General features: G+C 34.0%; 1 protein-coding gene across 1 annotated transcript; it reads right to left on the reverse strand.

The window, feature by feature from the left end:
• Positions 1 to 15,340: 15,340 nt before the first annotated feature.
• On the reverse strand, positions 15,341 to 54,447 carry Tmprss11a (transmembrane serine protease 11A). The gene is made up of 8 exons (XM_071614791.1): positions 54,369 to 54,447; positions 52,322 to 52,440; positions 39,246 to 39,313; positions 36,183 to 36,343; positions 30,149 to 30,320; positions 25,858 to 26,117; positions 22,252 to 22,394; positions 15,341 to 15,502 (listed from the first exon to the last, which is right to left on the reverse strand). The coding sequence occupies exons 1-8, from the start codon at positions 54,445 to 54,447 to the stop codon at positions 15,341 to 15,343; spliced, it is 1,164 nt and encodes a 387-aa protein (XP_071470892.1).
• Between the last annotated feature and the right edge of the window lie 17,642 nt (positions 54,448 to 72,089).

Here is a 72,089-nt window from a genome sequence, read left to right on the forward strand (position 1 = left end):
AACACACACTGAGCCCGGATCGGCTGAATACAAGCTCCCGTTCACCTGCGTCTCGCAGACAAACCACTGTGACTCAGCACTAAACGATCCCGCTCTAACAACTGGTCGGCCCTTCTGAACCTGCGGAGGTTAATACCAACCGAGCCTTCATAGGCAGTGGCCACAGGATTGAGACGGGGCTTGGGAGAGCCAGTCAGGACCCACCTGTTGCATTGGGGACGAACTGTTGCCATTTGCATGGGATACCACCATGGCAGAGAACTGACGTCACCAGAATGCAGCAGAGGAGATAACTTCATTGAAACCAGCGGTGACAGGTGTGTAACCCCCTAGCCCTCCCTCTCCACACAGCGGGGAAACCTTAAGGGACCCTCCCAGCTCTCCCGTGAGCGCGATAGTCAGACCGAGGGAATCAGGAGTGGCGCGGGACCCGCGGTGTGGAACCCCCGGCTACCGCTCCCAGCAGTGCTGACAACTGAGGTCTCTTGCACCAGCTACCGAGGGTGTGGTTACTGGAGGGCAAGCAAAATTCGCTGAGGGTTCTCAGCCCCAAGCTCCACAAACTTAGGGTATGAGGGAATGGCAAACAGAGAGAGTGTGCCCAATTGTTCAAGAAATAAGGGCTCCCGGGAGCAGCAGACCTGGCGTGTAGCCAGTATAGTGGTGAGCATCACCGGTGAGTGGGACCTGGCTTGAGGAAAAGTGGGGAAGTGACTAGACACAAGAGAAGGCCCTAGGCACTCAGGATTGGAGACCTGCCCAGTCTGGGAGGAGGAGCTGCTGCACAGTGATTGGTTCCCGCGTATTGAGAGGAGAAGCTTGGCCCGGTGGGCACAGCTCCACCTACTGGAAGAGAAGTTAATCAAACTCTAAGACTGCATTTATTAATTTTTTTTTATTATTATTTGGGGATTTTTTTCATTTTCATTTTTTTATTTAAAAAAATTTTTTTTAAATATTTTTTTATTATTTTTTTAATTTTAATTTTTATTTTTTGATTATTTTAAATTTTTTTCTTTTTTTATTTTCTATTTTTTTCTTTTGTCTTTTCAATTTTCTTATTCCCCCTTCCTTGAATTCTACCTGCTTACTCTCATTCTCTTTAGTGACTTCTTCCCTTCCCTTCTAATACCTTTCCTCCCAAGCATCAAATAAATTTATAGGAGTAAACAGTAACTCAGCAGTCAAACAGAACAAGAAGTAACATGAGCACCATGAAAAAACAAGAAAGAAAAGGAGTACAAGCAATGCAGGAGGGCCTAAATATTGAGGATGACCTAGAGGCATCAGAAAAATGGTCAAATAAAGACTCAAGAAATACCTTAGACAGATGGAATGGAATCTTAAAGAGGATATGAGACAGCAAATTCAAACAGTGAAAGAACACATTGAAAATGAATTACATAAACAGATAAAATAAGCAAATAAGCATCTTTATCAGGAGATAGAATTAATTCTAGAAATGAAGGAAACTATAAACCAAATTAAAAACTCAAATAAGAGTATCACTAACAGAGTGGAGCAAGTAGAAGCCAGAATGTCAGATAATGAAGACAAAATATATCATCTTGAAAAGAGTCTAGCCAACTCAGAAAGGCTGGTAAAAAATCACGAGAAAAACATCCAAGAGATATGGGATAACATAAAAAAACCAAACTTAAGAGTCATCGGGATAGAGGAAGGTATAGAGGTTCAAACCAAGGGAATGAGCAACCTGCTGAATGAAATAATTATAGAAAACTTTCCAGAAATAAAAAAGGAAATGGATATACAAATTGTAGATGCATACAGGACACCGAGCATACAAAATCACAGTAGACCAACGCCAAGACACATTGTTATGAAGATATCCAATATACAGAACAAAGAGAAAATATTAAAAGCTATAAGAGAAAGAAGGCAGATTACATTCAGGGGTAAACCAATAAGGTTAACAATGGATTTTTCATCACATATGCTGAAAGCGAGAAGATCCTGGAACAATATATTTCAAACACTGAAAGACAATGGATGCCAACCAAGAATTTTGTATCCAGAAAAATTAAGCTTCAGGTACAACAATGAAATAAAAATCTTTCATGATAAACAAAAGTTAAAAGAATTTGCAGCCAGAAAACCAGCATTGCAAAGCATCTTGAGCAAAACACTACACGAGGAAGAAATGAAAAACAATAACCAAAACCAACAGTGGGAAGTACCTCAGTAAAGACAGAGGGCGGTGGGAAAGCTAATCATGGAGAAACAAACTAAATTAAAAAAAAAAAGATAAATAATCAAACATGGCTGGAAGTACAAACCATATATCAATAGTAACTCTAAACGTTAATGGCTTAAACTCTCCAATAAAGCGACATAGGCTGGTAACATGGATTAAAAAAACAAATCCAACAATATGCTGCCTCCAGGAGACACATCTGATTGGAAAAGACATACACAGGCTGAAGGTGAAAGGTTGGGAAAAAATATACCATGCACACGGTCCTCGTAAGCAAGCAGGGGTGGCCATCCTCATATCAAATAAAATTGACTTAAAGACTAAGTTAATCAAAAAGGATAAGGAAGGCATTATATACTGTTTAAAGGAACCATTCACCAACAAGACATAACAATTATCAATATTTATGCACCAAATAAGGGTGCTGCGACGTTCATAAAACAAACTCTCCTAAAGTTCAAGAATCAAATAGACCACAACACAATAATTATGGGTGACTTCAACACTCCTCTCTCACCATTGGACAGATCCTCCAAACAAAAGTTGAATAAAGAAACTATAGAACTCAATATCACAATCAATAACCTAGACTTAACTGACATATATAGAATATATCAACCATCATCAAGTGGATATACTTTTTTCTCAGTAGCACATGGATCCTTCTCAAAAATAGACCATATATTATGCCATAGGGCAACCCTCAGTAAATATAAAGGGGTGGAGATAATACCATGCATTTTATCTGATCATAATGGAATGAAACTGGAAATCAATGATAAAAGAAGGAAGGAAAAATCCTACATCACATGGAAAATGAACAACATGTTAACTGAATGATCAATGGGTTACAGAAGACATAAAGGAGGAAATCAAAAAATTCTTAGAGATAAATGAAAATACAGACACAACATATCAGAATCTATGGGACACAATGAAAGCAGTTTTAAGAGGGAAATTCATCGCCTGGGAGTCATTCCTCAAAAAAAGAAAAAACCAACAAATAAATGAGCTCACACTTCATCTCAAAGCCCTAGAAAAGGAAGAGCAAAACAACAGCAAATGTAGCAGAAGACAAGAAATAATTAAAATCAGAGCGGAAATCAATAAAATTGAAACAAAAGAAACTATTGAAAAAATTGACAAAACTAAAAGTTGGTTCTTCGAAAAAATAAATAAGATCGACAGACCCTTAGCCATGCTAACGAAGAGAAGAAGAGAGAGAACTCAAATTACTAACATACGAGATGAAAAAGGAAATATCATAACAGATGCTACAGAAATACAGAAGACAATTAGAAATTATTTTGGAAACCTATATACCAATAAAATAGAAGATAGTGAAGACATCGATAAATTTCTTAAGTCATATGATTTGCCCAGACTGAGTCAGGAGGATACACACAATTTGAACACACCAATATCAATGGATGAAATAGAAGAAGCAATCAAAAGACTACCAACCAAGAAAAGCCCAGGACTGGATGGGTATACAGCAGAGTTTTACAAAACCTTTAAAGAAGAATTAATACCAATACTTTTCAAGTTATTTCAGGAAATAGAAAAAGAGGGAGCTCTTCCAAATTCATTCTATGAGGCCAACATCACCCTGATTCCGAAACCAGACAAAGACACCTCAAAGAAAGGAAACTACAGACCAATATCTATAATGAACCTAGATGCAAAAATCCTCAATAAAATTCTGGCGAATCGGATACAAAGGCACATCAAAAAAATTGTGCACCATGATCAAGTAGGATTCATCCCTGGGATGCAAGGCTGGTTCAATATACGGAAATCAATAAATGTTATTCACCACATCAATAGACTTAAAGATAAGAACCATATGATCATCTTGATAGACGCAGAAAAAACATTCGACAAAGTACAGCATCCTTTATGTTCAAAACATTAGAAAAACTAGGGATAACAGGAACTTACCTCAACATTGTAAAAGCTATCTATGCTAAGCCTCAGGCTAGCATCATTCTGAATGGAGAAAAATTGAAGGCATTCCCTCTAAAATCTGGAACAAGACAGGGATGCCCTCTCTCACCACTTCTACTCAATATAGTTCTCGAAACACTGGCCAGAGCAATTAGACAGACAAAAGAAATTAAAGGCATAAAAATAGGAAAAGAAGAACTTAAATTATCACTATTTTCAGACGACATGATTCTATACCTAGAAGACCCAAAAGGGTCTACAAAGAAACTACTAGAACTAATAAATGAATTCAGCAAAGAGGCAGGATATAAAATCAACACGCATAAATCAAAGGCATTTCTGATTATCAGCTTCGGAAACGGAAATGAGGAAAAACACCCCATTCACAATATCCTCAAAAAAAATAAAATACTTGGGAATCAACCTAACAAAAGAGGTGAAAGATTTATACAATGAAAACTACAGAACCCTAAAGAGAGAAATAGAAGAAGATCTTAGAAGATGGAAAAATATACCCTGTTCATGGATAGGCAGAACTATCATCATCAAAATGGCGATATTACCAAAAGTTCTCTGTAGGTTTAATGCAAAACCAATCAAAATCCCAACAGCATTTCTTGTAGAAATAGATAAAGCAATCATGAAATTCATATGGAAAAATAAAAGACCCAGAATAGCAAAAGCAACTCTAAGCAGGAAGTGTGAATCAGGCGGCATAGCAATACCAGATTTCAAACTATACTACTGAGCAATAGTAACAAAAACAGCATGGTACTGGTACCAAAACAGGCAGGTGGACCAATGGTACAGAATAGAGGACACAGAGACTAATCCACAAAGTTACAACTATCTTATATTTGATAAAGGGGCTAAAAGCATGCAATGGAGGAAGGATAACATCTTCAACAAATGGTGCTGAGAAAACTGGAAATCCATATGCAACAAAATGAAACTGAATCCCCTTCTCTCGCCATGCACAAAAGTTAACTGAAAATGGATCAAGGAGCTTGATATCAAATCAGAGACTCTGCGTCTGATAGAAGAAAAAGTTGGCTCCGATCTACATATTGTGGGGTCGGGCTCCAAATTCCTTAATAGGACACCCATAGCACAAGAGTTAATAACAAGAATCAACAAATGGGACTTACTTAAACTAAAAAGTTTTTTTCTCAGCAAGAGAAACAATAAGAGAGGTAAATAGGGAGCCTACATCCTGGGAACAAATTTTTACTCCTCACACTTCAGATAGAGCCCTAATATCCAGAGTATACAAAGAACTCAAAAAATTAAACAATAAGATAACAAATAACCCAATCAACAAATGGGCCAAGGACCTGAACAGACACTTCTCAGAGGAGGACATACAATCAATCAACAAGTACATGAAAAAATGCTCACCATCTCTAGCAGTCAGAGAAATGCAAATCAAAACCACCCTAAGATACCATCTCACTCCAGTAAGATTGGCAGCCATTATGAAGTCAAACAACAAGTGCTGGCGAGGATGTGGGGAAAAGGGTACTGTTCTACATTGCTGGTGGGACTGCGAATTGGTGCGGCCAATTTGGAAAGCAGTATGGAGATTCCTGGGAAAGCTGGGAATGGAACCACCCTTCTCGGACTATTCCCTGAAGACCTTAAAAGAGTGTACTACAGGGATACTGCCACATCGATGTTCATAGCAGCACAATTCACAATAGCTAGACTGTGGAACCAACCCAATTGCCCTTCTATAGATGAATGGATAAAAAAAATGTGGCATTTATACACAATGGAGTATCACGCAGCAGTAAAAAATGACAAAATCATGTAATTTGCAGGGAAATGGATGGCATTATAGCAGATTTTGCTAAGTGAAGCTAGCCAATCCCTAAAAAACAAATGCCAAATGTCTTCTTTGATATAATGAGAGCAACTAAGAACAGAGCAGGGAGGAAGAGCAGGAGGAAAAGATTAACATTAAACAGAGACATGAGGTGGGAGGGAAAGGGAGAGAAAAAGGAAATTGCATGGAAATGGAAGGAGACCCTCATTGTTAAACAAAATTACATATAAGAGGTTGTGAGGGGAATGGGAAAAAAAACAAGGAGATAAATGAATTACAGTAGATGGGATAGAGAGAGAAGATGGGAGGGGAGGGGAGGGGGGATAGTGGGGGATAGGAAAGTTAGCAGAATACAACAGTTACTAATATGGCATTATGTAAAAATGTAGATGTGTAACCGATGTGATTCTGCAAACCGTATTTGGGGTAAAAATGGGAGTTCATAACCCACTTGAATCTAATGTATGAAATATGATATGTCAAGAGCTTTGTAATGTTTTGAACAAGCAATAAAAAAAATAAAAAATTAAAAAAAAATTCCCCCACATACATGATTATACGGAATTCTTAATGCTTTGGTCTAGCTGAAGGCACACAATCCTGGTCCAATTGGCCATGTGTGTTCCTGGAGATGGGTAGGGGTGGGAATAGAGAAGGGGATAGAATCTCCTGAATCAAAACATGGTTACCACACATAAAGTGCTTAATTGTAGAGTCCTGTCAATTCCCCTCTACAGGCACTATGAGCTAGCAATGCATATTTATTAATCTTATATTTCTCCCATTTAGTTCAGATGGCAATGTTTCCATGAAGTTCCCTCTTACTACTACATGTAGCAGTCATGGATGACTGGCTTCTATTACTAATAAATCATGATTTCACAATTTAGTCACAAGATTACATCTTGAAATATTTGTACAGATTCTAGTTTGTGTCTGTTGTCATAATCCTTCTGCCTGGAGAATTTCCCCTAACATTACTTATATGGTAGATCTGCTGGCAACTAATTTTTTCTGCTTTTGTTTTTGTGAATACACACACACACACACACACACACACATGCCTCTGTCTCCATCTCTCATCACCTTCTCTTCTGTGTATCTTCTCTCCTTTTCTTTTCTAAGGATTCTTTTAAGTGCATTTAGAGACCCCATCTAATCCACATTAATGTCATCTTCAGCCCCATAACTCAATTATATCTCCAAAGACCATGTTTTCAAATAACATCACCTTCACAGGTTCTGAGTGAACATATCTATTTTTGCGGGGAGTGGCATCATTTGATCTACTTCATTAAGCATTCCAACACCTAGTAGAAATCAGAAATTTGGGATTATAGTCCCTGTCCACAATTTCCTTACTATGTGTGACTTTTGGCAAGTTGGTTAACGTCTTGTAGGTTTAATTCACTTATCTGAAAATGGAAATGATAATATTTGCCCTGCCTGCTTCTGTATGAATAGTCTGTACATAGTGTACTTTAAATAAATGCAAATGAATAAAAAAGAATTATGTATTATTATATCCTTGAAACTAATTCTCTAGTGTTAATAATTGTTTTTTCTCCTGGACCTACAGTCATACCTAATTCTCTAGGAGATGGTTTCCACAAAGGTAAAATACCATGCTTACACAATATCAAGCACATTTAAGATTTATTAGAAATATTCCTTTGAGAGGGACCCATATCATGCAATCAAGGTCTAACTACCATGGCCTATATTACCATAATTACTATTATTGTTTTTGTTTGTTTGCTTTTTGCTTTCTGCTTTCACTGGGAGCAGATGGCCAAAACTTCTAGAGAACTCCTCCAATCCTGGAAGCCAGGTTATTAATGATTCATTAGACAAACTTTTCCTTAGAATATCTAACCACCTTGAAAATGTTAAAGTTATCTATCCCCCAGGCTCTAACTAAAACAAATGATGCCTCAAGGAGAGCTGAAGAATTCCTATAGGTACTAGTGACTAATTGAATACCAAAACTTCTTGGGATTGCCCTGGAAGTCACATAATTCAGAGATCATCTAATTTATGAAGACAGTTGGCCACAAAACTGAGTCAGAGAGATGCTTAACCTAGTACTTTTTCTGCATCATAATGTTGCTCTTGTCAATCACCATAACCCATGAGAAATATTCAACAGACCACAGAGAAATTTTTGGTGACCTCCCATATTATACAGTACCATCTAATGGGGCCAAATTTTTAACACCTATTTCAAAGTTTAAGGTAGATTAGGGTAATATGGGGAATTGTTCCTTTTAGATTTTTTTCTCCTTTTTCTAACTCTCAAAGCCTAATTTTATCTCTGATTTCCCCCCATTATCATTGATGTAACACTAGTCTGGAGGTCTCCGCAACCTTCATGTACAGAACCAGTCTGTGTACTGGTTTGCTGTCCATACCATTATCATCAATTTACAGTGAAGTTTAAACTATATGATATTTGGCTATTAAATTATTTTAAAAATACATCTGATGTCTGTTTCCTGCCTATATCTATTGATAAAAAAGAATTTTATCTTGATAATTATAAAAATTCCTGATTTTATATTTTATACCTACACTATAATTCAACAAATGAATAATTAATTTTCTTATATAGCTTCCCGCACAACTTTCTCTAGAACTATTCTATATCTATAGGCCTCTATATTCTATCACATATCCAAGGACTTCTGAGGCTCTGATACCTTATTTTTAATAATAGACATTCATTTTTTTGAGAAATTTTAGGTTCACAGAAAAATTGAGTGGAAAGTTCATAGAGTTCACATATACGCCTTTGTCCTCACCCATGCACAGCCTCCTCCAAATCAATATCTCAAATCAAAGTGGTACAATTGGAACAATCAGTCTACATTGACCCATCATTATTACTCAAAGTCCATAATTTAATTTATATTAGTGTTCACTCTTTACATCGTTGTCGTGCATTTGTTTTGACACATGTACAATGACACACATTCACCAGTATTACTAGCATACAGAATAGTTTCACTTCAGTAAAAATTCTGTTCTTTACCTATTCATCCATTTCCTTATATGCCTTTTCCCTCCAACCTCTGGCATTCACTGGTTCTTTTACTGTCTCCATCATTTGTCTTTTCCAGAATTCATGCAGTTGGAATCATAAAATACATAACCTTTTGAGACAAGTTTCTTTCCATAATGATATGCATTTAGAGTTCCTCTGTCTTTTCATTGTCTGATAGCTCATTTCTTTTGAGTGCTAAGTAATATTCCTTTGTTTGTATTGCCAAATTCATTGATCCATTAACCTACTGAGGACATCTCAGTTGCTACTAAGTTTTGGCGATTATATTTGCTATCAGTAGGTGTGTGCAGATTTTTATGTGGACATAAAATTTCAGTTCATTTGATGAATGCTAAGGAGAGTGATTGCTGAATCCTATGAAAAGAGATGATTTTGTTTTGTATAAAGCTGACAAACTTTCTTCCAAAGTGACTGTACCATTTTGCTTTCTCCTGGTAGCTTTTTAGCACTTGGGAAATCTACAGGCCTTTCATGTATACCAAGATCAGGTGCAAATGGTATTTCAGTAGCACATAATCTTAGGTAAGACCATTGTGTAGAATATACCATCAGACTGTCTTTGGTCAGTGCCAGGGTCTAGAGCTCTTATAGATAGGTCCCTTTGAGGTGTTCATATTTCTGTTCTAATTTGCTCCTTTAATTTTCCCCTCCATCAACATCAGTCCTTTCTTCCACAGCTCTCACCTAAGCATAGTTCAGAAAGACTCTACTCTTTCTTAAATCTGCATATCCCAACAATGTTAACCAGACATAGAAAACACACGTATGAAGTTCTCAGATCACAACTATTTTTATCTAGTTAGAAGTATATAGGTTGGAGGGGAGATGTTATTTTAGTAACTTACCTCCCACCATAGGAATGTAGCAGACACATTTTGTTTTTTAATGAATAAACTGGTGATATTACCTTCAACTTGTTTGTCCTTATTTTTACCAATGATATAGTTATCTACTAAACTCTGCCTGATTTAACATTCTTTGGTCTGGATTTCCATAATTTCATTTGAAACTGTTCTCTTCCAGATTTTTCTTATTTCTAAGTATATTTGTGTCTAGATTCTCCTTTTCACCAGTTAAAATCTTCAGATTAAACATCTAGAAGATGGCTTTGATTTGGCTTCTTTCCAAAACGTGACTTCAGAAATTCTAACTTTGGCTCAATTACTATGGTTCATGTATAAGTGAATTTTTAATTACTGTGTCTAAAATGTAAGATAAAGGCTCTGGGCAATCTACTTACTTGGAGAATGTTAACACTGTCACTCAGTTTGTCAGTCCTTTATTAGCCCATGAGCCCCAGAAGATTTCCATTACTATATTTGTGGATTACAGAATAACATTTAAAATTTGACGCTTTATTTAATGTAGTGACTTCTTCTGTGGGAGGATCCTCCAGAGCTTAAGAAAAAAGGTTTAAAAAAGTTAAATTACCAATTAAATCTTGTTTATTAATAGAAATAAAAGGACAGTCTTATATGGATATCTAAATTCTAAGAACCAAATGCCATCTATTATAAAACAGTTTTCCTTATTTCTGTGAGTTTTCAAAAAGGAGATTTTTTTTACATTGAATTAGCTATTTTTTATTTGTTACAATATATTCATATGGGCATACAATAAAACAGTATAATTTGATCAGTTCATTCCCTAGTACCTTCCCTTTCCCTGCCATTCCTCCCCCAGTTCTCCTTCTTCTATTCTACTGATCTCCCTTCTATTTTTTTAATTTGTTCTAATTAGTTAAACATAGCGGTGGAATGCATTTTGGCAGATTGTACACTAATGGAGCACAACTTCTCATTCCTCTGGCTGAACATGGTATAGAGTCACACCAGTAGTGTAATCATATATGTATATAAGGTTATAATGTCTGTTTCATTCTACTGTCCTTCCCATCCCCACAGCTCACCTCTCCTCTCACTCCCCTCTACAGTATTCGAAGTTCCTTCATCCTCTCCTAACTGCCCCACTACCCCACTATGGATTAGCATCTGCTTACCAGAGAAAATGCTTGACCTTTTTTTTCTTGGGATTGGCTTATTTCACTTTACCGTGAGATTCTCTACGGCTTATTTCACTTACAATGGTTTTCTCTATTTCATCCATTTACCTGCAAATACCATAATTTCATTCTTCTGTAAGGCTCAGTAGTATTCCACTGTGTGTATGTATCACATTTTCTTTATCCATTCATCTATTGAAGCGCATCTAGGTAGTCTCCATAGTTTAGCTATTGTGAATTGAGCTGTTATAAACATTGATGTGGCTGTGTAACTGTAGTACGCTGATTTTAAGTCCTATGGTTATCAACTGAGGAGTGGGATAGCTGGCTCAAATGGTGTTCCAAGTTTTCTGAGGTATTTCCATACTGCTTTCTATTGTGGTCGCACCAAATTGCAGTGCCACCAGCAATGTATGAGTGTACCTACCTCAAAAAGGAGATATTAAGTATGATTCCTAATTTTGTCTTTAATATCTTCCATTAGGCAAATTCAGTAAGGAATGGCCTCCATAAGGGGACTATAATCATGGACATCTAGTATGGCCATTGAAAGTGCCAAGATTTGTGAGGTCCTTAGGTGAAGAAAGAACAAAGGACCACACTGATAGATCAAATAAAAGTGAAAAAAAGGAATGGGACTTGCTTTTTAGCCAAGGTTTACTTTTTGGCTTTATTTCCAAATATACCTATGGGTTTGAGATGTGATCATTTAAAGATATATGGTGAGAGATTTTGACTTAGAAAGGTTCCTGGGAAGGGATTGTCATGCATTAGAGCCTGCCTGTATTTTGGATACTTCTGGTGTAGGCAAAGAGCAGATGGTCTTTAGGATTGTTGAAGAAAATATAAATAGGACTAAATAGGTTGAGAGCCCAGTACAATGATGAGGTGCGAGGTCTTAACAACTGAGAACAGGTTTCTCAATTTCATAGACATAATTCTGTGTTAATTTATTCTTTCACTAAACATTAACCTAAAATATATACTGATTTTTGCTTTAAATACTGTAGGGAATACAAAAATAAAATAGTCTTAAATCTTATGGAACTTAAAAATATTTTAAGAGATAATACATGTATGTAAAAACTATGCTACAGTGTAGAGTATTAGAAATGCTTTCAAGGAGAAACAAAAATGTTCAAAGAAGTTTGAATGAAGAGTAATTTTGCCTGGGATTATAAGAAAAGCATTCCTGACAAAGATGATACTTGAGCTTGATTTTGTAGATGAAGAGAACATATGATCAAAGAGAAGGGTGTGTTTAGAAAATGAAATGTAACAGGCATGTTATCAAGCAGTATACAAACATAAGAAAAAATGCTGTTGGTTACTGGCAGATTTTAAAGGACCTTAAATACTATGGGGGCAGGGATTTAGGTTCTATTTTTCAAACAATGGGGAAAATGGAGATTATGGGAATAAAATTATTGAATAGCATTATAACCTGGTAGCAATTTGCCAAGTGAATACATTGAGAGGTTTGAGGTAGGAATGATGGTGTGGTGAGATAATAACAATTGAATGTTAATAATGGTTAATGATTATAACACAATGTCTTTAGGCATTTCAGATAATGATGCAATAGCTTGTAAACTCAATTTAGTTGGTGGTGTATTTTTTATCCATTCTGCTTGAACCACCATGATTGCAGTTCCCATCTTCCCTTCACCTGGGATGGTGGTGTGCTGTATTTTTTAAAATGTGTAATAGAATACAATACAAATGTTAGATTTAATTGCATCTAGTAAGGGTAATTAATGTTTTATGAACCTTCTTTCACAGTTTCTATAATATGTGTATGGAACTATGATGAAAAAATATGCAGTATTTCTTACTATGAATTATTCTTTATAAAACTCCATCTTCATGGTAATTTTTAATAGTGCTCTGTGGGTACAAGTGCATGGAGTACTGCATATGTGGCCTATGTTAAGGGTGCCTGAGTGGCAAACCACTCCCCTCTCTCTAGGCGCATCAGCAGCAAACTGCTTATCCCATAGGCACAGCTCTAGGTGTGAGGTCACACTTACTCCATGGTCCATGCCTCAATTGGTTGCTGCAAGGAAAGTTGGCAGAAATTCTATTGGTGGCTGCCTATAATCTGTTTAGCTACTGCCCGTATATATACATGGTAATTACGCAATAAAATCAGACCTATAAAATCTCTGGAGGTCTTGATTTGTGACTCCGCAGCCACACTCTCCTCCACCCTGTTCCGTGGACCTCCTTGCTGAATGAGAGATAGCCCACACAGTGCTTTATAACTGTAGTTTAGGCATGAGAGAAGTTTTTGTTTTCTGGTTTTTTTTTTTTTTTTTAATAATGCTTGGGATCAAACCCAGGTCCTTGTTCATGGTAGGCAGAGGGAAATTCTCTGAGCACATTGTGTATCCTGGGAGATCAGTTTGTATTTGAAGTAGATAATGACTAAAGTACTAGTCATTTATTCTTCTATTTCTTTTAGGAACACTATAGTGAATGTTTAGCTTGATTGGTATATTATAGTTTTTGAATAATCAGTCTCATCACTTTGAGTTGTCTCTTACAATTCTATAAAAATCAACTGTCTTTAAAACAGCAGTTCTCAAGAGAGCATAATTTTATCCCATTTTTGCCAACATCTAGAGTTATTTTTGGTTATTATAATTTATTGTAAGTGATATGCTACAGGCATCCGGTAGAATGCTACTAAATAGTCTACAATAAACAGGGAAGCCCCATAAAACAAAGAATTTTCCAGGCCCAAATTTCAGCAGCACCAAGGTTAGGAAACCTTGCTTCAGAGAGACCCAAACTAGTTATTCAAAATAAATGATTCTTAAAAATAGTTGAAAGATTCATGCTTCTCGTTTAACACAGACCTAGTAAAACTGTTTGTAGGATGCTCTGATCATCAGCTTTATTAGATTTAAAATGATATATCAATATTTGCTTATATGTGACCTCAAATGAAATGTTACACAACAGTTCAGAAATAAGATCATTTTCTGAATCTTAACATTAAAATTCATATTACCACCATAATACAGAATAATTTATACTTGGACTATATGAGTAAATAAATGTCTCCCAAGCCTGCAAACCCTGATAATTCGTGGGTACTGCCAAGCTTAGTAATATTTCCATAAAATCTTTGACTAATTCTGTTATGAAATATGGAAGGCTAACTTTCTTATTCAATTCATGAGACACTTTAATTAGGGAGCGTATTTTCTTTTTCAGAAAACTTTGTGAATTGTATTGGTATGTTCTCAAAATCTTTTTTTTTTTTAACTTGTTTTAAATACTAGAATTCCAAATGGCAATACTCAGGTCAAGAGCTTTAGAAACTCATTGGTTGTAGAAATACAAGGGAACAAATTTTTCTTTCTATGGAGAAAGACAATTTTCTTTGATTCTTTTAGGTATTAGTATTCTCAATTACTTTCAGGCCTTTTACCTTACAATAATAAAGGACAAAATCTCCCCCTGGTGATCAAAACATGTAAGTGTATCTTTAAAATGTCATTTTAAAATGGTCTGGGACTGCTCATAAAGCTACTATCACCCTCCACCGAATTTTCAAAACAAAATACATTTTTGATTAGATAACTACTATATATATCAAACATTAATTGGATTTTTTTAGAATATCTGTAGTATGAGAATATGTGTGTGTATGAGTATGAATGTGCGTATTAAAAATTACAAAAAAGTTTTCACAACTATGAGTTAGAAGATTATTGCCTTAATTTGCCACCAGACTTTGTGAAATATAATTTCCTTTAGGAAAGTCCCCTAAATGCATTTAGAATAGCAAATTTATTTCTCATGGCAGAAAACCTGGGAGAACATGGCAGTTAAAAAAAAAATACTTGTGAAGCTTATGAGCTCTGGAAAGGAGACAGGAAATCATGTAAACATTCCTTGAACTCCTTGAAAGTTCAGAAAGCTTCTCATTTAAGGGGAAAATCCTGACAAAAGCATACTATATCACAAGGGATCTTAAAAAAAATTGTATTGCAGCTCATGTATACTTCAACTTATTAATTTTAAAGAGCTGACTATCTCTGCTCTAATTTTCAAGCCAGGTAAAATGGCCCATTACTTTACAAATAAATATCCCTTATAAATTGGCTATAGATTACTGAATAACTAAAATGATTGTAAAATAAATCATGTTCTGTATCTCATGTTGCCAGATCCAAACATTGAATATCACTTCATTGTACTAAGCTCACTGAATATCCACATTCTCATACATATATGACCTGTATACAGTGCTCTTTGTTTAATTTTTATGGTGAGTTAGAGTCCTGTTTTTGAAGCAATCCAGCGTCGGTAATAAGTTACTTGTGTGTAGACTCCAGGTTTGTTCTTTTGACCACAGTTATCTCCCCAGCTTACAATTCCAATGAGATACCAGGTATCTTTAAGATCTTTTATAACTAATGGTCCCCCAGAATCACCCTGAAAATTTAAAAAAAAAGGAGAAAGAAATTAGATTGACATTAAGCTTATTATTTATTTCAATGAACTACGTTTTATTATTAGAAGACAGTATTTTATTATAGCTAACAATGCAGAATAATTAACTGAAACATGAAATTAAAAATTATAAATAGCTTTAAGGTTCAATTTCCATATCTTTATATTATTATTTTTTGTACAGAATACATAGTTAAAAGGAAAAATGAATATGAAGAATTTTATGTCTCACTTTCATTATTCAGCCTGTTTCCCTAGGAGTAGCCACTTCATGCTGGTTTAATAATTTCTTAGAATATCTGATTCCTTATCACTAAATAATATGCTCAAATGAATATTTCATAGATTTAGACTGTATATATTTATTTTCTGTTATATAGGTGAAGATTTAGCTGTTTTACAACCACTTCACAACTTTTCCTCACCATATCTTCATGTTATGTATCTCCATTTTGGATTAAATTAAAACTCGATGTTTACTTTAATCTCACTTAGTAAATGCCATTTATTGGTGAATCAAGCAACGTATTTTGATTATGTTACATTTGACATTTGTTGGGCAGAGTTTGGTTTCCTAGAATTAATAATACACTTTTGTTTTCTTCTTCTTCTCCTTCTCTTCCTTGTTTTGGGGGTGCGGGGTGGGTACTGGGGATTGAACCTAGGGGTGCTTAACCACTGAGCCATATCCTCAGCCTTTTAAAAAATTTATTATTATTATTCATTTTGAGACAGGGTCTCACTAAGTTGCTTAGGTCCTTGCTAAGTTCCTGAGGTTGGTCTTGAGTTTGTGATCCTCCTGCCTTAGCTTCCTGAGTCACTGGCAAGTGACACCATTCTGGGCTATTCTTTGGCTAATTTTCCATGTACTTTGGCAAATGTTTAATGTTTCAAAAAATCTATGTAGATCTAACAATAATATTTACTAGTACTCAAGGATATCAGAGAACATGTCAGTTCTGGAGACTGAGCCCAGGGGTGCTTTACCATTGAGGTACATTCCCAGCTCTTTTTATTTTTAATCTGAAGACAGGATTTCTCTAAGTTGCTTAGAGCCTCTTAAATCTTGAGATTCTTTTACCTTAGCCTCCTGAATCACTGTGATTATATGCTATGCCACCACAGGAACACATCAGTTGTTTACTTCTTCTGAAGATGTTCCCCATCTCAGCATACACATACTTGCTCAATTTCCCTCTGTTTCCTGCATACTCTCACACACACACACACACACACACACACACACACACACCCCTTCCTTTTATAATGACTTAGATTGGTTACTCTAAACTTGGTGTAGAGATAATCCCGAGACTGTGTAGCCATCACCATTCTTTTGTGTTGATTTCATAATGCTTTGGGTTCCTTAACTTCCATTTTCTTGATTTTTCTCCCTCATTTTGATAAAGTATCCTACCAGGGAGTTTCCTAAGAAAGAGGTGCTTCCAAAGTTCTTATTACCTGTTTGAAAAGGCAGGGCACAAAGGCACCAAGGTGCTATATTACAGAAAACAAAGGGCCAAACAAAGTGCCCAGTTAGTAACAGAAGAGAACAGAGACAAAGAACATAGTGGGGGTAGACTTAGAAGCTTTCAAACACACACACACATAAAAAGAGGATTTATGCTCTTTAAAAATAAAATTTATAAAATTATATATATATATATATATATATATATATATATAACCTAGATACCCTTAAATAGATGAATGGATAAAGAAATGGTAATACATATATACAATAGAATATTATTCAGCATCAAAAGAGAATAAAAATATGGAACTTGCAGGTAAATGATGGAGTTGGAGAATATCATGCTAAGTGAAGTAAGCCAGCCTCCCAAAAACCAAAGGCTGAATGTTTTCTCTGATAAGCGGATGCTGGTCCATAACGGGGCAGGGGATGTGATGAGTGGAAAAACTTTGGATTGGGCAAAGGGGAGCGAGAGAAAGGGTTGGGGGCATGGGTTAGGAAAGATGGTAGAATGAGACAGACATCATTACCCTAGGTACATATATGATTGCAGGAATGGTGTGACTCTACTTTGTGTATAAACAGAGAAGTGAAAAATTGTGCTCCATTTGTGTACAACGAATTGAAGAACATTCTGTTGTCATGTATAACTGATTATAATATATTAAAAAGAGAAAGATCTTTATTCTAAAAATTATAAAACACTGATGAAAGGATTGCAAGAAGTACAAATAAATGGAAAGATATTCAATGTGCATGGACTGAAAAAATAAGTATTGCTAAAATGTCCATACAACCCAAAGTGATTTATACAGTCAATGAAATCTCTGCCCAAATTCCAATGGCATTCTTCAAAGAAATAGAAAAAAACAAAAACAAAATCCTAAGATTCATATGGAATTACAAGAGACTAAAATTGCTAAATCAGTATTGAACAAGAAGAACAAAATTAAAAGCATTGTAAATCCTGATTTCAAAGTATATCACAAAGCCATAGTAATCCAAACTATATGATCCTGGCATTAAAACAGACACAAAAAATCAATAGAATAGAATTGAGAGCCCAGAAATAAACCTACACATCCAGAGTCAACTACTATTTGACAAGAGAACCAAGAATATGCAGTGTAGAAAGGAAAGGACAGTCTCTTCAGTAAACAGTGTTGGGAAAATTAGGTAGCTTCATGCAAAATAATGAAACTGGACCCTTACGTAGCTTAAAAGAATTAACTTAAAATGGATTAAAGACACAAATGTAAGCCCTGAAATTATAAAACTCTCAAGGAAAATGCTCCTTGACACTTATCTTGTTAATGATTTTTTAAGATATGACATTGAAAGGACAATCAACAAAAGAGAAAATAAATAAATGGGACTACATCAGACTAAAAAGCTTCTGTGCAACAAAGGTAATAAGCAACAAAATGAAAAGGTAATCTACAAAATTAGAGAAAATATTTGCAAGTCATATATATGCTAAAGGGTTAATATTCAAAATATACAAAACTTTACATAACTCAGTATCAAATAATGAATAATGCAATGAAAATTGGGCATATAACCTGAATAGACATTTCTAAAAAGGAGACATACAAATGGCCAATAGTATAATATAAGATGTTAAGATCACTAATCATTAGAGAAATGCAATCAAAATCATGAGATATCGCTCCACACCTATTAGGATGGATATTACCAAAAAGTCAAGATACAACATCAGTTGAAGAGGATGAAAACCCTTGTATGTGGTTGGTGAGAATGTAAATTGGTACAGCCCTTATGAAAAAGTACGATTCCTCAAAAAAGTTAAAATTAAGACTACCACATGATCCAATGATCCCACTTCTAAGTATTTAAGTGAAGCAAACTAAATCAGTAACTCAAAGAGACATCTGCACACTGCAGTATTATTCAGAGTATCCAAGACATGATCTACCTAAGTGTCTATTAATGAATGGTTGGCTAAAGAAGACACACACACACACACACACACACACACACACCTCTGAACATTATTCAGCTATTTTTAAAAGAACCTGCTATTTGTGATAACACAATGAAATTGGAGGACATTATTACATGAAATAAGTCAGACACAGGAAAACAGAGTATTATCTCACTTACGTGTGGAATCTAAAAAGTCAAACTCACTGAAACAGAGTACATTGGTAGTTTCCAAGGACTGTGGGAGAAATGTTGATCAAAGGGTATAGATTTTGAATTATAAGATGACCAAATCCTGGTAATATAATGTATAGCATGGATGGTGCTGAATAGATTAATTTTATTGTGATAATCATTATAATATGTATGTCAAATTATATACATTTCTTATTTACTATATATTTTCCATTTAAAAATCAAATATGCTCTTACAATCCAGAAGAAAAAGACAAATAAGATTTATAAAATATAATATATATGTATAAATAATATAATAAGAAAAGTAATATTAGTATGAGTTAATATTAAAAACAAACTAATAAAAAATGAATTTAGAACAATAAAAGTAATATAAATTATATAAAATATATAAAATGTAATATACAAACTAACACAACACTTGTGGGCTCTCAGTAGGTAGGAGGACAGATGACATCCTTGGCGAGGAAGTGGTATGGATGAGGGTGCATTAGCAGTTCCTCATGTGAGTGTCTCAAAAGCGCCTCAAACTCCACATGGCTGATGTTGGACTCAGATCTCTGTAGGATGTGTAACTTTGCCCTGACATGTTTACCACATTTTTTCAAATTATTTAAACCAGAAATTGAATTATTTTAATTTTTTAGCCAGAAATTTAGATATCATGTTTTGATACCTACTTTCTCCAATCATATCAAAATTATCCCTTCACTTGTCAATTTTAGCTCCTAACTTCTTTATCTAGCTTTGTCTACATGCTACCTTCTTAGTCCAAATTACCATATTTCACCTGGATTTTTGTTACACAGGCTAACTTATCCACTATGGCCATATCCAGATTTTCTCCTTACTGTGAGCAGAATGATTTTCAAAATGTTCAAATTTGATTTAAAAACTCTTTTAACTTAACAAACAAATAATACTACTCAGGAAGTGTTTTGGGAACTTTATACATATTAACTAATTTAGTATAAACCCCCTGATTAAAAATTTTAGTGCTTTCCATTGCTTTTAGGAAAAAGGGCAAAATACTTCAGGTTGCTGATTGCCCTGCCAGGCAATCCTCTTGCCTCACTTGGCAACATTGAGCCTATATGTTCTGTAATATTCTAAAGGTCTTCTTCAGTTCCTAAGCTCTCCCTAGCCACTTCATCATTACAGCCCTTCTCTTTTCTGCTAATTCAACTCTAGCTACCCTTCAACTTTAGCTTCACCTCTCTTAATAGTGTGTTTATTTTCATATATTCTTATAGAAATATGTCCTTTTTCTTCCAAGCACTCTACTGCAGGCATCTTCCTTTCATTACTGTATATTCTGTATTAACACACATCTATGTACGTAACAGTCAGTTCCCTGAAAGCAGGTTCCGTGTAGTAGTTGGTATGATGCATGGCACAAAGTAGGGAGTTCAAGCCTTTTTGAACAAATAGGAGACACAGAATGAATAAAACAATTACCAGGGAAAATTCTGGACTAATTTTTATGTTCCCAACTACCAGAATTTGAATTATGCTTCCTTCAGAAACTATTGCCAAAACCCATCTACTGTTTTCTGGAATGATTTTGAAGGCCATATTGAGAGAACTTACCCATCAGTGCCTGGATGGTTGTTAGAACTAGAAATTTTTCTTTTTGTAACTCTTGGTTGAACTATAAACAGTAGCAAAATCACAAAACTGCACTAAGTTGTGAAAACTTTCCATTTCTGGCTTTGATATCAGCAGTTCTGATCCTTTGTCATTTGGGTTTGGATCTTTCCTCACTAGACTTCTGGTGGAGAAATTAAGTTCTCTCTCTTCTTATTCTGCATATCAGGCATGGAATTTATTGAGTTCCAGATCAATATGCCATTGATGCTTGAACTTCTATTTTATTACCACATACCCCAGTAAAAATCACTGTACTTGTGTCTTGGATCCTTAAGCCTGAGTCACTTCCCTGAGAACTTACCCTAGTTTTGTATAGGTTTGTTTCATTATTAATTTGCCCAGACAGGCAGGAATTTTACCTCTGCTCCAATCCACTGAGGCTTCCCTAGGACCACCAATACTTCTGAGGCTTCTCAGTAATCTCACTAATTGAACTCTCATCCTTCTTCTCCAAATCTACTGATGATACCTTCCACTTGTTTCCCACGATGTCATCCTTGCTGGAATCCCTCAATTCTGGCTGCCTTCCTCCACACATTCTTGGCAACTGAAGTTAAACATGTGCCAGATCCTGCTCATAAAGCCTTTATGCTACAAAACTCACTGCTCCTTTTCTAACAGATGTTGCCCATGCTGTGCAGTTTTGATGATTCTGGACAGGGTTTTCTGCCACTTGATGTCAATACTATACCTATTTTTTAGCCACATAGAGTCACCTTGTTGGAGTTTTCAAGAATATCATATTAAAAACCAAATGCCTCTAGGAAGATGAACACTCTTACCTTTGTCAGAAATATATATGCCAGATAGATGGTAGAGGACAGAGAAAGGCACTGGAAAGAACTTTAGGCTACTGCCAACTTGGTCTAATCCAATCTTTTCATTGTTAATTAGCCCTTTAACCACATATGCTCTTTATGCTGATTCCCCCAAAATTACATGGGATGCCCTGAAGTATGATTTGTAATTATACCTTTATAGTTTGGCTATGCTCTTTCTCTTTTCTATAATGTTCTTTTCTTATTCTGCAATTGGGCAAGTACTATTTGTTCTTTGGAACATATTGAAATATCATCTCTCTGACACTAGCTCCAAAAATGTTCCCTTCAGGGAGAAAATATTTGTTCCCCATTATGTTATTTATAGCATCATAGTATTTCCTTTTTTAGGATGTGAGCCCTTTAAGAAAAGATACTTTGCTTTATTAATCTTTGGATTTCTGGTTATTAAGAAATTTTAATTTTATTGGTTTGTTTGATAGCATTAAAGAAACATTTTACTTATTTTATTTGGCTTACTAAAACATTTTAAACCATGTATTTGCTATAAAATTTACATTTAGAACTTTTTGGAGCTGATGTGATATCTTGTACTAATATAAAAAATATAGAATATTTTCTGGGTAAGATAAAAATTCTTTTTTGGGAGGTTATGAAATTTACATTGTTTTCTCTCTCCAACCTACCCTGCAAGCATCATAAATTCCTTCCAGATATCCAGCACAGAACATTCCAAATTTTATATCATTGCCATACACCTGTGGTTGCTTGCACACATCATTACTTATGATCTTCACTTTGGCTTCTCGTAGATTGTTTTGGGATTCCCCTGAAGAGAAAACAAAGCAGTTTTAATTTGTATAATGATCATCCTTACCTAGAGCAATGTTGAGAAGACTTGTTTCTAATCTTCATTCTAAAACTGTCAATATAGAATGAGGTTAACATAAGCAGTCCTAGAGAAAAAAATTCTAATTAAAATTTGGTACATTTAGGGATCATTATTTTCTATAACATTTTTATAAATAACTCTACAAGCAAGAAAACCTTTTGGTCCATACCTGTAATCCCAGTGATTTGGGAGGTAAAGCCAGAAGGATCACAAGTTTGAGGCCTATCTCGGCCAAAAAAAAAAAAAAAAAAAGAACTATGGATGTAATCTTGAGCCTGAGTTTGGGTTCTATCCCTAATACCACAAGAAAAAATCAGCTTAAATTTTTAAAAAGGCATTTCATTTTTTATGAAGTCTGTATTTGTGGATTTCAGATTGTTCCCAGAAACTTTATATGCTTAGTTTTCCCTCTCTGCTTCATAAAATAACTATCATACCATACACATTTATTTTATCCTTTACATTAAAAAAACTTTTTTAAAACAAAGGATGAACCTTTGTTTTTATTCATTGATTTGCATGTGGTGCTGAGAATCGAACCCAGTGCCTCACACATGCTAAGCAAGCGCTCTACTACTGAGCCACAACTCCACCCCTTATCCTTTACATTTTATAAAGAGCTTTCACATATAAAATTAATTGACAAGATGGCATTTCTTATATAAGTTAGGTACTCCAGGTTATAAGCCCCCTGAAGTCAATATTATTATAGGCAGACTTTGTATAAGACTAAAAATAGCCCATGCGTTATGGGATTCCTTATATCAAAATATGTATTGCTTCAGAAACCATGACACACTGGTTGCTAGATTTCTGGGATGGTCCGCCAAATTGTGGTGTGATTCTCCACCCCCCCACACCAGAAGCATGTGTAAAACCTGTTAATATAATAGACATCATTCTCATGATTAGGTTAATGTTTTATGGCAAAAGTGTGTGAATTTTACAGTTGAAAGTAAGATCACTCATCAGATTGACGTTGAGTTAATCTAAAGGCAAATTATCTAAGGTAGGCCTGACCAAACTAGGGAAGGCTTTTCAGAAAGAACTTGGAATTTCCCTGAGTTCAGAGATACTTTCCCAGTGGCATTGAGGAAGCAAGCTGCCATGAGTTCTAAAGCTGCAAGAAACAGAAATCTGCTTACAACAGGTAAGCTTAGAAGGGAATCCTGAGCCACAGCTGAGACCATATCCCAGTTGATATCTTGATTGCAGTTTTGTGAGTCTCTGAGGAGAAGACCCCACTAAGCTGAGTCTGAGCTTGTGACCCATGGACATGATGAGATAATAATAAATGGGTGCTATTGTAAGCCGTGACATTTGTACTAATTTGTTATGCAGTAATTGAAATCTAATACAGATACCATCTCAAGATTTTCAAGATCATTTTAAGATTTATTTTTGGAGAACTATTTGCACATATAGCATATAAGTGAATAATTCAGAAATATATTAAGGAATTTTAAAAGTGATTTTGTTCTTTGAATACAATTATTTTGCCTACTACATTATCCCATACAGTGCTGGGAAGGGTAAAGTGAACCTGACAATCTGTACTTTGTAGGTGATACTGTAAATTCATAACTTTTCCAGCAAATTAGTTGGTAAATATTTCACAATTATAAAAAGCATATCCCATAAATTTTGGATATCCCTCACTATATTTTATATACTGGGGAAATACTTAAAAACATTTTTTACAAAGTATCAATTTTTATCAAAGAATCAGGTTTTACATATCAATTTTCTTTATTGTTTTAAATTTTATTCATTTATATTCTTTTCTTTATTATTTACTTACTTCTGCTTGTTTTAGGTTTATTTTTCTCTTCTATACTAGTTTCTTGAGGTGGGAACGTAGATTATTGATTTGACATGTTTCTTCTTCACTAATGCAAGGATTTGCTATGCATTCTCTATTTTACTGCATCCTGCATACAGGATTCAGTATTCATTCAGTTTAATGTATTTTAAATATTTGCCTGTGACTTCCTCTTACTTATGGGTATGTGGACTAATTGTTAAGCATTTGGAGATTTTCCTGTTATTTTTCCATTGGTGATTTCTAATTTGAATCTCATGGTCAGAGAACATACTTCGTGTGATTTCAGTTTCTTTGTGTTTGTTAAGATTTGCTTTGTGATCTGGTGTTGACTGATACTTAATGTGTATACTGCTGTTTTTTGATGAAATGTTCTACAAATACCAGATTCTATTGTTATTAACAAAGTATTATGGCAGGTATTTTTCTATGCTAACCTCAAACTACTGAGAGAAAATGAATTTTTCTACAAAGCCAAAGGGAATTCATGATGCTTCTCTCATAATTATGAAGCAGAGACTGCAAACCCTTTCTTAAGAGGAAACCCATCAGAAACAGTGTAGACATAGTGAGGTATCAGGCTTGCCCCTTTAATCTATTGGAATAGATAACCTGTGGGTAGCATTTTCTGTGATTGGCAATAAGACCTTAAAGAAAGTGATGAATATTCAGTATGTACATAGAGTACTTGGAGAAACTCTAGAGACCACAAATCCTATTCTTGGCTATGTTAAAGAGTATTCCTTGTCCCTTAATGGAGCTGAGAATTACAGGCGTATTCCTCATATTTTGTTGTATATAAATAAATTGTATAGATTTCTGATAATGTATTTTATCTTTCTCAGAAATCCTTTTTCACCTTCTCAAATCTGGAGTTAAAGAAACCCTCTAACTATTGTTAAATATATGTGCCTGGACTACCTTATAGAATCCAGAGTGTGCCTGGGAATGTCCCAAAACAGTCAATAACCAAGTCATTATTATTTCCTAAGAGATTGTTAGTATATCAAGTTGAATAATTTTAGAGAAGAAAATATGTTTTGGTGATTTATCTTTATGCTCTTCTTATTCACAGTCACCCTAAAATTAACCTCTTAAGTAAATTTTAGAAAATTTAGAAAATTTTAGAAAATTATAGAAAACTTTGCTATAGTATTTGAGTTGGTCATTCAATAGGAGCATCAATAGGCCTGCTGTTGGCAATGTTTGCCACTAAGTGGAGCTAGAATCCCTCCAAATGAAGCTAACTAGGGACAATAGAGCCAAGAAATACAGTTTCCAAGATTGAGAGCTCAATGACACCATATAAACTCATTAGATCTAGCTGTGTCAAAAGTCACTTCTTACCACTATTGACTTCAAAGGTATAAAACACATTTGCTGTTTTTGTTTGTTTATTTGTTTTGTCTTTGTTTCTGCTTTGATTCATTTGAATTGAATTTCAGTCACTTGCAAAATAAGAGCCCCTGACTAACACAACCAAACTGTGGAAATGACTGGCAGGATGATACTAGTGGAGATTAAATCACACTGCCCTAAAAGGACTTAGCCTTTCTTTAGCTTTTATGAGATACCTACCACCATAATAAAGTGCCCCAAATCCTGTGATGTAGACAGTTGAATTTGGTGGGAAGGATGCAGAAGCTTCTGGCAAACAAATCCGGCGTATGTCATCTGAAAAGGTGACTCTAGGATAGAAGTGCACAACGGCAATGTCATACTCCCTTGCTGGGGAGTGATATCGCTCATGGACAATGATTCTCTTTACTTCTCTTTTCATTAAGGGAGGGTTTATTGTTGTTCCAAAAGTAACAGTCCATTGACGTGGATTTGCATTACTGGAAAAGGTTAGAAATTAGAGGAATATATGAACTACCAGAACATATGAACAACATTAATTGCATTTAGGCCAATAAAAGAGAAAATACCATCTTAATAATACTTGGTTGCAATTATATCTTTCTTTGATAATTTGAACAGTCTATTGCTAGTATTTTTTAAGGATAAATATATGCAAATATTTATATGGCACATACAGTATTATTCACCTATTCCTTCAGCAAATACTTGTTGAGAAACTATATGTTATCAAAATGCTAGTGACAAAGAGATGAACAAGATATAAGTTTTTAGATGAGAGGACTATTAGGTTTGAGGAAAGGAAAAAAATCAAAACAAATTAAAAAGTAGATAAATAACTTCAATGAAAGGTTATGAATAAAATAGGGATATATATATATATATATATATGGAAGATATATATATATATATATATATATATATATATATATATATATATATATGGAAGACTTTTTTGGGAGAACAACACTTTTAGGTTGAGACATGGCAGATGAGGAGTAAGCAATGAGAGGATAAAGGAGTCAGGTTTCCAGGCAAACATCCGAAGATCTTGGACCAGATGGGCTTTGATTTAGAACATGAAGTTAAGGATGGTGGACGATGAGATTATAAAGGTAGACAGGCAATGGAGTATCTTATAGGACATGACAGAGTGCTTAAATTTTATTCAAGTAGGAATCCACTTGATGTTTTCAAGGAAGGGAATTATGTAGTCTCATTTACATTTTCAAAAAAAATCACATAGGTTCTTTCTGGAAACTAGATTGTTGGATCTATTTAATAGACCTTGTATTTTATAACATTTGTAGATGATAATAAATCTGAAAAAAACCCAAAATGAGATACATTAAAACATTATTATGCTTTCTAAACTTTTAACCTTCTAACCTGAGCTCAAATCCACCAGATGAAAATCAATGCTAATTAATGATGATAAACATAAATGTGTAGGAATTTAGATTCCAAAGTAAACTGCAAAAATCCAAAATGGTAACACCTGGCCTGGGAGCCATTCCTAAAAAACAATCTGAAAATTTCATTATTATTTTTAAAATAACAAATATGTGATGAATTTTCTTAAGTATTAACCCTATATCAGACTGAAATAATATCAAACAATCTCAGGGTGGGAGAGGTCATAAAAGTTGTTTAGTTCTCCCTCTGATCCAGTGTTTGAAAGATGAGTCTTGGCATCAGGAATATATATGCTTGTTTTCCATTCTGCCCTCTCCTAACATTGTGACTATGGACAAGTTTCTTAAATTTTCTTATCCCCCCCATTGAGAAAGGGCTTAACCAATTAGGGCTTATTAACAGAATGAATATAAGAATTATATAAAAGAATTCTTAAGCACCTAACAAAATGTTCATAGCATAATGGAGCTTAATACTTGTTGTTAGTCATTGCTACAAAAACACTCTCAAGTAGTGATTGTCTGTGCCTGAGCTCTTCTGCAGATGGAGGCATGTTCTTTGCCTTAGAATCCCTTTCTTTATCTTGGAATTCCTTTCATCTGTGAGCAGCTCTTTGCAAGTTCTTTCTTGATTCCTTAAATCTCTTCTACATGAGAGTACTTCAGATCTATTAAAACAATTATCATCTGTACCAAAGCTTTCTCAGGAAAAATTTCCATCTTCTAGGGCAATATTTCTCAACTTTTGATGTGCATACAAATAATTAGAAAATATTGTTAAAGTGCAGTTCCTGATTCTGTAGTTCTGGAATAGATCTTCAATTCTTTCCTTTCTAACAAATTCCATAGCAGTGTAAGGGCTGCTGGATTGTGGACCATATTTTGAATAGTGAGACTATGAATAAACCATCCCTTTGCTTTACCTTCCAAGAGTCTCTACTCTGAAAGCATTTTGTTTTGTGAAGTGCTCTTTAAGTGTGTCATCCAGGAGAGAATTTACTATCCCAAGTCAGCTCTGAGAAACAAAGAGTCTAACATCTAGTTTATTCTGAGCTCCAATTTTTTAAAAGTGAAATCTAAATCACAATAAAGTATTGTAGACAACTGACTCCAATTAAGCTATTTTCTGATAAAAATTTCTTAATAATTTTTACTTTAAAGCATATTTCTGCTTTTTGTAATGATACTCTTTTTTTCTGACCCAAGTTAGAGCCTTACATGTATACTTGCTAAAATTAATCATTTAGTTCTTGCTCATTAATATAACTAAGAGTTTAAAATTTCTCTTACCCAAACATCCATTTCTGTTCCAGCCTTATATTATCAGCTAATTTGGTGAACACAACTTCCATATCATCTGTCAGTTCTAGAAAATATACTATCTAGGACATGGGGAGGCTGGATTTCTTAGGTAGGTCATTCACTATCCTCTGTATTTTAAGATATTCTGAATCATTACCCTATGAATAGAGTTATTGTATTGAGTAAGTTACCCATTACCCTTGCATTACATTTATATTATTTTTCTGTCCCATAGTTTCCTATTTTACTTTTTCATATACGAAATTAGTCATATTATCAATCTTGGTGTGTAGTCCTTGGAAGTATATTTTAAGGGAGACACTGACAAAAGCTAAACTTTTGAAGAAGAACCAATATGATAGGGCATCTTGAAGTTGGTTCTGTGAAAACAGAACAATAATATTTGTTTTCATTTATGATTTGGAAATTCTCATTCATTTTTATGTTTGGCCTGAAAAAGAGAATCTAAGAACAACTGTTCAATGGATGAAGAAATAAGTTTGGTTCCTGCTGTTCCAGATGAAACAGCAAATATTAGTGTTGAAATCTATTAGAGCTCAGATTTAGTGTTCAATGTTATAAAGATATGTATGCATTCTATTAAGAATCTCTATATGGATTTATACTCTAAGATGGATTGTGTTATGATAACAAAAGTCAGGTTAAAAAGGTTTATAGGTTAAAGGAATGTGAGATGATCTTGTTAATCTATTTCCTCTTTTTGTTTTTCATCTGTTTCCTAATACAGTGAAGTTCAATAAATAATCCAAGGCCACAAGCATTTGACCCAGCTCTTCAGCTGGCTTGGAATGTTCTGCCCACAAAATCTGCTGCTACCCATTTTACTGAGATACTCAGAAAGCTTTGTAATGGCCATAATTCATACTGGAAAACAGCCATAAATTTAATCTCCTTAGAAAGAAATCCCCAAATTTTAAATACAATAGTTATTAAAAAATCCAACGGGTTATTATCTTGAAAAATAAACTTATTTTTAAAAAAGTCATTTTATATTATACTTAATAAAATTTGTTGTACAATAATGCTCTCAATGAATAAAGAATTGATTAATTATTAACTGTTCATTTGAAACAACTTACATGATAGTACACTAATTTTGCCTTGGGCTTATCTTTTGTAGCAGTATTGTCAAGAGGTACTCTATTATGCAAGGTTTTATTGGGTAGCTCAAGAAGCCCTTCTAATTCTTTAATGTTCAGGAGAATCTCTTATCTAGTATCTATCCTTATCCTCCTGCTAATTACTCATTTGGGTTGTGAACTTCTCTAATTTTACCCAATTTCCATATTATAATGCTACATAACTTGATTTGTGCCATTCTCCCTCATCGCAGTCACCAACTTCCTGTATCCATGGAAGATTTCAGTTTCATTTTGCAATTAATTTGATTATTTATTATCAGCATAAGATTGACTCAAGTATTTAGCAGAGAGAGGTGCTTTTATTAAGTGGAGAGCATTGTTTGACATAGGACTAATTTTATATGTTGTTAGTAAATATTTTGTGTTAGGATCACTTCTGTTCTCTTACAGTTTCTTTATTTAAAACTCTGAGGACTTGATTAATGAACACTAGGATAATTATTATAAGTTCCTTAATTCCCACCAACCTTTCTAAATTTACATATGCAGGTATAACATTATTTTAGAAAAGGATCTGAAAAGTTCTCTTATTTTACTTCAGTAATATTTGGGACACTAATTATTACCCAGAATATGATAAAAACTCAAGGATTTTTAACAATAGTGGTGTCTAGTTGAAGGTCAACTTACTTTTTAAAGCAGTGTGCTGCAGTGACAAGCCACCTGTCACTTATCAAGGTGGCCCCACATTGATGGATGTTACTGCGCTGAAGGGAAGCTTGCCAAGGCCAGGCACCCTTGTCTGCAAGTTCTCCAGACATTATTCTATTGACTATTAATGGAACAGCTCGTTTACCGCAACCTTAAAAAGATGAGATCATTAACTTATAAGAAATGTGTAGTTAATGGTTTATACAAAGAACCTAAGAGAGTACTGCAATACAATAATTGCATGTATCATTGTATAAGCATGCACTAAATCACCATCCATTCTCTTTATTTCTTGATATATTGATATTTTTCTTACTCCCTCCCTTTGTAGATGTGGATATATGTTGCCTACTGAAGCTTTGTTAAGCTGCATATAGCTTACGCACCACAAAGTGGTAAATCGGGCCTGTGAATTTACACGTTAATTATCCAATTATTCTGGGAGCTCCCATTAATATTGTTTCCTAGTTTTGGGTGATTCAGTAGTGTTACTTGACATGACTTCCTCATCAGAAGAACTCCCTCTGGTCAGATAAGTAATTGCCTGTTATTAATATTATTACTTTTTTGAAACTCCCCTCCCATCTACTTCTCTGAGTGACTACTTTCTAAGGTGAGCTTGAATTAATGTATCATCACCAGTTCTTCACTCTTCAAGATGGAAGTTTCCATATAAAAATCACATTCACTATTGACATAAATAAAGATGTGTTCTGTCATGTGCACGAGAAATTACTTTGCTGCTTCTGCTCCTCATACTTAGGGGTCCTGCTAGGAATCTGAACTATTGAGCACAATGTTAATAAAGAAAATATGGTAGGTTCAATTAATTCTTTTTTCAACTAAGTATCAAAAAATAAAATTTATTTATCTGATAATAAATACGCTTCAAACATGTCCAGCTGTATTAGAAATCTCCATCCCTCTGTCATTTCTCTAGTTTAGACTGTCATTTTTCCTCATCTGAAGAACTACAACTGCTTTTTTCTTCATCCCACTATTTCTAGGTTTGCCTTTCCAATCTGTTCTTCATACTGGAAGCCAAGTGATCCTTCTGAAATGTGTGAAGACTTCACACTTCATTGTCCTCCAGAAAAAGTAAAAATAGTTCAATATGATCTGGTCCTCAGTTAATATTGACCACACCTCAGTCCCTCCATTTTATTCTGCATTTCAGCCATGTTCACATTTTTCATAAAAAAATGACTATGTTTTAACTAACTTAAAGACATTTTATATTCTGCTCCCCTGGCCCAGAACACTTACTCCCAGTCACTTGATCACTTTCTAACTCCACAAGACCAGGTTAGGTAAATCTCTGGTTAACTCTCATAGCACTGTGCTCTTTCTCTGTGAAAACATTTATCACACTATTTTAGTATTTCTTAATTTATTTCTATCTTCCCTTATCTTGGAATTATAAGTTTGAATAAGATCATGTCTTATTTGTAATGGTACCTACCATCCAGGCACACTTTCTGGCACTTGGTAGATATTGAAAGATATTTATTGAATGAATGAATAAGTGAATAAACATATTTTGGGTGTTCTCAAGACACAGAGGCAAAAGCATAAACATGACTTCTCAAATTCTTCCTCATTTTTGTAAAAATTTACAAGATGCAAGTCACAGTGAATTAAAGTGAGTTAGTGAAGCCACTGTCATCTATGAAGGTAAGGATATTAAGTATATTTTGTATGGTCAGTCTCAGATAATGGAGTTTATCTTTTCCCTGTGTATCTCTATCTCATCATTTTATTTCTCAGCAGAAAGAAAGCATATTTCATAGCACTTTAAAAAATTAGAAAAGCAAGCCAACTTATTCCAAACAAGAAATATAAACTTTCTTTAGAATTTTTAACATGTAAAGTGTTTTTTTCTTGAACATGACTTTAAAATTTCAGTCATTGAATTTGAAAATCAGTATTAACATCTATTTCAAAGTTGTTTTTCTTTCCCAAAGAAAGTATGAAACATAAATGGGAAATTATGAGCTAATATTTGAAGATAGCTTTGATGATGTGAAAATTCAACTTGTTTATATAAGCTAACTAGACTTACATGCTTGGACAGTTAGCGTCCCTGTTGATGAGCTCATTGCTGAAAAACAAAATGGGACAAAGAATGATAATTTGCTATTCTCTTGGTTGTTCTCAATGACCAGGAATTATTAGAGGACATTGGCCATATATGGATTCTAGATAGGTGAGCAGGAGATTCAGGAGATTAGCTATCTGATTTAGCAATATATGTGTGCATTTTTGTTGAGATTTATAGGCAACCTCTAACTAAGTACATAATATATCAAGGAGTGTGAAAGACAAAAATGGTGGATGATTAAAATTCACAAATACTTTCTATTAATACAGAACTGTGGCTTTCCAGTGGTGCAGGGTAAAGTTCTTTTGTATTCCACTTCAGGAGACATGAACAAGCAAGTAAGTAGATGGGTCCCAGGGCACAAAGCTTGCCTCAAGCAGACCAGGTTGACTTTTGTCCCTTTTACTTAAAATGTCACATAAGCCTTTCTTTTGGGTTAAGCGTTTAGGTTGAAAAAACTTGGAAAATTCCCACAAAAAAAATTGTATTTAAAATACTTCTAGGGCTGGGGATGTGACTCAAGCGGTAGCGCGCTCGCCTGGCATGCGTGCAGCCCGGGTTCGATCCTCAGCACCACATACAAACAAAGATGTTGTGTCCGCCGAGAACTAAAAAATAAATATTAAAAAATTCTCTCTCTCTCTCTCTCTCTCTCTCGCTCTCTCACTCACTCTTTCTTTAAAAAAAAAATACTTCTAAAACAATTCTTAAATGATCAAAATGCTTTATTTTTTTAAAAAGAATAAACTATTGTGTATTCTTATCTAACATCTGCTAAATATTGGTAAATGTCAATTATTGTCAATTTCCAACATCATTAGGAATCTAATAAAGGAAGAATATTTAAACATATATTTAAATATTTGAACATATATTTAAACACATACTATTATTTAAAAACACACATATATCATGTACAGAGTATATATATATATGTATATATATATATAATTTTTAGTTGTCAATTATACTTCAGTAAAACTGAGAGAAAATAAATTGATATAAGGAAGTTTACATGAAAATTGTAATGATATTCAGGTTAAATGGTTCACTGAACAGATAATAACAAACTTATTTTTTCTACTAGTGCCATGTTTCTCAAACTTAAATTCTCAGCACCATATTTCCCTTTGTGCAAAATAAGAATTTTTGTTGAAATTTCTATAAATCCCATGTGGGAAATTAGGATGATGAACTCTACAAAGTTAAAACTTTTTTTTTTTGTAGTGGGGATTGAACCCAGGCACATTTTACCACTGACCCAGTCTTTTTTTTTTTCTTTTTAGTCTCAATCACAGATCTTATTTGTTAAATATTTAAACATTTAAATTTTAACACTGTATATATATATTAGTAGTTCTTTTTACATGCTATAGTTTGATACCCAGAATACACACAATGTTATTTTTTGTAGTTTATTCTTTTTTCCCTTATCTTTTTAAAATTAAATTATTTATTTAATTTTAATTTGTTATATATGATGGCAGAATGTAATTCATTTCATTTTACACATATAGAGCACAATTTTTCAAGTCTCTGGTTGTACACAAAGTATTTTCCCACCATTCGTGTCTTCACATAAGTACTTAGGGTAATGATGTCTAATTCATTCCACCATGCTTCCTACTCTCATGCCCCCTCCCTTTTACTGCCTCCCTTTTGCCCCATCTAAAGTTCCTCCATTCCTTCCATGCTCTCCTCCATTGCCATTATGAGTCAGCATCCTCATATCAAAGAAAATTTTGGCCTTTGGTTTTTGGGATTGGCTTACTTTACTTAGCATTATATTCTCAAGGTCTATCCATTTACCTGCAAATGCCTGATTTTATTCTCTTTTAATGCTGAGTAATATTCCATTGTGTATTTTTGACACATTTATCTAATGAAGTTCCCCACACATGGTTATTTGTCAAAACAAAAAGACAGATTCTAGATAAATTATGGATTGAATGTTGAGCTACAGGGTTATTTCAAGAATTGACTTAGAATGTTTTCAGATTTTTATTGTTTTTGGAAGTTCTAAGATGAAGTATTTCTGGAAAGCACTGTTTTTGCCAATAGGAATTGCCTTAGTGGTGCTACTGAGCTTTCCCCTATATGAACCTTTCCTAGGTGAGAGTAAATGGAAATTCTGAAACTTTAAAGGTTCCAGCTCTTTCTACTACCAATCACTCATACTAATGCTTTCGGGTTTCCAAATTATATGCCAAATTTAATAGGTTCCTAAGTAGTAATAGCTTCAATGTTCTATGTTGTGTTTTCTATTTTCTTATGCATTCTTATATTTCTTTGATTTCAGGAAGAACAAACATTATCTTTGCAACTTTACAGAAGAGAAAATAGGCACAATAGTATAGGCCAATTACTTGAGTCTGCAGTGACTCAGTGGAGTTAGAATTAGTTAGGTAGCTGTCAAATCAGTTTTTCCATCAGTACATCCTATCTTTTAATCTAGTGCAATCATTAAAATAAGGTGAAACATACAAGCTGAGTCCATAAGGTACAAAAAGTCAGGTATCTAATGACTGTTTAATGCTTCATTCTGGTTTTAGATAGCTCAGTCTTTTAAAGTTCCTGGCAAATTAACTTTTTACTGGAAATTACATATAACAACATGTAACTTATCAGAATGGCCACCATTTCACAATCTCAATTTGTGTGCCTCCTTACCTAACAAAGAAGGTGGATTAAGTATTTGACAGGTTCCTCCTTCCTCTCTGGGAGAGGTTCACAGCTTTATTCCCTGAATAGCTGACTGTCACATCAGCAAACTTCTGCCCATTCTATTACCTCAGATTTTCACTTCCTGGTGAGATTTCCTCTTGAAGAGTCAGCTAGATCCTACAGGGCAGGGTATCCTGTTTCACATCCAATATAAATCACTTGTTCTGACTCTCTTTTGTGACTCTTAAGTCTGGTATACATTGGAATTTGTAGGGGAAATATGTACTTGTCTCCCAGAAATAGGTGCTATGGAAGCAGCTTGGTATACAAAGGTAAACAAGTTTCTGTCTAGCTACACTCCTCAGAATCTCTAATATGCTAATGTAGGGGATAATTTTCCAAGAGACAAATATCATGGACAGAATTTCTAAAATGTGTTTGAACACAGAACCCCCTTTAAATGAAGTTTATCAAAAAGGTAGAGGTCTAGATTTGAATCTTAGCTCACTTTAATTATTAGATTCCTTAACTGTTTTTGCCTAATTTTTACATCTATGAAGTTGAGTTTCCCTACCTCATTGGAATATAGAAATTAGATACTGCATGGACTTAGAGAGGGTGTAGAGATGGGTCTTGATAAAAGTTTCTTTTCTTTAATTTATGGAAGTGATGGTGGTGTAATGAGCTAAGGGTGAACCAAAAAGAGAAAAGTGGACTATGTATAAATGGCTTTAGAGAATTTTTTTATAATTTGCTGATTTTTTTAAAGCATTATTTATCAGATGGCTTTCGGGGTTTCAAAGTTGGTTTACCATTTTCCAGAATGCTCATATGAAGAAACTTAACAAAAAATTAATAACATCACCATATACAGAAACTATCCATAAAGGCAACAAATGAGTTTTGTTTTTGGAAGGTCCCACCCAGAAATATAATTATCGCTTAACTCTTGGTATTTTCACTTGATTAGTCATGGAGGCAATGACTTTACCATTAACCCTCTGTTGGTGGTAAAGGTTATTTGGGGATGAATGTCAATTTATTTCTTCCAGGAAAACCACTGATGACTAACTTCAGATATGCTTTCATCAGAAGATAATAAAACCTTGAAAGGTCATTTAAGTTGAGAAAATTTTCCATATGAATTTGAGCTATTATTTGAAATGGTAATAATGACAAATAAGTTTCTGATTATATAAAAAACAGACCTAATAGAGACTTCATATCATGGGTAAAGTACCTACTTACCATTAACTTGAACTGAGGAAACATCTATTGGCAAGGCTCTTTCATTTCTTATCTTCTGATTTAAGATGCTATGGATTTTCTTCTCTCTTACAGTTCTTTGCCCAGTAGAAGGGAACTGGAACACCATGACGATGTCTGCTTTTACACCATCTACTTCTGGACTATAGCATGCAAGAGAAAAGTACATATTCAAAGAATGCATCTGGTTTTGTCCTACACTCTTTCCTTTATCTTTTTCTCCTGAATTATAACTCAATTGATGAGTGTTAATTCACATTCATACTCTTCTATGTGTCACTGTCTTACCTAATGCCATTTCACATGTTTCCTCTTGCCTTTTATTATTTTATTACAGCAGTTGGGTGAGATTCAGATTAAAAAGTCATCATCAAAGTAAGAAATTCTGAAAGTTGGAAGAAACCTTCCTGTTCTCTTAGGTCAATCAATGATACATTTGGTAAATGAACCACCTCTACACCATCCATGACAAGTGGTCCTCCAACCCAACGCAGTCATAAAATAATGGAAAATTTACTTCCCAAAGAGACTTGTTTTCTCTCTGGTCAACTCCGATTCTAAGAGTTCTTTATTTTAAGTTGCAATATATCTCCCTTTATGTTTTCCCTAAGGCTTAAGGGAAACTGGAACATACACAATGAATCAATTTTCTCTTCCACATAAATATTTGAAGATAATAAAGTGTGGTCCCTGAGTATGCTCTAGATTAAACATGCTCAGTTTCTTGAATTTTTCATACAAAGTGGTTCAAGACTCTTCACCTATGGAACTGAACTTTTTTTTTAGTGTTTTTAAAATTTGTTTTTATGGTGCATTATGATTATACATAATAGTGGGATTCATTATGCAATATTGGAATGTGCACATAATTTGATCAATCACATTCCTTGGTTCCTTCCCTTTCTTTCCCTTCCTGACTCCCTAGATCTACTTTTTCTACTTTACTGATCTCTCTTTCACTGTTATTATTATTTTAATTAATGCAGTATAATTTATGCAAAAGCAATATTTATTGTGGTATAATCTAACATGAACGTAGTATAATTTGGTATATTTCATTCCCCAGTATTTCCCTATGCCCTCCCTTTCTCCCTCTCTCTTGATCCTGTTCATCTACTGTATTAGTCTTCTTCTTACTTTCATTAGACCCATCTCCTACCATTTTTTTATTCCTTTCTTTCTATCTCTCTAACTTCTACGTATGAGAGAATGCATATGACACTTCTGAGTCTGATTTGTTTCAGTCAGCATGATGTTCTCCAGCAAATGACACATTTTCATTCTTCTTTATAGCTGAATGAAACATCATTGTATATATGTACCAGATTTTCTTTATCCATTTGTCTGTTTATGGCTGGTTCCATAATTTGGCTATAGTAATTGTGCTTCTATAAACAATTGTATGCATGTATCACTATAGTATGCTGGTTTAGCTCATTTGGATAAATACCAATGAGGGGGATATCTGAGTCATATGGTGATTCTAGTCTTAGTTTTTTTAAGGAATCTCCATATTTCTTTCCAAAGTGATTGTACTAATCTGCAGTCCAGTGGAACTGAAGTATTACACTCTCTTCAAATAGGAAAACCAAAGTAATTCAAGGTCTTTTTAAAAACTAAAATTAATATGTATTAATCTGCCATGTCTCTTATTTTTATGCTACAAAAGATAAAAGCTCTAAAAAACATTGGAAGCCTATCATCCTGAATTTTTGACTGAAAAGAGTAAATTATATTAATTCTGAAACATTTTATGTGTTGTGGTCCATTTAGGCTCTGGAATATAGTCATATAAATCATCAGAATTTTATGTCAAATTGGAAAACAGGTAACCAAGTGATTTTTCATATTAAATCAGAGGAATTAATACTGTTTACCATATAGAATTTCTCTGGATTCCCCACAAAATATTGCATAATGGTAGTGGCTACAAATCCAAAGGAATTCATGCAGTGATGATAATGCTAGAATGCTATGGCAAACAAAGTGAGAAATCTAGGAATGCTTTTATCTTTTAAATTGTCTAATTTGTATTATATAATCCTTATGGAAGTCCCTAGATATCAGTAAAAATGTAAAAAACTTGGAATAAGTCTATCAATAAGGCATTATTAGTCTATTGGTAATAAAAGTGATTATTATTTCCTTCAAATAAATTCATGTCTGAATAGATTCTTTTTCCCTAAGAACATGAGGCTTGACTCAGGCACTGTGGCACAGGCCTGTAATCCCAGTGGCTCAGGAGGCTGAGACACGAGGAACGTGAGTTCAAAGCCAGCTTCAGCAAAAGCGAGATGCTAAGCAACTCAGTGAGACCCTGTCTCTAAATAAAATACAAAATAGGGCTGGGGATGTGACTTAGTGGTCGAGTGCCCCTGAGTTCAATCCCAAGTACCTCCCACCCCAAAAAAGAACATGAGCTATGCATGTTCATGGGTTTGTGCATATGACATATATGTTCTGTTGCATGATTTTCGAAATAACACAATTGAAACCTTTGGACAATATCTACAACTGATAAGAGTCTTTTCTCTCCACCATAACAAAAGAACATTTATTTCTGCAGGAAGATCTTTTTGTTTGGACATGCCTCCTGTAACTAGTGTTTTATTATAGGTAAAACTCATGATTACCTTTTGTAGTCAATTTTGTCTTTTTAATGTTTTTGAAATGACTTATCTGTCAAAAACATATAACTCGGTGCATGCAATGACATGCTGCTGGATTTTCTTGAGGCTTTGGGTTTTGACAGATTCCAGCTCATAAATCATCAGTAGGGTCTGTGTCCTGGTTCTGTCACTTGGGGCAGAACTGTCCATTGGGGAACTTTGAATACATCACTTACCTTGATCCCCAAATCTTAGTTTTTTTTTTTTTAGTTTACAAAATGGTGGTCAGTCCTATATCTTGAGATTATTGGAGCTAATGTTTATGAAGAATCCTAGCCAATAACCTAGTACAAACGGTCACATATATGAGGCTCCTGTGTCATTTGCCCTTTGTCCCTCCAGGCTTGTGACTATCCCTTTGCCCAAGCATACATACGTTAGTCTGATTATTTGGTTCTTGATATAGTGCTTGTTCAAGGCTGAATTAATAAATATTTCATCCACCTGTGATTACAGAGAAAAACTATTGTTAATAAGATATCTTGTAATAATACTATACTCTTGAATAAATGTTAAAACAATAGAAATACAATTTCACAGGAGTAACATCATCATTTAAATCAGCAATCCTCAAACTTTACAACAGAATTATTTGCTCAATTAAAAACATGATTTGGGGGTTCATCTTCCAGAATTTTGGTTTCAATTGGTCTTACAGAAACCTAGACAATCATATTTTTAAAAGTCTTCCCATAAATTTCTAATGTTTGGAGTGATATTTGTAATAGAAGATATCACTATACATTTTTTCTTAGTAGAAAGGCACCATAGAGATGGAACATAGAACAAGGCTTTGAGAAGTGGTAGAGAGGACTTTATCTCCATCCTGGGTTTGAACCTATTCTCTTGCTCATGAACCGGGCAGCCTTGGAAAAGTGACTGAACCAATGTGAGCATATTTCCTAACCTGTAAGATAAAGATAGTGGTATGTCACTCGCAAGGCTAGGAAGATGAAACACATAAAATTTCAGGATTGTTTTGATAGGTAGTTGCTGGTGGTTCCCTACCCCCAATTCTGACATTGTAGGTCTTAACTTCTCTGCAGGTCTTTGGTTGTAAGAGACAAGGTGGAGGCACTAGGGACTTAGGAGACAAAGATTTTTAAATGGTTGATTGTCAACTTTAGGGTAAATAACAAAGGAAGAGAAAGTAAGATAGTGTTACAATAACAGATCACATTGTACTCTTAGCCAGCTTGGTGGTGCACGCCTATAATCCCAGCGGTTTGGGAGGCTGAGGCAGGAGGATCTCGAGTTCAAAGCGAGGCAGTAAGAAACTCAGTGATACCCTGTCTCTAAATAAAATACAAAATAAGGCAGGGGATATGGCTCAGTGGTTGAGTGCCCCTGAGTTCAATCTCAGTATCCAAAAAATAAATAGATAAATAAAAGAATTACACTATTTAGTTTATGTCACCAAAGAAAAAGAAGAATAAAAGCAAATGACTTTGGAACATATGCAACAGTTTTAACTGCCTGCCACACAGCATCATGCTGTTGTGGTCTGTCACACCTAGAGTTTGCCTGACAATATCCCCTAGTAACCACTTGGTGGCAAAAATGTCATCTTAATGCAAGTACCAGAGGTCATGGTAGACAACAGATGAGCCGAATGTATGGATGGGGCAGGGGATCCTAAATCCCGAAGGAAGGGGCAGGAAAACCCACTAACTAAAAATAAATAAATAAATAAAACAAACAAACAAAAACAATGAATGGAAGTCTGTTTTAGGGATCAAGGAATAAGTTAAGACCATCAGGAATTCATAGATGCTTCACTTGGAACCAAAATATTAATTATTTCCTTAATCCTTAAAGTTATTTATGGTAAAAAGAATTATTGTTCACTGTTTTACTAAAAGAGGAAACTGAATTAGAGACATTATGTGACTTTTCCTGGCTTTACACAGATAATGAAAAACAAGGACTTAAATAATGACAAACAAGGATTAAACTCAGGTCTTGCCTGTTTGTTAAATATAATACTAATTTTACTTCAATTTATTTCCTAGAACACATAGCAATAAGCTTTCAAGTAGTTGATTGATCAAGATAACATGGTATAATACTTGTAAAACATATACTTGATAATAGCTTTAAACATAAGTTCAAAGGCAGTATTTAAAGAATAAATTGTTAGTATTTAAAATATGCCCTTATCTGTACATACATAAGAAAAGAATAAATTTGGTGGTTTGCAGCTTATATTCTAGAAATGAAACTATTTTACAAGATGTGTTTTTGCAAGAGTGACAATGGCATATTCATTTCTTTTTACCCACAGTCAATACTATTCCTTGGTAATGGGAGGAAAGTCTGGAAAAAAAAAAAAAAAAAGAAAAGACAAACCAAAAGAAACAGGGAGAAAAGCAATAAATTTTAAAAGGAATAAAAGTAAATGGCACTTGGATATTTAAAGAAGTTTGGTTGGCAATTATCCCCTGAGTAAGTTCCATGTGCAATTGATTCTTGGCCATTTGTAACTTGTGGATAATTTTCAACTCCGTGTATGATAGCATCCATCTGGAACATGCCTGTGGAAAAAAACAGCTAGACACAGTATTAATTCCATCTTTTAACAGTTAGGTTCTCTGGGAAGATAGTAACTGAAAGAATAATGTAGAAAGAATCTAAGTAGAAATAACCTATGTGATCACAATAATAAAAATTTTCTTCTTTATAATTCAAATTCTAGGACTCTGTCTCTAAAAAGACTCATTAATTCAATCTGGGATGAGGCTCAGGGATCTTGAGGTGATACAGGCAGTCTGAAGACAACACTTTGAGAAAAGAAGTTCAAAAATTGGTAGAAAGAGTTCTTATGTTAATGAAGTTACAACAGAGGGATGATCCAAGAAAACACAAACATAAAAAACTTATTGCTGAATGGAGTTTATTCATAAATGAGCTTTCAAGAGACCCTGAAATTGTGTTTGCCTGACAAGTTAATGCTTACATCATCAGAAACATTCTTTCTGTGCACATTATAGCATTCCAAGTTCCCAATAGTTTTAGAGAACATTTTTTTTTCAAACCTGTGCACCAGTTACTTATAAATTTATTGCTATTTATGCAACTTAGTAGAGTTAGTGATTTGTAAATCTTTCCTACCTCTCATTTTTTGGCATTTGGAGAGATCTGTAATTTATCTCCTAAAATTGAACAAAGACCTCTTTTCAGGTAGGTTGATACTTCTTTCTGCTTGTTGATTTTGGATTGCTGGAAGTTGCACTGAGATTAAGTTCTAAGAGGGCAATTGAAGGTTAGTTGGGTGTTTAATTAAAGAGTTGGGGAGAGGTTGTCAACTCAAACAAACAGATACACCCTGCCATTCAGCTCTCATTCCTGTACTAAACAGAGCTATGTTTACACATGTTGCTGCCTTTCTCTATCACATGCTTCCCGACCAGCTTTCTGTACGTTCACATAAGGGGTATTGCAGGGCTGAGACTGTGAGTTTCAAAGAGACTTGCCAATGAAGGTTGGCAAATGGAATATAAAGCTCTTGATTCTATCAACACCAGATGACTTCCTGAGAAGGAAAGGAACTGAAAATACTCTACAAAAAACTTTAGATTCAGTGGCTTTCTCTTAATTATATTAAGGATACCATACAAAGGATAGTATAAGATACACTTTTAAAAACACACCTTTAGGTTTAAATAAGACTTGATTGAAGTTACATTGCTACAGGGCTGAAATCAAGGTGGGAATAGAGAGTACGGTGTAATTGCAGTTGAGCTGTTGTTCATAATGCCAAACATTTAAAGGCTTCACCATCTGTCACCAGCTTGCCTGCTCAGGCTTCTAGATACCAGTAATTCACAGGCATGGCCCTCATTTTTCTGTGTACTTGTCCTTTTCAGGCCATTACTTTGGTTTGTAACACCCTCTGCTAGCTCTACTTTTCTGAATCACAATTCTTCTTAAGATCCATTCCAGATAATACCTTCTTCAGGGTTAGTTTTTAATCCTCAGACTAATTTTGCACTCTCCTTATTTTGTCTCAATTTTTCTTATCCCTCTCAAACTTTCTTACTCTTTATGTAAAGGTAGGATGTCCTTTACTAAACTGCAAACTCTTTGTGCATAGAGATATTCTGCAGTATCTAGCATAGTGCTTTGCCTATGATAGATATGCAGCATGTTTTTTTTTTAATGAATCAATGTGAAAATTTATTTCTCAGAAATGATTGCATTTACTAGGAAATAATTCCAAGGATTTTTACTGTATTTTATACATCAAATTGTGATTAAGGCTCCTAGAGAAAAAAAGAAAATTGCCCCTGAATTATTAGAAGGGAATTTTTTTTCCTTGTGGACATTTTTAGGCTGTTTGATTTCTTGTGGAAAGCTCATTGGTGAGGCTACAAGTGTTATAACAAAAGGAGTAATTATCACTGTTGTTTGCCAACTGTGCATCAAATACAAACTCCCTTGTATTTGAGCCCATTTGTTTTTAACATCAACCATCTGAAGTGAATCTCTATTATTCATATTATATGGATGAGGAAGTGACTTGCCCAAGATGACACACTTGTAAGCCACAGAGCCAGGACTGAAGTAAAGGACATCCAGCTTCTGAGCTTGTTAATGTCCTTGTAGTGCTGACCTCAGAGTCATCACATAGGTTGGCTACCACCAAGAACTGCTGCCCACTGACAGGCTGCGAGTGGTGCCCAAGTGCACCTGAAACTGCAAGAACACTTCCAAAAATAAGGACCATAATCTTGGTAGCTTTTGTTACAATCCATTAAAGTTTTTATTGAATCTATTTAGATCTCCAGATTTTTGGTTTATATGTTTGTTTGTTTGGGGTAGCTGAAATTGAATACAGGGGTGCTTAACCACTGAGCCACATCCCCAGTCCTTTTTTCTTAAAAAAAAATATTTTATTTAGAGACAGGATCTTGCTAAGTTGCTGAGGCTGGCATTTAACTTGTGATCCTCCTTTCTCAGCCTCCTGAGTTCTTGGGATTATAGGTGTGCACCACTGTGCCCGGCCCAGATAATTTTGATTGAAGAAATGAACCGTAGTCATTCTGTCAAGCCTGGATAGGATATCATTAGCCTGAACACCTAGAGATGCTCACAGGATTTTAAGGCTTGTTGGCCTTCCAGGGATAAAGTCCAACACCCATAGCTTTGAACCTATTGCTATGTCTACTGGAGAAAGGAGCTGGATCCAGCATCATTTGAGGTCTGTGGACTTGTGGGAAGAGTGCTATATGATTACCTTAAACCAGGAGGTAATGAAATCACCAAATAAGGTTAAATATTTTATCATGTTACCAGTCATTTTTTTTTTTGATTGCACTAGTCCTTCTTCTTCTTCTTCTTCTTCTTCTTTTTTTTTTTGTGGAATGTTAAAAGGAAACAGACTAATAACTAATCACATATATTACAATAACAATATATTGAACAATATTATCCTAAATTGATTAATATTCCCGAGACTGGGAAGCAAGGTAAATTTGTAAAAAATAGTTTGTAATGAAAGATTTAAAGGATAAAGTATCAGCTTTCAGTGTGCCATAATAACTTAAGTAGGCAAATTATATTTCTAAAAGAAAAATATCTAATTTGGATATATTAAAAAATTGTACTAAATGTATTTAAGACCAGAATGCCCAAAGCAAGGAAAGGTCATTATTTAGAAAGTTCATGTCGTTTCCAAGTGTGTTGTTTTTTTAAACTCTAAGTTTGATTATTTTGAGAGAAAGTGGGAAAAAGGAAAGGAGGAAGGGGGGATATTTTTCATAGGGCCTAATACAATGCTGCATTTACTGAATGATGAATGATAAGCTAAACATATAACTTGGCAGAGTGGAGACTATGCTATATTCACAACTTTATCGAGAAGTTTAGAGATGGTTCATATTGCTTCCTGTCACACAAAAAAAAACTTTCCACAAAAAAGCACACCCATCTATACCCTTCTTCCAACTGTGGATTTTGTTAAACATACATATGCAAATAAATCCATTAACTTCCTTCCTGTCTGTTATAGTTGCTCCTATTGTTGCCTTCATCATTGAAAAATTGATACAAGGAAATGAGGATGAAGACATCTTTCTATAATATAAACCCAATATATTAAGAAAACATGATAAAATAAAGCACAGAGGATTTATAATCTTTGTGGGTTTAAAAATTTAAATGAAAGATGAATTGTTATAGTTTTAATAATTTTATCTCCTATCATAGCTGAATTTCTTCCTGACAATTAGATTGATTTAGTTGAAAGAGTACATGTTTAGAATTATCTATATAACTTTAAACTTCCCCTCCATCATTTATTATTTGTAATTTCAGATCTCAGTTCTTTATTTATAAAGTGGGGATAATAATACCTTACTTTCAGTGTTAATATTATGGATTAGACATGAAATGTACAACAAATAGCTTTTCCTGTCAGGAATCAAATGAGACACTTTGAAAGTGGAGGTAGTCATACATATCACCCATTTTCAGTCACACCTAATATTCAATTACAGGATGAGTGCAAGTTTGAGCTCTCAAATAACGCAGCCACTTTCTACATACAGTTTTTCTAACCTCTAAGCAGAAAGTTTCTTGCAAGTCTCTGCTTATTCTTTTTTTTTTAGGTATTGGGTATTGAACCCAGGTACTTAACCACTGAGCCACATCTCCGGCCGTTTTTTAAAAATATATTTTATTTAGAGACAGGGTCTCACTGAGTTACTTAGGGTCTTGATAAATTGCTGAGGCTGGCTTTGAAATCAAGATCCTCCTGCCTTAGCCTCCGGAGCCACTGGGATTACAGGTGTGTGCCATCACACCCAGTTCTGCTTATTCTTATTATTTATCTTTTCTCCAAGTTTTCAAATTCAGTCTTTCTAGGCATAGGACCATATCCTGCCTCCAAACATTGGACATCTTTCACTCTCCTTTCCTTCTCCAATTCCAAATTTCAGGTAATCTTTCACACCTTTGCTAAGTTTACTTTGACCTAGTATCTCTTTCTCAGTATACTTTCCCGCTGCAGTGCCTGTCGGAGGAATCCAATATCTTGCCTTTCCCTTCTAATAGAGAGTGTTCCTAAACTGCATGTATCTCTTTGTATCACTTTCTGTTTCCAAGTTTGTTGTCTCTACAACTCTACACATATATTTTGAGGATGATTTGTGGGCCTATTTCTGGTGTTCCTGAGTACAAAGAAAATAAAATTTAGAACTTCCTTAACCCAGAAGTAGTGTTTTTAGGGAGAGAAAATCCTAAGTAAATTCAGCTGTTGCCATTGTTAATGCAGATAGTGGTCTTTGTCTCTTGTTAATATAATAATGATTCCTCTAGTATTTTGTGGCATGATAGATGGGAAGTAAAATCATGCAGATGATTCTTTTGGATGATAAGCAGCTTGGAAGATAGCAGTTAGTATTGGAACATAGAATTTCAAATCAGAATGCTTACTTTCAAATGCTAACCCTGTATCATTTGCTAGTTTTATTTCCTTCAGTAAATTAACCTTCCAAAAATTACATGAGGCATCCAACCCTTTCTTATTAAATAGTCTTTGTAGTAGAAAATTTGTGCCAACTTTAGGCTAATGTAAGTGTTCTGAGCATTTTTAGGGTAGACCTGGCTAAGTTGTGATATTTGGTAGGTTAAATATATTCAGTGCATTTCCAGCCTATGATATTTTTAATGAATTTATTGGGAGGTAAGCTGATCATAAATTTAGGAACATTTTTACTAGTATCTGGTTACTAAAGTCTTCTCTGAAAGATGATATAAGGGAAGAAATAAGTCTGTTCCGCCATCTCAGGGAACTGGGATGAATTTTAGCAGTATGTGAGCACAAACTCATTTTCTTTTGCATCTCTATTTACATTCAAATCAACAAAGCCAGAATTATGTGGGAGAACAGGGCCTGCAACCTGTCTTTCTTGATGATCTAATTAGCACCCATATAGGAGAGAGAAAAGAATCTGGTTGTAGTCATTAGGATTTAGCAACAATAAACAGGAGTGACTCAGAAGGAGGCATGAATCCTTCCTATAATTCTTCTAAAGCAAACTTTGTAGAGGGCGGAGGTGGGGGGAGAAGAACACCTGCCTCCTTTAAAGGAGTGTAAAATAATATGAACCATGGGAACTCTCCTTCATCTTCTCTTTCTTTGAAAATCTTCTGCACTTATTTCCTTCAACCTACAATTTAATCCTTAATTATATCATGTCATGCTGTTCAATTTCATGTGTGTTACTCACATCTCTCCAAAAAGATTGGGAACAATTTGAGATGACAGATCATATTTCCTCTATAGTAGATCCAGGTGACAAGAAATTCAGTGAGCTCAATAATTATACTATATATTTGGGAAAACTTAGATTGTTTAGTTGGTTATATTTTTAAAAGATACTTGGATTCATATCTAATATCACATTCAAAGTATTCTCTAGGAGCATTAAAGACCTAATAAAAAAGAATAAAATTATAAACTTAATAGGAGAAAATATACTAAAATATTTTTGTGATATATAAAGAGGAAGGAACCTCTTTAAAAGAAACTTCAACCACATTTGTAAGGCAAAGAAAATCAATAAATACGATTACTTCAAACTTATGGATTTCTGTTTCTTGGTAAGTATTAGTAGAAGCAAAATGTCAACAACTGACACATTAATATCTAAAAATTATAAAGAATTCTTACAAAGCAATATGAATTTAAAAAAATGGTTCTAATAGAACAAAAAGGCAAAGAATATATACAAGCAATTTATAGACACAAAAGCCCAAAAGGTAGGTAAGTAAAGGTAATAATGCACAAACTCATTAGTAATTAAAAAAATGCAAATTAAATAATGAGTACAATACTACTTGATGCCTGATAGCCTGACAAATAATATCCAGAAAAGAAAAAAAAAAAGCCAAATAATACCAAATACTTTGGAATGAATGTTTGTGTACCCTAAATTCATATTTTGCAAACCTAATTTTCCAGGTGATAGTATTAGGTGATGGAATGATAGGGAGGTGATTTGGCTATGAAGATGGAGCCCTCAAGAGAATAATGTCTGTATAAAAGGAAGTTCTCTTGCCCCTTTCACCATGTGAGAACACAGCAAGACGATGCTCTTTGGTGAACTAGGAAGCAGGCCCTCACTGGACATTGTATTTGTTGGTACCTTCATCTTGGACTCCTGAACCTTCTGAACTGTTTGAAATAAATGTTTGTAGTTTAAGTCATCCATTTTATGAAATATATATTTTTGTAGCAGCCATAAAAGACTAAGATACACAATTGTTAGCAAAGGTGTGGGACATATGAAACTTTATTCATTGCATATGAGAGTATACACTGATTCAGTCATTCTGAAGAGCAATTATGTATCCTTTTGTTGAATTAAGTGTGCACATGTCCAACAACCCAATAATTCTGCCCTAAAAGTGCTTTCATGGATATTTAAAGGGATCAGTAAGAGTCTGATTCTTGGGGTGACAGGTAAATGTGCAGGCAAGATATGGCAGATTTAATTAGTAATTATCATGTAACAGTTAATAGCAATGAATTAGATGTGCAGTTAGTGATATGGGTAGATCTTTTTAAAAAAGTTCTGAGCATCCCAGCAGCTTGGAAGGATAAGGTATGAGGATCATGAGTTCAAAGCCAGCCTCAGCAAAAATGAGGTGCTAAGTAACTCAGGGAGAACCTGTCTCTAAATAAAATACAAATAAATAAATAAATAAGGTTCTGGGTAAAAATGGTGAGACAGAGTGATTTATAAAACAAAAGATTAAAGCCTGTGCACATACATAAAACAAAATGTATTTTTATAAGAATGAATACAAATAAAACAATAGTCATGAAGCAGAATAGTTGCTAATGGTTGCTTGCAGGGGCAGCAGTATGGGCTTGTTCGATGAAGAAGAATAAATAAACATGAGAACAACGGAAGGGTCTTGCATATACCTTTCTGATAACATGTCACTTAACTCAGCCTCTATCCCTGAAGTTCCTGCATTCTTAGAAACACATGCTAAACTGAAACTCAAAAGTCCACTTTTAACACAGTTTCCATTATAGATATACCCCTGCCTTTCTCTCACTTCTTTTAAGACATATTCTATTCCTATTTATTTTAATAGACAGAATTTTAGTTAACTTAAAATAGCAATAATGTAAAAGAAAATAGATTTTGAGCTTCTCAACAAATTATACATTTCTTTTTATTCAAAGAATTTATCTTTTTCATTAAAGCATTTTTAGATTCTTTCTTTTTTACATTGAGGAGGTTATATGAAGTCATTTAGGATAAGAGGAGTAGAGAAGATATTGGGATATACACGCACATGCAGGCTTCAGGTTCATTTTGTCATTCCTCAAGAATTGATTGGAAATATCATTTTCTAAGATGCTCTGAATATAAAAGAATGGAAGGAACCATTAATCTGTAAACATTAGTTATTGATTGGGGGATGAGACTGCAAGATAAAAAAGGTGCACAATTTAATATTGATTGAAAATATAGATTATAAACACCATCAATAATAAGCATATTATTGTAAATACATTGCAATTGAGTACACTATAGACAAGGAGCAGATGGTGACATAGAAAAACGACAATTAAGTGCAGAAAGAAATAAAATGTTGTGGGAGGAAAAGTATTTTTTGACAAAAACAAACCATATACCTGTCATTTCTTCCCTTTTAAAATAACTTTGTGTTTGTGTGCTTCTTTTTCAGGAAGTTAACCTGTACCAATTTTGAGTGATGGTTCATGAGAATCCTAAGCAGAACTTTATACAATTGGGTGTATATTTTGCACCCAGTGGAGTGCAAAATGCTTTGGGGGAAAATGCTGCATTTTAATAAAAATTGCTAGCATTTAACTTGAATGTTACATGTTAGGTCTGGGTTTTCTGTCATTAATAATATATATACAGGTGATATTAACAAAAAATTCCATCAGAAAACTTCTAAAACTCAAACAAATTCAGCAAAGTAGCAGGTTATAAAATTAACACCCATAAATCAAACATGTTTCTATATAGCAGTGACAAATCCACTGAAAGAGGAATTATGAAAACTACCCCATTCATGATAGCTTCAGAAAAAATAAAATAAAATACTTGGAAATCAATCTAACAAAAAAGGTAAAAGACCTCTACAATGCAAATTACAGGACACTAAGGAAAGAAATTGAAGAAGACCTTAGAAGATGGAAAGACCTCTCATGCTCTTGGATAGGCAGAATTAATGTTTTCAAAATGACCGTACTATTTTATATTTTTATATATTTTATATATTTATACAGATTTAATGCAATTCCAATTAAAATCACAATGACATTCTTCATAGAACTAGAAAAAGCAATCACAAAATTTATTTGGAAAAATAAAAAACCCAGAATAACCAAAGCAATCCTTAGCAAGAAAAGTGAAGTCAGAGGCATCATAATACCAGACCCTAAACTACACTACAGAGCCATAGTAACAAAAGCAGCATGGTATTGGAACCAAAACAGACACATAGACCAGTGGTACAGAATAGAAGACAGAGACAAACCCACATAAATGCAGTTATCTTATACTAGACAAAGGCACCTAAAACATTCAGTGGAGAAAAGGCAGTCTATTCAATAAATAGTGCTGGATCAATTGGAAATCCACATCTAACAAAATGAAATTAAACTCTTATCTCTCACCCTGCATTAAACTCAACTCAAAGTGGATCAAAGACTTAGGCATTAGACCAGAGACACTGTGCTTAACAGAAGAAAAAGTAGGCCCAAATCTTCACCATGTTGGCTTGGAATGTGACTTCCTTATCAAGACTCCTAAAGCATAAGAAGTAAAATCAAGAATCAATAAATGGGATGGATTTAAACTAAAAAGCTTCTCAGCAAAGGAAACAATCAATAACATAAAGAGAGAGCCTACAGAATGGGAGAAAATCTTTACCATATGCACCTCAGAGCATTAATCTCCAGGACATATAAACAATTCAAAAAACTTAACACTAAAAATACAAATAACCCAATCAATAAATGGGCTAAGTAACTGAACAGACACTTCATAGAAGAAGAATTACAATAGATCAACAAATATATGAAAAAGTGTTCAACATCTTTAGCAATTAGAGAAATGCAAATCAAAACTACACTGAAATTCCATCTCACTCCAGTCAGAATGGCAATTATTAAAAATAAAACAACAATGAATTTTGGCGAGGATGTGGGGAAAAAGGTACACTCATACTTTGCTGGTGGGACTGCAAATTGGTGCAACCATTATGGAAAGCAGTATGGAGATTCCTCAGAAAATTCAGAATGGAACCACCATTTGACCCAGCTATCCCACTTCTTGGTCTATAACCAAAGGACTTAAAATCTGCATGGTACAGTGATGCAGCCACATCAATGTTTATAGCAAATGAATTCACAATAGCTAAATTATGGAACCAGCCTAGGTGCCCTTCAACAGATAAATGCATAAAATTGTGATATATATATATATATATCACAATTTTTATGCATATATGATGTATATATATATTTATGTGTGTGTGTATATATATATATATATATATATATATATATATATATATATATATATATATATATTAACCTTAAAGAAGAATGAAATTATAGCATTTGCCGGTAAGTGGATGGAGCTGGAGAATATCATGCTAAGTGAAATAACCAATCCATAAAAACCAAAGCTGAACGTTTTCTCTCATATGTGGATGCTAATTCACAATGGGGGCGTGCTAGGGAAGAATAGAGTTACTTTAGGTAGAGGGGTGTGAAGGGAGGGGAGTGGTATGGGGATAGGAAGGTTAGTAGAATGAATCAGACATTATTACCCAATGTACATGTATAACTGTACCACTAGTGGGATTCTATATCATGTACAACCAGAAGAATGAGAAATTATACTCCATTACATATAATGTATCAAAGTGCATTCTACTGTCATGTATAACTAATTAAGACACATAAAAATTTTAAAAAAGAAAAAAATAATACATATACAGGTAATATTAACATTTTTGTTGCCCTTTCTTTTCTCATATTCTTCAAAAACTTCCTAAATCTTAAAATGTAGTTTTAGGAAAATAAAAATCACATAGTTTTAGAAATAATTATTTATGGTATAGTTAGGCTTTTCCTTAGGGAAACATAATAATGGAATTGGAAGAACAATGAGGCCTCAAGTCTCTCATCTTTAAATGAAATGGTTGAGTTAGAAATGGTTTATCAGAATCACCCATTCGCTAGTCAGGCAGGTTCCCTTACTTCTCTATCTCCACCTACTCATCCTAGCACATATCAATTTGGCAAGTCTGGTGTGTAACCAAAGAATCTGCAAATTGATTTTCTTGCATGTGGTCTGAAAATGATGTTTTTGGAAATAAAGAAAATGTCTTCATAAAATTTCTTCCACTTGCGTCATTCTTCAATAAAAAGAATCTTAACAGATTTACCAAAATTTCACTCATCTCCCGTAAGCGCTCCAACTGGTATGTGCTCTTTTGTCCAGAATTGCTATTGACTTGAAGATCTGAAATTTTAAAGGTGCCATGATAGTATTCCATTTTCTCACCTGTGATGAAAATGGGAAGTAGGAAATTAAAGTATTTGGGCAAATATTTCAGGATCTAAGACATAACTGCAATAGAGCTAATATGAAGTCATAAAATATCATGAGCTTCTTTCTAATTTCATAAAAATTACAATTAAGTTTTATGTTAATAACATTGTCTGGCATTTATTAAGTAGTAACTATGTGCCTGGCACTGTTCTGTTTACTTTATTAACTCATCTGAGCCTTACACCAGCTAAGATTGGCATCACTCCATTTAACAGATGAGGAAAGTAAAATACAGTGGTATTAAGTAACTTGCTCTATGTTATACAACTATTAGGTGACCTATTCAAGTTTTGAACCCTAATTGGTCTGGCTCTAGAGTGTGAATGTTCATTACTTCATTTCCCCTTGCTGAGCTGAAATGTAAACCACCATACATATTCTACTGAAAGTAGATTAAATGGACATCCTATAAATTCTGATTTGTAATGACAGACCCAGGTATAGCTAAGAAAACATGAAAAGAAAAACTAAGGAAAAAAGCAGTCTGAGGTTGCAGTGAAAACCATTGTAACAGAGATAAGTCATTCAGATTCCTGCTTGGCTATCAGGAAAGGTAAGAAAAGAGAGAGCATTGGAGACTCCTGACAAATTTGGTAACCTTAGGAGAAAGGCTCAGAGAGGTCAAGAAAGCAACAAAAAATTCATGACAGAGAATGGAGTAACCTTTAAAAAATCTGGGTTCTTGGGCATCCCAGTTCAAGTAGAAAACAATGGGTTTCCTGACTAACTTTCACATTTCAATGGGTACAGATTTTCTGATTCTCTTTGGATAAATTCATGTTGCTCTAGCCTTCCTTTTACAGAAAGAGGACATTTTGTCTTTTATTTTGGTTAAGGTCATCTTGACCTGAGGGAAGGTATTAGTTAAAAGAATCAGGAAAGAGGAATCTTAGGACTGTCTCCTAAATTGAACATCTCTGGACCATGTAATATTTTTCTCTTCTTGATTACTTATCTAATATAATCCATATCAAACCTTACTCTCATAGAAAAGGGGCTTTTGTGCAATCAAATAAATTTTTAGTCATTCCCATAAACTACAGTTGGACTAAGGCCCAGGAGTATGGTCATAATAAGCATGTTTAGTCTCCTAATGGCACTGTCACTCCCTCCTCAAGTCTGTGGAAGGTGGAAAGAGACAATACCATTCAAGTAAGCAGCCTGGGCTACTTATTTTACCACATACATTCATATGAGAATGGCTTTTTAGAGATTTGTCAAAAAAATGTAAATGGTTTTTATTCTGCCCACAGAGAGATGGCAAATAAAAAGAAAATTTCCTAATGCGGTACTTGTGTAATCACAAACATACTAGGTAATAAAAATATAATCCTTGCATATTGTTTTGAAAGAATAATTTTTTTCTTTAAAACTTAGTGATGACATCATGTCATACTTTATACATTATTTTGAAATTCATTTTTTCATCAGAGACATGTTTTTCTTTTAACCTAGAAATACTAGTGGGCAGAAAATGGTGATCATGAGTAAAAGAGTCAATTTTCATGACAAATTCATCACAGTTTTTTATTCAATATATAATAGATGGTGAGAGTTGTTTTCTATGGTTACTGGTAAACTAAATTTAAGAATGAAAATTTTCGACATTTTATGTAGATTTTTAGAATAATACTGGATTGGGAACTCTAATGGAATAGAAGATTCATCTACTTTGCTTAATGCTATATCCAGAGCACACAGAAAAGTATTTGTATGAAATAGATATTTAGTAACTATTTCTAATGAAATTACAGAGTAAATTTTTAAAACTCTGAATGGGGACATTTACAGATAAAAGTATAAATTTTATTTCCATACACACAAATGAAGCTTTGCAGATAAATGAAATAAAATTGAGTGAAATACCTAATTTTACTCACCAGAGACTAAGAAGTGAGTCAGAAGGCCAATGGTCAGTGCTACCACTGTCAGTGACAACAAAATGAGAAGCGCAATCATCCATGGCTTTAGCTTTCTGTTTTGGGTGCCAAATCCTACAGGTCTGCAAAAAGAGAAGCCCAATGGTTATTTTCACATTTCAATGGGTATAAATTTACTGGTTCTCCTTGGATAAATTCATGTTGCTCTAGCCCGCCTTTTACAGAAAGAGGACATTTGTCTTTTATTTTGGTTAAGGTCATCTTGGCCTGAGGGGAGGTATTAGTTAAAAGAATCAGGATCTGAGAATCCTAATGCTGTTCCTTGTTTCTATTTCTACAGGCACTTGGTGGCCAGGTCTGACTGCTCTTAGCAATGTGGTACAAAGTAGCACACGTGCTTCTTGAAAAAAGACCATTCCTCCTTTCTCCAGTGTTTTGTCATCTCTTTTTATCTATTCTTTTAGGATTTACACAGTGACTTCAAATATACTATATTTCTTACCTTATTTTATTTTGAAATATGAAAAATTTCAGACATATACAAAGTTAGAATTATATTTAAACATCTATATGTCAATCACCTCTTTTTATCAATTGTTAATATTGTTGCTGAATTTACTTCATTTTTTGCTGCTGCATTATACTGTGAAATCAGACATCACTACTTTTTTGCTAAATCATTACTAGAATCAGTTAGAATGTGTCTAACAAAATCAGTACCTCATTAAAATTCCTGAAAAATTAATTCTTCTCCAATATCTTCTAAAACTCATTTGGTCTTTATGTTTGCTTTATTGTCCTCATTATATTTACTAATGATTTGTAGAGATATAATCAAGGACCATGTAGTAAATATGGTCATTATATTTTTAAGTGTCTTAATCTAAAGGAGTCCTGCTTCCTTAAATTATTTTTAATTTTTAATTTTTAATTTTTTTGTATTAGGGATTTAACTCATGGGAGCTTAACCACTCAGTCATATCCCCAGACCTTTTTACTTTTTATTTTGCGGTAGGGTCTTATTAAATTGCTGAGGCTGACTTTAAACTTGTGATCTTTCTGCCTCAGCCTCCCAAGCCACTGGGATTACCACCACATGTGGGTGCCCTTTTAATTTTTAATTACAATGGCTTGTTGAAAAGATCAAACTAATGGTCCTTTAGAATGCCAGGATTTATGGACTTGTCTGAGTGCTTTCTTGTGGTGTCAATTAACTTGCTGTTCTATCTCTATCATTTCCTGTAAGCTGGAAGTTAGATCTAAAGCCTTGATTTGATTTTGGTTAAATACATTTGGCAAGGCTACTTCAAATGCAATGCTGCTATATTGTATCACACCAGGAATGGAGGAAACTCCAATTTTGGAGGGAAAAAAAAAATAACTCTGCTTTTCTTCTTTTAGCACCTTGTAATTAACAGTTATGTTTATCAAGTATTTGTTTGCTTGAATGCTTATTTGTTTGCATGACTATTTAACTGGAACTCCTCAATAGGCTGCACAAATATTGTTCATCTTTTACTATTAAATCCTAGACAGGTGCTTGATACAGAGTTAGAATTTGATTAATCTATGGATGTCAGGCAGGTATTATACCAATCATATATATGAAATAACAGAGGTTAGGAGAGATACCTGCTTTGTTAGAGTCAAGTGCCTTAGGAGCCCACTTTATTAGTTTATCATTTCATGTGTGTATATTAATAACCAAATTTCTAGTGGAACAAAAGATATTTCTCATATTTTCTTCACAGGATTTATTGCAATGTTTTGTGCTAAGTATACTTTAATAAATATTTGTTGATTTACAAGAAATTTTTCTTTTTAAAATAAACCATTTTATACAGATGCCAGGATAAAAGGTACAAATAATTTGCTTAAATTGCTAAGAAAATAATAGATTGAGCATAAGAAAAGAATGTAGCCAATAAACCAAATAGAATTTGAAAGACCTGAATTCTGTTGAGTATAGAAAATAGCCAACCATATGAGCACTAATTGATTAAAAATGATCTAGAGAATTGGCTGTGAAAAGGCATTGTGTCCTCTGATAGACAAGCTAAGTACTTTCAAATATAACAACAGATGGAAGGTCCACAGGGTATGACATTATGTAATCCCCTAAATGGCTTAAAACCTAAACTCAGGAATAAACAAAAATTAGAGATTATTTAGTATAATTTAATCACTTTCCAAATGAGGAAACTGAGGTTCAGAGATACTAAATGGTTTCTCCCATAAAATAGAATTTGTAGTTTCTGAAACTCAGGTCTTCTACCTTTTAGGACACAAATTTATTCTCAGTGCTAGACTGCCTTTCCACTGACTGCATTTTAAATCTTGAATACATTTATCAGTTATGTATTCATCTTTTCACTCACTCATATATTTTCTACTTGTTAGATCTTTCCTTTTCTCAGAGAATCTTAGCAGTGTGACTTCAAGACATTGGAAAACAAAAACAAAATGAAAAAACAAAAGGCTAGAACTCAAGGATATTTACAAGCTTTTTACTCATCTCCTGTTTATAGTACTGTTTCTCTGAGTTGAACAAATGGAGAAAGTGGATAACAGAAAGCTTACAACCCTGCTGCCCAGGCACACTTAAACTCACATTCTTATGGACTAAATCATGGGTCATGAGCAGAAGAGTGATTCAATATTATTGACACTCTGCTCAAGTGCCACAGAGGTCAAATCTTAAAATCCCATAAAGGGAGCTGTGAGCATCTGGTGGAAAATGTTTACCAAAAACTAGTGTTAAAAGCTGATATTTTGGGGCTTGGGATGTGGCTTAAGCGGTATCGCGCTCGCCTGGCATGCGTGCGGCCAGGTTCGATCCTCAGCACCACATACAAACAAAGATGTTGTGTCCACCAAAAAAAACCTGAAAAATAAATATTAAAATTCTCTCTCTCTCAAAAAAAAAAAGCTGATATTTAGACTGTTTGTCCTTATAAGAACACCTTGGGGAATACAGGTCATGCACAACATTGAACTGTAAAATCTGAAGAAGCGATGCATTAAAGCTATAGCTATTTAATTCTTTATGAATAAACATTCAGCTTACTACTGAAAGTTTATGAATATAAACATGCAATGCATGGAAACAAAAATGTGTCATCACTTTCCTATTCTGGGGAAAGTGTGTTAGTCATTTGCTTAAAATCACTTCAGATTTGAAAAGACATAAACTTAGTAAAGACTTCTGGAATCAAGCCTATTTGAAAGCACAGATGGAGCATTTTGTTTGTGTATTTTTTTTCCTGCTTTACTCACACCCATAAAACAAGCACAGGTGTACTGATTTTCTGTTGCCATGTCAAAAATTACCACTTTATTTTGCACTGTAAAGAAATATCCATTTATTAGCTCCCAGTTCTGTATGTGGCATGGTTGTATGAGAGCTCTTCTCAAGCTCTCATACAGCTAAAATCAAGGTGATGTTGGAGCTGCTTTTTTCATCTGAGATTTATGATCCTCTTCCAGGCTCACTCAAGTAAAAGCAGAACTCAGTTCTCTGAAGCTGAACTGAGGTCTCTAGATTAGTGTTAGATTCAATAACTGTAGGAGGTGTATGTATACTATAGGATAGGGATCTTGTAGCCATCTTAGAATTTTGCTGACCATAGCTAAAAATATTGACTTTACTGAAAATTGATGGAAAACTGTAACCTTCAAAGAAAGCATGTGAGAGTTAAGCTTCTTTAATTTTTATAGAGGGGAACTATTCCAGAAAAACAGAATTCTGTCCTGGGGAGAAAACTTAAAAAGACAAGGGGGGTATTTCATTCAGGTAATAATTTCATGAATACAAATTGAACCGTTGGCAATTGAAATGGAAATAGATCTAAAGGTAATCCCTAATCATGAGGTGTACTCTGCATTGGCACTCTGCATTCTTTAAAGGAAAGGGAAAGTATAAATGATTCTTATTCTGAGCAACACAACCTATAATTTCTGTGAGATCCAATTTATCATATTTACTAAGCCTTCATTCAGGCAATATTATTAAGATGGTATAAGGGTGTATTCATGTCATGTTTTTTTTTCTTAAGACTCTGTCAAAGAACCATGGTAATAATTGATTTTGTGAATTTACATTCTAAAATCTTAAAAACTAAAAGAGACACACTTTGAAGAATACAGAGAACAATATGGATTGTTGAAGATCATAGTTGGAATATGCAATTTCTTAGTAATTTTCCTATATGTGAGTTCAAAGATAACTTGAGTTAAGCAAAGGATATTATGAGCCCCCTCCCCACAGGGATCTGCTTTTTCGCTAAAAGACAGCCACTATTTCAACCATATGCCCTTTATCATTTTATCTATATGCTCCAAATCTTTCTTCTTTCAGGTTTAGTTTTCTGCTTTCTTGCAGATATATGTTATCATTATACAAATGCAGGTGCATGTGACTATTATACAAATTCCCATGTATAGATCGGTTATGTTCCCACAACCCTTAATAAAAAGTATTTTGAAGTTCAGATTACACTGTCAGATATAAAAAGGAATAAATTGTTGCACAGCTTACCAGGTCAACCTACAAGTCTACTTAACTCCTAATGTAACTGAACAAAGATGCTAAATGTACTCAAGGAAGCCAATGCATGCAGAAAACTTTGCTTTCCTTTTCCTAGCCTGGGGCCAATGAACCAAAGTGCTGACTCTTCTTCCACCAGTGAAAATTGTGATTCCCTCTGAGCCACTAAATCAGTCATTTCCTACAAGGACAGCAGTCTTTCATGACAACTTTATATGTTCTGATACATTGATATCTGGGTATTCTATAAGTCTCTGAGAATGAATATTTAATACCAAAGGTAATAGGAGCAAGAGCTACTATTTTATTGATATATTTTCACATTTCCTTCTTCAAACACTCTTGTCATTTCACAGGTGAATAACTGATGGATAAATAACTTGCTCAGTATGCAAAGTTAAGATTCAGCTTTATAAAAAAATTTATTTTTATTTTTATCCAATGTGTAGTAAGTTGACATGTTTATGGGATACAGTGTGACATTTCACTACATGTACACAATATATAATGATCATATCAGAGTAACTGTATATTGATGACCTCAGATATTTATCATTTCTTTGGGTTGGAAACATTCAAAATTCTATCAGCTAATTTTTTGGTAGAGGTGGTGGTACTGGGGATTGAACTTAGGGGCACTTGACCACTGAGCCATATCCTGGATCTATTTTGTATTTTATTTAGAGACAGGGTCTCACTGAGTTTAGCACCTCGCTTTTGCTGAGCCTGACTTTGAACTCCTGTTCCTTCTGCCTCAGTCTCCTGAGCCGCTTGGATTACAGGTTTGTGCCACCATGACTGACCTCTACCAGCTATTTTAAAATACTTTATTGATTGTTGTCAACCAAAGTTACCCTGCTGTGCTATATAGGAGGAATCCTGTCCAACTGCACACTGGGTCCATTAACCATCCTTCCTCTAATGGCTGAACTCAGACATCCATTGTTTCTATTATATAAAATTGACTTTTGAACATTTTTAAAAAAATTTTTAAAACAGGATTACCATTACTCCCCTCCCCCAATAATCTGTGGAATTAATGATCTTATAAGATAAATGAGAAGTTTAGTGAACTGCAAGTAGTGGTTATTTTACTGGTCAGAAGTTATTCCAATCTTCATCATGCTTAAGTCTTGAGTTTGATTTTGCTTTTATATCTCCCCCCTTTCCATTGGATTTAAATTTGTATGTACTTCAAAATATTAAAATCCCCTTCTTTCCCTAACCCACAGAGGCTTTCACAATAGTGGCAGAGACAATGTGGAAATAAAAAGGGCTATGAGGATGTGTGTACAGGAAAACTCATGAACATACTTGGGGTTGTCTGTAGGCTTAGAAAGATTTTATTTTTAACTTGATACTGATTTTTATGGTGCCAAATGATCTATTTTAATTCTTGATATGTTATGTGTACACACATCTTCTTCCCCTAAAGTGCACAAGATCTTGAAAACAGTGAATAAGTCATTTACTACTGGGGCATCTCTTACGCAGTGTTCCTGAGTAAGTGAGGGGAAGGGATGTTTCCCATATTCATATAGGCTATTAATTACTTAAAACAACTTAAGTATGTTAAATAGGATCCTCACTTCTTAAAGTCTTAGGCCCTTTGATGATTTCAAATGAGAGTAAAACATTTCTGTCCTGGTTTCTATCTATCCTGGAAACTGTTAGAATCCTAGCTCTTAGATACTTGAAAACTGATGGTTGAATTGGATTAAAACATGTTTTACAAGTATGCTGTTTACCACCATATCTCCTAATATTTCTTGGGATGCTCCTGTTGCATAGAAGAGTTTTGAAGACATTGCTTTAGTTGTCTTTTCACCAGTGTGTTGCTCCATGAAGAAATCAAGGAAACTTATATTTCTTCTGTGGGTGACAGTGAGGACTAGGCTTAGAGGGAGGTAAAGTATTGGATAAAATTTCATTGTGTGTCCAGACCAAAGATAACTTTTCTGTAGAAAAGATGAAGAGATTCAGGCTGAGCTGAATTCAGGGGACTCAAAGAAGAAAAATCAAAAACTCAGAAAAGAGAGACTTGAATTCCTTATCTATCTAGGGAAATGCTTTCATTGTGTTCACAGGTATTAAAATTGGGCAAACTGGCATGGGAGAGTGGGAAAAGGAGTATAGCTGAGAGAAGCTTGAGGCTGGCAGAAGAGAACAAAAACTGAAGGGAATTGAGAACACCTTTCTACAACATCTATGTACCTCATCCTCATGGAGGCACAGGTTGTACTCCTGTCCCCTGCCACCTTCTGTCAGGATGCAGTTTATAGCCTGCTGAGCTGGATTTACTCCAAGTTCTTTAAGCCCTGTCTTTTCTCTTACATCTGCCCAACCCTAATCAGTGGTATTAACTTCAGATTCTTACCCTTTTGGAATCTTTCTGTCTTTATTAGTAAAGGGCCTTTTCCAGATTTATCCTAAAATAAAACTGGCACTTAACTCTCACTTTGAGATAACAGCAAAATGGAGTTCTATTGTGCTAATTTATGTCTGTTTAAAAAAAATATTGTTGAATTTAGATTTTTGTTTCATGATAAAACATAATCACATGTAGTTTAAATTCATGCAAAATGTTTGAACTGACTCCTGAGAATGTATAGCATTAAGAATAAAAGCCCAATCTCTGAAGTTATTGAGTCAAATCCCAGCCTTGCCACTTGCTAGCTCTGCAATGTTAGGCAGAATATTTGGCCTTTCTCTGTGTTAATTCCCCTATTTGTAAAATGGAAATTAAATTAATACTTACTTCATAGGATTAAATGCATTAATACATGTAAAGTGACGAGCACATAGTAAATAATTTGTAAATGTAAGCTATTATCAAACTTTTTTGTCATTATTCTTACTCAATAGAAATCAGTCATGTTGAGAATATGAGCACTTTAGTACAAAAATATATATTGTAGGTAATTTTGTTACCAGTTGCATTTTGGATTTTAAAGCCCCACAGATATGAGCTTAGGTAGGTATCAGGAAGTACTCAGGTTATTTTTAATATACCATTAATCACCAAAAATGTGTTTTATTGTGGCCTACCATGACACAATAAAATGAAGATACTTTTGAACAAGTAAAATAAAGGAATAAAGGTTTGAGCAAATGAGAGTTGAACAAAACTTCATCATGGAATATTCTACAACAAAAAAAATAGGTAGTATGTAATGTTGTTATGTGGAAGGTATATGTGTGTGTGCGTGCACACACATGCATGTTCTTAGCCCTAATACACTTTTAGTAAAAGTTACAGCCTCACCTATTAAAATTTGTAAGGATTAGAGATTAAAAATCAGGCTTGGATGATATACATGTATGCAAAATGAATTATTCATATTCAAATCTCTGTCAGAACCTTGTATGATGTAAATATGTCCTAACAAATTACTTCCAAGAAGCTATCAGGTATTATCTCATTTCTCCTTTGTTTGCCCTTTTATTTGTTCTTCCATCAGTGGTATTAACTTCAGATTCTTACCCTTTTGGAATCTTTCTGCCTTTATTCAGAAAAAGAGTCTTTTCCAGATTTATCCTAAGATAAAATTGGCACTTAACTCTCACTTTGAGATAACAGCAAAATGGAGTTCTATGGTGCTAGTTTATGTCTGCTAAGGTTTTTAAAAAAATATTGTTGAATTCATTGTATTTGTTCTCCACAATCTTTTATCGAGCTGCTGTTATGGTTTTGGGCATCATGCTGGACTTACTAAAGTAGAACAAACAAGACATGGTTTCTATCTTCCTGCAACTCATAGTACAATCTTTAATACTTTTCCTTCAATCTGTGCTATGGGAAATGAAAGGAAATAAGGAACTATTGAAAACTTCTCTACAAATATTTAAAATAGCATGAATAACAAATTTCCATTATGTAAACAAAAATGAGTAAACACACAGTATCTTTATTTATTTTTATGTGGTGCCGAGAATTGAACCTAGTGCCTCACAAATGTGATGCCGGTGCTTTACCACTGACCTACAGCCCCAGCCCTATAATATTATATTTTGTAAATGTAAGCAAGCTATTACCAATCTTTTTTGTCATTATTCTTACTCAATAGAAGTCAGTCATGTTGAGAATGTGAGCACTTTAGTACAAGAATATATATTGTAGGTAATTTTGTTACCAGTTGCATTTTGGATTTTATATTTTGAGAAGTTTCCCAAACCTCTCTGAGCTCCCCTGTAAAATGGTGATAATAAATACTACTTGGAGATGTGAAATCATGAAGTAAGTAAACAAGGGGCTCTAACAAATAGCAAGTCCTACTCTGTGTCTATGGAATTTTCTTGTAGATGATCTCATGTCATTATGCTACATCTTGGTGAGTTAGACATTATTGTTACCACTTCACTAATAAAGAAAGGCAACGCAAGTCACAGAGCTAAGGGAAACCATGTCTATCTTTAAAGCTATATGTTTGTAACCAGACCACTCTGATAATGAACGTGAAAGTGTTCAGTAAAATGCTATTCAAATGTTGTTTATGTTATTTTTTTACCAACTCTTGTCATTGTATTTTATATTATCAATTCCATGTCAATGCTCAAGATATTTCAGAGACATATGTGTGAATATGGAGGGGATAGAAAGTTGTAGATAGCTTCATTTTAAAATTCTGTAACTGTGATCTGGGGCAACTACTTTCCCTCCTGTAATATAGGGTAATCTCAGACCTAACTAATATCAGAATTGTAAAGCATAAATGAAATTATACATGCAAAATGTTTCATATTTACTAAATAGATAATGAATTAGTTGTATTATAATCATTACAAATACATGCCAACCACTCTGGAATTATAAAATTATCTGATCATAAATTCCTAAAATCTTAGTTTCCAAATAACATATATATGTGTCTGCCATCCTACCAAAATTATTTCCTACATACCAATTAGAAAAGGAAAGCACAACCAAGAAGAGAATATTATAAATCACCCTTTAAGTATCAATGAGATGCATACATATTTCACACTATCAACTACAGTTAGAATCCTACTGAATGACAAGTACTGTGAATGTTATATTCAAATTTTAAATTAAAAACAATTTTTTTTTCTCTCAAAAATTATCCAAAAGAGGAAAAAGCAGCCTATTAGTTAATTCCAGGCTCTGGCTCCACTTCCAGTTCAAATTCTAGCTGTTCTACCCATTAACTTAGTATGTTGGGCTAGTTACTTTCTTCTTCTATAAAATGAAGTTAATAGCAGTAGCAAAGTCAAAGGATTTCTGGGAGAATTAAATGAGCTAATGTAATGTAAATGTGGCACATAAAGCATTATGACTTTGCTAAAAAATAACACAAATTTTCAATTGAAATTTTTTACCACATTTAACAGTCAATAATTAATATGGAGACTTTACTTTGCTATTTTGATTTTAATTCTAAAAATTTAGCTTTAAAATATTTTAGGGAATAATCTTGACAAATTCACAAGTTAACTGAAGCAATTACCCAAAACAAAATTAAATGTAAAACATGAATTCTTACGAAAGACTTGACTAAAACTACATTTTTCTCTAAAGATGATAATGAAGAGGAGGAATTAATTTTTACATTTATTAACAATCAATGCCTCAAATAAAGAGTTATAAGAAGGGAGAGACATTAGGCTCATGAGATTAGGATAAAAATCTTGAATGAAGAATTCAATTGGTATTTTATCTTTTATAGGGAGATTTAAAAATCTTTTATAGGGAGATTTTATCTTTTATTAAAAAGATTTATCTTTTTAGGGATATTTTGAAATCAAGGTTTTAAAGTGAGTGAAGCACTATTAAAGAATATCTGAGAGAGTAGGAGTATGGCTATTTCTACAGGCAAATGCAAATAGAGTAGAGTTCCAAAAAGTTGTTAAACTAAAATCAATCTGCCATACAAAGAAGAGGGTCACAAAACCTATAAAGGACAAATTCAAGGTCATAATAGCACAAACAACAAGAGTATGAATCAAATACATTTTGATAAGTTTCTATATGTTGTTTTCCTAATAATGGAGAAATAAGAATGTTGAGCATGAATATGAATATATTTTTGAATGAGTGTAGGTGAGATGAGTGTAAGTGAGATGACTTAGGATGTTAATATTGAGCATTTGCTTTTCTCCAATCCTATGCCTATTGGTGTGACCTTCTTTCTCCTATAAACCTTCCAAATTCTGAAATATTATACCATGAATTAGGCTTAAAGAAAATATGACCATTTAGTGTTTCCCATTGTCTCTTTTCTTTATTAACATGTTTCACGAATATCCAGAACAATGACACAAACCAACAACCATCATTACGCCTCCCTCCCAATTCAGAATGAATCAGGACACAGTGTAATACAGTTTTTTGCTTCCATTAAACTGCAAACATTCCTATAAATACATATGCTCATTACAAAAAAAATGCTTTTGATGCCTATAATAATGAAACTTGATATTTAAATAAATAATTTGGGGAATGTGAAATATGAGAAGTTGGAGATTCCATTTTATAGTATCATGATTTCCATAAACATGGTGTATGAATTTTCAAATTCAGTGAGTTTTAATAAATAAGCAAAACATCAATGCTAGATATTTACATTTGTTTGTTTATTTATTTGTTCAATAAATATTTATAGAGTATTGATTATGTGTGAAACATTAAAGATTCTTTCTAAGAGGCTCAGAGGCAGGTACTATGTGCTAGGACTGATATAACTATGTATTTTATGAGTGTAAAAAGAAGCCCAGGGAAGTTCACCAAGTTAGTGGCCAATCTAGTATTAAATTGTCATCTCTGAATTTCTCAGTGTTATTCTTGCCAGCTAGAGAGGCAGTAGTTACTAAGGAAAACTGAACTGTAAGATGTTGAGGGCTCTGAGAAATACACCTTTGATTCTGGAATCTGACAGCTCTGTAGATCTGGAGATATCTCGTAACTTCTGTTTCACTAAGATGCCATCCTTAAAAATGGGCATTAATGATACCTATTCTACTGAGCTCACAAGACTGTCTTAGCTTATAAATGAAATAACATATACAAAAATATTTTTAAAATAGCATAAATCGAAACAGCACTAAAATATTATTACTGCCATAGCTTTTAAAATCACTAGGAGATAAGTGCCTCTGCAGCTATCAACTTCCCAATCCACAGAACTACCCGTAAAGTATGAGAAAAAAGGGCTAAAGAGAAAGTAGTAGAGAAGTAAAATTTTGTCAGATCGTTCAAGGGAAGGTTTTCTTAAAAAACATGAACCCTCCCTCCCAATTCAGAATGAATCAGGACACAGTGTAATACAGTTTTTTGTTAACTTCTTTTAAAATCCCACTATTGAACTTGACAATGTGAAGTAATTCTGATGATGATTTTTCACATAAAACATTGTTTTTAAACACAGAAGTTAATTAATACAGACAGCTATGAAAAGTCCAGAAATGTCACAGGCTCCAATGCTGGTTGAATCCATTAAGGATACCTCACCAGCAGCCCTCTGACATGGGAATCTAGTTGTTGACAGACAAAATAGCAATGACCGTTTACAAAACAAAACTAACTTACCGATACATCATCACCAGAAGGAGTATGATCTTGTACGTCTGCACACACTGAACTGGACTATCTATTCAACTCTATGACATTTCTAGATATGTTAGAGGTCTACAGCTCAAAGAAATAAGGAAACAAATTACAAGTAGTTGAAATGAAACTAGTTTGACAAGTTTGAACAGAGAAGCCTCAGCCCAAAGAACAGCTTGAAGAAAACATAGTCTCAACAAGAAAGAAATAGGTTTTCTTTCTTCTTCTTCATGATTTTTCTTTTTTTTTTTTTTTTGGTATTGACTAATTTTGTTAAAAAAGAATAAACTGGTTGTGAAGATTGAATGATAAATATCTTAAGTATGCACTGGATTAAGAGTTTAAAGAAGATTATTGGTAGGCTTACAAATATCTTGAAGAAGACTTCACAAAAACTCAATAAAAACAATTAAATATTCTTAAAAGCCACATTTATTATGTAACTCAACAAATAATTAATAAATTATTGAACAAGTATCTCCATGTTTCACAGGGACACAGTAAATTTATTAATATGTACTAAGTTCTTTTAAAAATATTTACTTCTGAGAGAACAAATAAATGAATATCAAATCAGATTTTTCCCAAAATGATTTAATGTAATAAATGTATTTTTAAAAGTTTTTATCAGAATGAATAAAATTGAAAGAGAAGAAGCAAATACTTTCAATTAGACAAAGAACACACGTGTACATGATCTTTGTGAGTTTTAAACCTTAGAAATGAGACTGAAGCCCTGTTTGACTGTGTCCTGATCTTGGTCCCTTTCCTTCTTTTCAGAAACAATTGGTGTTATTAGAGTCTATCTTTCCATAGAACATCCTAAGCATTTATACATATACATACACAAATGTACACACATCCTCAGAAAGAGCATGTTAAATTAAAAATCTTAATTAAAAAGTTTATTATATATATTCTTGTACAATGTGGTTTTTCTTCACTTAATATTTTGAAGATCTTTCTATTTTGGGAGATGATCTAGATCAACTTTATTCTTTTAGTCAACTACTTGAACTATGAAAATATTTAATGTTTAGCTTTGGCTGACAACAAAATGTTACCCATTTAAAGAGAGCCAGTACTCTAAATGAAGGTTTTCAGCCGTCATTGCTTTTAACACTTTGGTAAAGTACATTTGAAATAATCTAGGTACAACATAGTAATTCAAATGCAGAGACTCTAGAATTAGATTGCCAGGGTTCAAATCTTTGCAGCTTCTAGGTCGGTAAAATAATACTAGTAAATGGAGAAATGTGAGTGAGTTAATAAATTTAAAATACTCAGAATAGTACCTCGTGTGATGGAGGCACTACAGAAATATTGTCCATTATTATTAAAACTTCAGTTTATTTGTATATGTTTAAGAGAGAAAAATCTTGGCCCTCATGTCATCTGGCTCATAGTTCCCTAGGTTATTGATTATTGAAGATTAGAAAATTAAATGGCTCAATATTAGTTTATATTCCAGAATTGAGTAGCTACCCTTGGAGTTGAAGGTGGTGACCAGCAGCCCTTAGTCACTATTCTAATCTACCTTTTATGTTTTATCATTTAAAACAACTACAATGTCCTAGCTAATTTCTCTGATGTGTTAGGGACAAAGAGGAAAATGTGATTGCCATTTTTGACTAAGTCTTTACTTCTATTTGAAATTTATTGAAGAAATTCTTAAGTTTGGGAGTTTTTAAAATTTTCAATGTAACTGAAATATGCATACTGCTGCTTCGCTATTGTCTCAAATTAATGTGACATTATGATGAAAACTTACAGTGCATAAGCATTACATGATGAGGCAATAAAAACATACCTCCCTTGAGAGAGATGTAAGATATTTCTCTGAGATTTTTCTTTAGTTAATGTTACTGTTCTCTCTTGCAGAGTGACACTACAAGATTGATACCAGGTAACAAACAAGTGTTATCATGTTGAAAAATGAAGAGGTGAATAATATCACATAGCTTAGGGGTCAATGCATGTAGTAGCTTACACTGTATTGTGTTATGGGATTTCAGAGCAGCTTAGTATGCTAAACATCACAGTACTTGGTAACTCATTAAACAGATATTTGCTTGGTTGCTATGGATGTTCCTAAGATGTACTTGGATATTAGAGCAGCTTAAAAAGGACAGTCATTAAACTCATTTCCTTAAATGTGTCATCAACTCCTTTATTTCTCTTTACTTCATACTCTTTTGATGAAAAGATAACTAGGTAAATTCAAATTTCTGTGATTCTTCACCTATGCTCTTGTGCAGACACACAGAGATGGAGAAAAACATACAAGTTGACTGATTTAATTTTAAATTCCTGGACATGATCCCAAAGGATTCCTAATGCTCTAGAAAGTCATTTTATACTTTCTGACCTATTTACTTTCCCACCCTCTTGGGCAACAATTTCTCACCTCTGGTCTTGTCTTAAACTCCTTCACTTATTCTCCCATTCTCATTCTGACTTGATGTCCTTGCTTCCTCCATCACTGTACTAGTTTCCTGTGACTGCCTTAATAAATTGCCACAAATTTAATGGGTTAAAAGCAATAAAAAACTATTCTTTTAAAAATTTGTTCTTTTTAGTTACACATGACAGTAGAATATGTTTTGATATATTTACACAAGCATGGGATATATCTTAATTTTAATTAGAATCCTATTCTTGTGGATGTACATGATGTTGAGATTGACTGTGGTTTGTTCATATGTGTACACAGGAAAGTCATTTCAGATTCTTTCACTGTCTTTCCTATTCCTATCCCTTCTCCCTTCCCTTCATTCCTCTTTGCCTAATCCATTGAACTTCTATTTTTAACCACGCCCCCCTACCCCTATCCCTGCTTGTTGTGGATGAGCATCCACATATGAGAGAGAACATTCGACCTTTGTTTTTGGGATTGGCTTATTTCATTTAGCATGATAGTAATAGATCCATCCATTTACCAGCGAATGTCATAAATTCATTCTCCTTTATAGTCAAGAAATAATCTATTGTGTATATGTACTACAATTTATTTATCCATTCATCTTTTGATGGGCATCTAGGTGGGGTTCATGCTTAGCTACTGTGAATTGTGCTGCTATAAACATTGATGTGGATGCATCACTGTAGTGTGCTGATTTTAACTCCTTTGGATATATACCAAGGAGTGGGATAACTGGGTCAAAAGGTGGTTCCATTCTAAATTTTCTGAGGAGTCTCCATACTGCTTTCTGGAGTAGTTGCAGTAACTTGAAATCCAACGAACAATGTGTGAGTGTATCCTTTTCCCCACCTCCTTGCCATCATTTATTGTTACTTATATTCTTAATAATTGCCATTCTAGTTGGAGTGAAGTAAGATTTCAGTGTAGTTTTAATTTGATTTTCTCTAATTGCTACAGACGTTGAATATTTTTCATATATTTCTTCTTTTGAGAAGTGTCTATTCAGTTCCTTTGCCCACTTATTGATTGGGTTATTTTTTTTTATGGTGTTAAGCTTCTTGAGTTCTTTTTATATCCTGGAAATTTAATGCCTTATTTGAGTGTTATAGGCTCTCTCTTCATGCTCTTAATTATGTCTTTTGCTGTGAAGAAGCTTTTTAATTTTGTACCATTTCATTTATTGATTTTTGATTTTACTTCTTCTGCTTTAGGAATGTTGTTGAGGAAGTTCATTTCTCAGCTGACATGTTAAAGTGTTGGGCCTTCATTTTCTTCTAGTAGATGCAGGGTTTCTATCCCAGTTCCTAGGTATTTGATCTAGTTTGAGTTGAATTTATGCAGGGTGAGAGATCGGGGTTAAATTTCATTCTACTACTGATTTCCAGTTTTCCAAGCACCATTTATTGAAGAGTCTGTCATTTCGGCAATGTATGTTTTTGGTGTGTATGTCTAGATAACAGTATTTATGTCTGGAGTTTTCTTTCCTTGTGTGTGTCTGTGTCTGATTTCAGTATCAGGATAATACTAGCTTCATGGAATGAGTTTGGAAGGGTTACCTACTTTTCTATTTCATGGAATAATTTGAGGAGGATTGGTGTTAGTTCTTCTTTAAAGGTCTGGTGGAACTCAGCTGAGAATCCATCTGGTCCTGGGCTTTACTTTGTTGTTAGGCTTTTGATGACATTCAAATTCATTACTTGACATTGATCTCTTTGAATTTTCTATGTCTTCCTGTTTCAATTTGTGTAGGTCATATGTCTCTAAACATTTGTCAATGTCTTCAAGATTTTCTATTTTATTAGAGTATAAATTTTCAAAAGTTTCTCATTATCCTCTGTATTTCAGTAGTATCTGAGGTGATATTTTCTTTTTTATCAAAAATTTTAATAATTTGAGGTTTTTTCCTCTTTTTTTTAGCTTGGCTAAGGGTTTATCTATTTTGCTTATTTTTTCAAAGAACCAACTTTTTGTTTTGTTTATTTTTTGAAATATTTAAAATTTTAATTTCATTGATTTGGCTCTGATTTTAATCATTTCTGTTTTCTACAAATTTTGGTGTTGGTTTGTTTTTTATCTAGGTCCTTGAGATGTAATGTTCTGAAAACCATAAGTCCCAAATCAAGGTGTCAGCAAACTCTTTAGAAAAGACTCATTCCAAACTCTCTAGAAAAAACTCATTCCTTGCTGCTTCTAGCTTCGGTGGCTCTAGGAGTTCCTTGGCTTGTGTCTGATAAGTCTCTCCCTCCATCTTTTCAGGGCTCTCTCCTCTGTTCTCTCTGTGTCCTTTCCTTTTATGTCTCTGTTTAATTTTTTCTTCTTTTTTTTTGGACAAAATATACATAACAAAATTTACCATTTTAACACTTTTAAGGATATAGTTTTCTGGCATTAAATACATTCATATTCACTGTATTCTACAGCTACTACCACTATCTGTCTCTCAAGTTTTTTCATTTTCCTAAACCAAAACTGCATATCCATTGAACACTAAATACCTATTCTTCCATACCCCTGGCCTCTAGCCATTACTATTCTACTTCTTAGCATGAAACAATATAATTAATATAATTTGACTAGTTACCTAATTTAGGGAGAATCATATAGTATTTGTGACTGGCTAATTTCATATAACATAAAGTCCTTAAGGTTCATTCATGTTATAGCATGTCAACATTTCTGTCCTTTTTATGGTTGAATAATATTCCATTGTGATATGTATCACATATATAACACACACACACACACACACATACACACATATATATATATATAATATAGTATATCTATAACACATTATATAAATGTTCGTATATGTATCCAGACTTTGTTCATTCATCTATCAATAGAATCTTGATTTACTTTCATTTTGACTATTGTAACCAATCCTGTAATGAAATGGGTGTACAAATATTTGTTCAAGTCCCTGCTTTCACTTCTTTTGATTATATATCCAGAAGTGGAATCACTGGCTTATAAACTAATTTTATTTTAAAATTTTTCTTTTTTCTTTTTTTGCTACTCGGAATTGAACTCAGGGCACTCGACCACTGAGCCACATCCTCAGCCTTATTTTGAATTTTATTTAGAGATAGGGTCTCCCTGAGTTGTTTAGCATATCACTTTTGCTGAGGCTGACTATGAACTTGTGATCCTCCTGCTTCAGCCTTCCAAGCTGCTGGGATTATAGGCAAG

This window comes from Marmota flaviventris, chromosome 7 (assembly GCF_047511675.1).
Source record: "Marmota flaviventris isolate mMarFla1 chromosome 7, mMarFla1.hap1, whole genome shotgun sequence".
In the NCBI taxonomy this organism is placed as follows: Eukaryota; Metazoa; Chordata; class Mammalia; order Rodentia; family Sciuridae; genus Marmota; species Marmota flaviventris.

What these genes read in the sequence shown, in the direction of transcription:
- Tmprss11a (XM_071614791.1), bottom strand. Translation starts at nt 54,447, where the DNA reads ATGATTGCGCTTCTCATTTTGTTGTCACTGACAGTGGTAGCACTGACC. An exon ending in TTCCTCAGTTCAAGTTAATG is followed by an intron (nt 30,321 to 36,182) that starts GTAAGTAGGTAC and finishes CATCTTTTTAAG; the next exon opens with GTTGCGGTAAACGAGCTGTT. An exon ending in GAATTTATGATGCTTGCAGG is followed by an intron (nt 15,503 to 22,251) that starts GTAGGTTGGAGA and finishes TTAAATTTTCAG; the next exon opens with GGTGATTCTGGGGGACCATT.